Source organism: Giraffa tippelskirchi, chromosome 8, assembly GCF_054371585.1.
Source record: "Giraffa tippelskirchi isolate mGirTip1 chromosome 8, T2T-mGirTip1v1.2.pri, whole genome shotgun sequence".
In the NCBI taxonomy this organism is placed as follows: domain Eukaryota; kingdom Metazoa; phylum Chordata; class Mammalia; order Artiodactyla; family Giraffidae; genus Giraffa; species Giraffa tippelskirchi.
The window spans coordinates 52716724-52788812 of record NC_137282.1 but is presented as its reverse complement, the minus strand read 5'-3'; positions in this window follow the sequence as shown (position 1 = coordinate 52788812).

Here is a 72089-nt window from a genome sequence, read left to right as displayed (position 1 = left end):
CAGCGTGAGATGCAGCACTGACTCCTAAATTATTTTGCGACAATGCTCATTGTGGTTATTTTTGTTCAGTCACTAAGTCATTTTGACTCTGCGATTCTATTTATTGCAGCATGCCAGGCTCCTCTGTCTTCCACTGTCTCTAATAGTGGAAATTGCTCTGATTCATGTCCATTGCAGTGGTGATGCTCTCTAACCATCTCATCCTCTGCTGCCCCATTCTCCTTTTGCCTTCATTCCTTCCCAGCAGTGCCCATAGTGTTCTTGAAAAAATTTACAAGTAACTTTCTAATTTATGCACAGTACTTGTGATCAAAGAAGTGGAGATGACAGCTGCCCAACCTCCAAGTTCCATGGCTGTGCTCAGATAAATTGGGAACTTCACTGCAATATGAGGTGAATTAGGATACCATATATTATCCCTTGGTGATGTGAAGAAATGAATGAACTTTTAAGAAGGCACTTCTGGTTTGCAAAGGGAAAAGCTGCTTTCTAGGGATCAAACCGAGTATCATCATTTAAAGGACAAATCAGCTAAAGTTGAATGGACAGAATTAAAAGCTTTCTGTACAACAGATAAATTTCCTGGGTCAGCATTTTATTTTATATTAATATAGTAGATATAAGCTTTAACCAAAAGCAATAACAAATACTGATTAGACAAAGTAATCCTTTCTGAAAACATATCATAATCTCGTTTTAGCCACTATTAGATTAGTTATTACACAAATCACAAATTTTCATGTTTACGAAATTTCCTCTTCAAGAGCTCTGCTAATCAAGTGATCTTTTGTATCTATATATTTCCAAAATAAGCATTTTGTCCTGTGAGTTTTAATTTTAATGTTATAGTCCATGTATTTGCTTGGTTCCTTTATTTGCCATAATCTGAATTTATATAACTTATTTTGTTCTCTAGCTTATGTTCTCCAGGCTCATTTATTCAGTTTTTAGAGTCCATTTTAAAGGTAATAAGAGGTTTGCATGTGAAGTTTTCTTATCTTTGTGTCCCAGTTTGCTGTTATTGTATCCAATGTTGAATCTGTAATGTGGAAATATTGCTAAAATTGAAAAGCTAACATTACAACTTAGAAATGGGAATTCAGTTCTTAATTCTACCTTACGATCATTAACTGCAGTAAGTCTTTGGAGTTTTCTGAAAGTATCCATCTATCAATTGCTGTATTTTCTTTTACCTTTAGTGAGAAGTATAGTTTGTTTATTTATTTATAACTTCTTTATGTGCACTATTGTGGGTTTCCCTGGTGGATCAGACTGTAAAGAATCTGCCTGCAATGCAAAAGACTTGGTTTTGATCTCTGGGTCGGGAAGATCCCCTAGAGAGGGGAATGGCTATGCACTCCAGTGTTCTTGCCTGGAGAATTCCATGGAGAGAGGAGCCTGATGGGCTACAGTCCATGGAGTCACAAAGAGTCAGACATGATGGAGCATGATGGAGTACATATATAACTTCTTTATGTGTACTATGATAGTCACACATGATTTAAATAACATGCATTCACACTTTATACAGAATGAGAAATTTCACAAACAGATGTTCTAATATTTTCTTTCTTCACCCTACTGCAGTTTTTCATATTCAATTTTAGGAATCTAAAACTACTTCATTTTAAAGTTCCAATGAAATTGCATGTTTTCCTTTAGAGTTTATCCATATTGTTCAAAACGCTTGCTTTACTTGAAGTTGTCATCAGTGGTTTTAGCATTGAAATATACATTGCCTTGCTCTGAAATATGTTTTCATAGGTATATATGGTAAACTGCTAGAATATAATGTGATTTTTGATTCAGTTCAGATAGTGTAAGATCTTATAATACCAACATTGTCATGTACAATAATAATTATTAAACTCTTGCTAATTTTGGCACATGCATTACCAGAGGGAGAGTTTTATTCAAAGATGTAAATGTGGCTGCCGTGGAACTGACCTGCCTCTCCTGCTGGCTCAGGTATATGTGTGTGTGCTTAGTTGCTCTGTTGTGTCTGACTCTTTGCGACCCATGGAGCCCTCCAGGCTCTTCTGTCCATGGAGATTCTCCAGGCAAGAATACTGGAATGAGTTGCCATGCCCTCCTCCAGGGGACATTCTCAACCCAGGGATCAAACCAGAGTCTCCTGCATTGCAAGTAGTTTCTTTACCAGCTGAGCTACCAGGGAAGCCCAGCTCAGGTATGATCAGTCTCAATCAGAAACTCTCTCAGTTAGATAAGACTAGATTTTCCTAATGAAAGATAAAGGTGATGCATTAAGCTTGTTAATTATTTTTGGGGGGGTTAAATTAGTTTGACAAATCCTTTTTAGAGAGTGACTTTTGAAAACAGGGTAACTTAGAGTCAATTGTACTGGGTGTATGGGATACAGTCCTAGGTATCATTGAGGATTAACAACAGGCCTAAGAGGGAGGGGATAAACATGCCTAGAATATTTGTTTTTCATGTAAACTCACAAATTTGTAAGTAAACAAACCTCTTTCACTTAAAATATGTGTCACTTGGTAGCATAGTGTCATAGGTGAGTACATTTTTACTCTCTATGAAATGTATATTCTTCCTTTAGGTTTACTTGATTCTAAACAAACTTGGGGGTTGATAAATCAGTATAAATTTGTCTACAATGCCTACGATTTTTGAAACTATATAAGATGCTTGGTTTATGCATTAATAATTGTGAAAGGAAATTTAGGTATATAATGCTAAATGACAGCCCACAAAATTGACCTTATTGCTTAGCGAATTTTAAACAGCACTTGCAGCTTAGGTATCTTTGTTCTTCTGGGGAAGAAAATAATTTAATTAGGCATAATGAAACCTAGGTTTTTAACGGCAATCTAAGTTAACAGTTGATAGTTAATTGGAGCCAAGATTGAATCCGATTAGGAGTGTGGTTATGGGTGTTGGGTAATGCTCATATCAGTGCTGTTGTTGAGTTGCTAAGCCATATCCAGCTCTTTGTGACCCTATGAACTGCAGCACTCCAGTCTTCCCTGTCCTTCACTATCTCCTGGAGTTTGCTCAAATTCATGTCCATTGAGCCGGTGATACTAACTATCTCTTCCTCTCTCACTCCCTTCTCCTCCTGCCCTCAGATCAGGGTCTTTTCCAATGAGTTGGCTCTTTCCATCAGGTGGTCAGACTGCTGGAGCTTCAGCTTCAGCCTCAATCCTTCCAATGCAAATTCAGGGTTTATTTCCTTCAGGATTGACTGGTTTGATCTCCTTGCTGTCCAAGGGACTCTCAAGAGTCTTCTCCAGCACCACAGTTTGAAAGCATCGTATCAGTGGATATTAATTTATTCTTCAAATTTGGAAAATAAGACCTCTTACATATATGAGAAAGGTTAACAAATTTGCATCTCATAGGTTATTTGTCTTCTTGAAAAAATACTCATTTAAAAACTATGTGAAAAATGTAAAAGTAAATTTTGATTAATTACGAAATTCTTGGTCTACTTGTGATATGATAATTTACTTTCTACACACTCTGCTATGCGTTTTCATTATCTTTATGAAATAAAAATCCACCGTTATTTGGATTTTCAGTTGTGGTCTTAACTGGAATGAAAAATGCACCAAGATCTTTACATTCTTAAAAATTAAAAACATATACTCGAGAGAAGGAACCTTTCCCTTGTGGACATGTGGAGCAAAGAATGCATAATTTAGGAAGAATGTATGCCTTTAACTTTATACATATATTTAATCTTGCAAGCTAGATGTCCCGCTGAAATCTGTCTGATAAATACAGGGTGAATACTTTGGTAGTGTCATGCAAAGGTGACTTACTGTATGTGGTAGGATGGGCTCCCTGCTTCTCCAGCATATCATAATTCAGGGTCTTGACCTGTATTTAATTATCAAAATATTATTGAATAAAAAACGTTTTCCTTTATAATTCACTTTGTGTTTAATACTTGACTCCTACAATCTAGATCTCATGTATACAAACTATACAAGTTTTTTATTTCAAGGCTGATTTATGTATTTTAAAAATGTCAGCTACACCTAGTTTACTGTGATTCAGTAAAAAGTTCTTATAGGCTGAACAATAGAGTTCGAGAAAAATGCAGATAAAGCACTGCCACTTAACACATCACTACACTGGTTAAACTCTGCAAATTAATCAAAGCACATTAAGAGCTGAATTGGGAGTGTGTGGAAGGAAAAAGTGATCTCTGAAAATTGACTGAAAGAAGAAGAGTCTGGCACTAGAAACCTGTAATCACAGGGGTTCATGCTGGAAGATGCTGATCATTGCCATAGCAACAGAGAGTGTGTGTTACATCATGGAAATAAGGAGTGTGAGACAACTGAGAGCAACATCCAACCCAAGGGATGAATACAAAGCCATTATAGGAAAGGGTAACATAAAATGTAGTCACAGGTAAAGCCGAGTGTTTTGGAAAGGGTAATGATAAAAGCATATGAAGATGGATGTGAAGCTCATGAAAATTAAATTATATTTTTATGTTAGGGTATTCATTTGTAACCATTCTTAATCTCTGTTATCATGGCTTATTTTCTTTCCTCCTTGGCTTTCTCCCTTCCTCCTTCTCTCTCTCCTTCTCTACATTCCTTACTTCCTTTTTCTTTCTTTCACTCTCAACAAAATAGAGTGCAGCTTCAAAAAGAAAGTTTCAATTTTTACCTATTTTATTTTCCAAGATACTGTACTTGACACTGTTGTCAAGAAATACATAAAGATTTAATATTATATATTGTAAATATTATTCTCATCCAAACGTTTGACTGGCTCTGTAATGTAGAGTCATTATGTTAATGTTAAATGTATATTTTCCAATTATATGTGCATCTATTCTAATACTAGGAAGCATATTAAGCTCAAATGTGTTGCTACATTATTAAGCAAAGTGTTCATTTGTATAACACCCATATTTGTTCAAAGCCCTATAATATGCAGAGCTGTATTTTGCATAGTGATGGAGTAAGGTCAAAGTGGACTGATGTTGCCACAGAAAGCAGTGACAAATGTGGACATAATATAATAAGCAGCTGTCTGAAGGCACCAGGTGATAAAGAAGAGCAGGAGGGAGTAGAATACTGTTGCCGAGGGGAGGTGTGTGGTGAGTTCTCCATTGTTTGTCCCCAACAGTAATGCTCACATATGTTGCTGGGGAGTGGGGGATGATAGAGGGACCGTAGTATTTCTGGCCTCAGGAACCACACTTAGGAGTCACGGTGATTCAGCTACTTTGAAGACAAGGCAAGGTACCTATGACAGCATTGTGGATCTGCTCTGAAAAGGCCAGAGAAGGGATCTCAGATTTCTGTCTGATCATGTTTTTGCTAATCCTTGAACCACTCCCAAGTGGAGCAGACTCAGAGTAAAATCAGACAGATCTGAACTGAGATTGAAGCTAATATCCAAAAAATAAATTTCATTTTGGGAATTGTCTGCTAAAACAAAAGACACATTACTGACAGACAATAATAATGGATTTTAGATTTCTCACATCTCTACATTCATAACACTTAGGACACTCTCAAAGACAATTTTCAAAAAAGAGAAGGCAAAATTATGAGCCTCATACAGGTATAAAGATGAACACATTTGAAATATTTTGTTCTATTTACTTATCAAGAAGGGATCAGATACAAGTTATAACCATTTCGAAAGATATACAGCAGGGATTTTTGAAATGAGTGTTCAAATAGGAGCAAAATTATTCTTTTCCTGCAGCAGAGAGAAAAGCGAGTTGAACTTTTTACCAGAGAAAACAGAATTTGCAGATTTTTAAGTTAATTATGACTTACTAAGCTTTAGCTCAGAAGACAAAGACTTAAATCCACTTATCTGAAGATTGTCTTCTAGACAATGTACAGTTTTCCATTGAAATGCAATTAATTTTTTAAAGCGCAATCTAAAATTTCCTAACATAAAGAGGACCAGGAACTTGGGCAACATTCTCGTTTGACTCAAAAAGACAATAACATGAAATCGATCTTGAAATGATCCATAGATTGAAATAAGGAAATAAAGACCTTTGAGAGCCATGATAAGTATTCTTAGCTAAGTTAAAAAAAAAATTACTTAACTTTAAAATAAAATAGAAAATCTCATCAGATAAATAGAAGCAATAACAAAGGAAGAAAGGAATTTCTAGAACTGAGAACTAAAATACCTAAAATAAAATACAAATATGAACTGGATGAATTTACAAATTGAAGAGAAACAACAGAGAAAAGAAAAATCAGTGAACTTGGATACAGATCACTACTAATTATCAAACTACAAAGAGAAAAAGCACTGAAAAAAAGAAAATGCAGAGACTCAGGAACTTTCAGATAGTATCAAATAGCTGAAAATACATGAAATAAGAATCTAATATGTTCAGAAAAATGTTTGAAGAAATAATGTCTCCAAGTTTCCCGAATTTTATGAAATATACAAAATTATCGATTCAATATTCTCAATGCAAACCTAGAACAAACACCAAAAAAAGGTCGCACATAGGCAAACCATTGAAAGTCAGATGTTAATACTGAGTCTTAAAAGAATCAAGAGAAAAATATCATAATAAATTGAAAATATTATTCAGCCAGAGACCTAAAGGAAAGAATCATGAACACCAAAAAACACTCAAGTAATATCTGTAAGGAGCTGAAGGGCTAAAACGTGTTACCCCAAGATTCTGGATCAAGCAAAAGCTTTCTTCAAAGATGAAAATGGAAAATATGTTTCTAGATATAGGAAAGTTAAGAAAATTAATTGTAATAATGTCACCACAAAAAGTTTGTAAAAGCTTCTTCAGACTGAAGGGAAATTATATCAGATTGAAACCTGAATCACCAGGAAAGTATGAATAATATCAGAAATTTTTGGTCTTTATGTTCTTAACTTCTTTTTAATTTATGTGAATATTTAATAAAAATGTGACATTGTACCATGAGGTTTATAGCATATGTATATGTATATATATATATGATAATATAGTCATTAAATGGCTCTGGAGCTATTGGGTATACATATGAAAATATTTCTTAAACAAGATACAAAAGCACAAGTCATAAAAGAAAAATGTGTAAAATGTGAAAACTATTTCTTCAGTATTAAAACTTGCTTTTTCGAAGGCCCAGTTAGGAAAATAAAATGTCAACCCAAGCCTGGAAGAATGTATTTGCAATCTTTTAAAAGTTCTTTACCAAAAGTAAGTACTCAAGTTTTTCAACTCAATACTATAAAAGTCAACATTTGAGTGACTATAAACAAACCAGTGGGTGACAAGGATCAGGAGTGGAACAGTTTTCAGTGGAAATTGCTATGAGTAAACCTTTTGGGGAGATATAAATATTCTATATTTTCATTGTGGTAGTGAATCCACAATAATATACATTTACCAAAACTCAACAAACAGTGCAATTTAAAAGGGTGTGATATATTGCTTATAAATTATACGTCAATAAATCTTATTTTGAAAAATCTTTGCAGTTTTATGATGTGGGTGGTGAAACTATTCAATTATAACATCAAACACACAAAATTTGATGCATTACATTATGAAAATTAATGAAAGCAGTTGAATTTGTACTAAATGATTATCAATGAGATGATCTTAACTATTTCAAAATAGTTATTTAATATATGTGATAGTTTTAACATCCATTCCATCATTTTTAATGATGTTTATCTGAACATAAACATTCTGCTTGAATTAGTAAGTAAGCTGAATAACTACTAGTATGTTACATAGGTAACATTTTGATTCTACCATTCACCCCAGAAATGCATATTAATCAATGAAACTTACTAAAATTTATTTATTTGCTGTCCTCCATTTTATTTAAAATGACTAAAGTAATACAGAAAAAGTATTTTAGTACCAAACACACAGTCTAGTTTTTATACAATTGTCTCATGGTGGTAACTGTCATAGTTTAGTAAATCTGATAAAAATAGCATAGTGTTTATGGTCAGAAAAATTTCATTTGGTATCCTAGTTGTATTTGCATATGATCTAAGAAAAATTACCTTAATGTATAAAACCTGAGTTTACAATGGTAAAACTTATTTATTAATGCCTTAATTGTTGTAAGAATTTACTACAAATATAGAGGCTTCAGTTCACTTCAGTTGATTAGTGGTGTTTGACTCTCTGCAACCCCATGGACTGCAGCATGTCAGGCTTCCCTGTCCATCACCAACTCCCAGAGCTTGCTCAAACTCATGTCCATTGAGGTGGTGATGCCATCCAACCATCTCATCCTCTGTCAAACTCTACTCCTCCTGCCCTCAATCTTTCCCACCATCAGGGTCTTTTCCAGTGAGTCAGTTCTTCACATCAGGTGGCCAAATTATGGGAGTCTCAGCTTCAGCATCAGTCCTTCCAAAGAATATTCAGGGCTGATTTCCCTTAGGACTGACTGGTTTGATCTCCTGGCAGTTCAAGGGGCTCTCAAGAGTCCTCTCCAACACCACAGTTCAAAAGCATCAATTCTTTGGCGCTCAGCTTTCTTTCTAGTCCAGCTCTCACATCCGTACACGACTACTGGAAAAACCGTAGCTTTGACTATACAGAGCTTGGTCAGTAAAGTGATGTTTCTGCTTTTTAATATGGCGCCTAGGTTGGTCGTAGCTTTTCTTCCAAGGAGCAAGGGTCTTTTAATTTCATGACTGCAGTCACCATCTGCAGTGATTTTGGAGTCCAAGAAAATAAAGTTTCTCTCTGTTCCCATTATTTCTCCACCTGTTTGCCTTGAAGTGATGAGACTGTGTGCCACGATCTTCATTTTTTTGAACGCTGAGTTTTAAGCCAATTTTTTCACTCTCCTCTTTCACTTTCATCAAGAGGCTCTTCAGTTCCTCTTCACTTTCTGCCATAAGGTAAGAGCTGTGTCATCTGCATATCTAAGGCTATTGATTTTACTCCTAGCAGTCTTGATTCCAACTTGTGCTTCATCCAACCTGGCATTTGCCAAGACTTACTCTGCATACAAGTTAAGTAAGCAGGGTGACAATATACAGTCTTGACATACTCCTTTCCCAATTAGGAAGCAGTCTGTTCCATATCCGCTTCTAACTGTTGTTTCTTGACCTGCATACAGATTTCTCGGGAGGTAGGTAAGGTGGTCTGGTATTCCCATCTCTTGAAGAATGTTCCACAGTTTGTTGTGATCCACACAGTCAAGGGCTTTAGCACAGTCAATGAAGCAGAATTAGATGTTTCTCTGGAATTCTTTAACTTTTTCTATGATCTAACGGATGGTATTTTAGTCTCTGATTCCTCAGCCTTTTCTAAATTCAGCTTGAACATCTGGAAGCTCTCGGTTCGTGTACTGTTGAAGCCTAGCTTGGAGAATTTTGAGTATTACTTTGCTATCATGTGAGATAACAGCTTAAAACCACACAAACTTAGAGTTATGGAGGTCAAAATTTTGGCACTGAAGCATGTAAATTATCATATGAGAAATGAATCGCCAGTCCAGATTCAACGCATGATACAGGGTGCTCGGGGCTGGTGCACCGGGATGACCGGGAGGGATGGGATGGGGAGGGAGGTGGAAGGGGGGTTCTGGAAGGGGAAAACATGTACACCCATGGTGGATTCATGTCAGTGTATGGCAAAACAAACACAATATTGTAAAGTTAAAAAATAAACTAATTAAAAAAAAAGAAATACATATACATATAAGAATTTAGTAGATAATAAAGGAATTATATAAACCAAAAAATAAAAAATAAAAAAAATAAAAGAAGTCTCACTGTACTATAGGCATTGGTGTCAGTGTGGCTTATTTCTTCTTAAGTCTGGTGTTCACTGGTAAAAAAAAAAAAAAGCAGATCCAATAGTTAAGAATTATATTTTAATTTGGTGAACTTCCTGAGGACTTAAACTCATGAGATAGCCTCTCAGATGACTCTGAGGGACTATTCCAAAGAAGTGAGGGAAGAATTAGGATCTATAGGAGTTTTGCAACAAAAACCAGGTAGTCGGAACATTAAATTGTTAATGTTAATTAAAGGAAACCAGATATCTCAAGTTGATGAATTTAGTAGCTTCTTTGTATGGGAAGATGCATGGGTCTGGGATCATTGAAACTGTCACTTTGATATGCACCTTAGCTGTCTAGGGGGCTTTCCGGGTGGTGCTAGTGGGAAAGAACCTGCCTGCCAATGCAGGAGACTTGAGACTCTGGTTCAATCCCTTGGTTCAGAAGATCCCCTGGAGTAAGAAATGGCAACCTGCTCCAGTATTCTTGCCAGGAAGTTTCCATGGACAGAGGAGTTTAGTGGGCTACTGTCCATGGGACTGCAAAGAGTCAGACAAAACTGAGCAACTGAGAACCACATTTGGCTCTCTGGGGCCAGTCTCCTCTTCGTCCCCTTTCTGAGGCCCTTCAGGGGGCACACTTGAGGAAGGCTGCAATGGCTGAGGGCTTGGCAAAGGGGAAGTCTGCTTGTCTCCATCCTGAGTTCCTTCAGGGATCACTGTCTATGTTGGTTGTAATGGTGGCCTTTGTTTACTGATATGGCAGGCTGTATTTTTCACCCAGAGCAAGAATTCATTTCCTTTTGTCTTTTCCAGGTTCAAGAGGCCACCTACCTCCTCCTGGCCTTTTTGTCCATCTTCAAAGGCAGCAGGACACCTTCAGAACTCTAACTTTCCTGTCCCCCTCCTATAAATACCCTTGTGGTTACAATGAGCTGGGCTTTCAACGGTGAGTAAAGAAAAATAGGGTCCTTAACCTCCAGAGCTATACAGCCTAGTAGGAGTTTTAGTAAATCCTAGCAAGGTGGTGTAGGGCAAACTATAATTTATAGGAAGTGGCTGGTACAAAACACTTACAAGTTACAATAATGAACAAAAGTAAACTAATAAATATTATTTTATATTATAAAAATACACATGTAAAATTCCACACAAAAAGTAGCAATGATTATGAGAATTCAGAAAAATGTTCCTGTAAAAATTATATGAGATGTGATCAACTGCAAAGATGGAATGCCATTTCAGTAGTGATTTTTGTAATTCTTTTCTAATTGATATGTGTTTATGCACAGAAGATTAAGTAAATTGTGTTTGATAGCTTTTTTGATGGCTTCCCCGATGACATAGCAGTAAAGAATCCACCTGCCCATGCAGGATTCACAGGAGATGTAAGTTCAGTCCCTGGATCAGGAAGATCACCTGGAGGAAGCAGTGGCAACCTACTTCAGTATTCTTGCTTGGGAAATCCCATGGACAGAGGAGCCTGGTGGGCTACGGTCCATGGGGTTGCAAAGAGTCAGACAGGACTGAGCAGAAAGCAGAGAGCTTTCTTTGAGCACTTTTGCTGGTTGTATTTATTCTTCACTCAAAAACTGATATTTTATTTTGAAAGATGGATCCACAGTTTGGTGGATGAGCTATTGGAATTGAGAGAGCATACCCAAAGTGGTTATTAGTATATAGAACTTTTTGCATATGCTTTGATCTTGAGGAGACAGCCCTGACTGGTAGCTTGAAGCAAAATTCTAGTTCCCTGCCCAGGAATCAGACATAGGTAGCCTGGATGAAAGCCAGGGATCTTAGCTGCTAGACCAGCAAGGCTAGAGATTAAAAGCAAAGTTCCCCTGGCTCTTGCTCTGCTTGAAAGCAAGAATGTTTCAAGGAGGCAAAAACTGTGAAAACAGATACAAAGCTTATTGTTGGAGACTGAGCACAACATGTGGGAGAGCACAGAGAGAAACTTTAGTTAAGACAGAAGCAAGACAGAGATACACACCCAGGGAGAAAGGTGTGGGTATCCTCCTTAATGAGGAGGAGCCCAGTAAAGAGACTGTTAAATCATTTATTGCCTGGAGAATCCCATGGGAAGATCATTTATAAATCATTTATAGAGGGCAGTTCTTCTGGGTCTTCATTTCCATGTGTGCTTGGTAGCTCTCTGCCACTATAGCCCACCAGGCTCTCTGTCCATGGAATTTTCCAGATAAGAATATCAGAGTGGGTTGCCCTTTCCTCCTCCAGGGGATCTTCCTGACACAGGGATCAAGCCCATGTCTTTATTACTGAGCTACCAAAGAAGTCCCTGGGTCTTTGTTTACCTTTACTTAATTCTCTTGTTTCTTTTTCCACACTTGACTTGCCCTAGAGCCCTCCACAACATGTGTTTGCAACTTTTAACCAAGACGGATTCCAGCGCAGAAGCCCATGGATGCTTGGTATCACCCATTATGGGGTGGCGCCTCCTCCTTTTTGATCCTCAAGGAGCCTTTCTGAGCAAGTGTAGTCAGGGAGCTTGCCTTGACGGCAAGAATGAGAATATGTGGTCACTTTATCTTTTATCTGGGCAGAACTCAGCTCCTCTGTGCCCCTCCATTACTGCTATCTTAAAGCATCCTCCGGAGGCAAAGTCCAGCTCTTTACCCTGTTCCTGATGTTATTTCTATCTGGAAGTGTAAACAGGACGCTGGCTATAGGAGTCTAACCTGCAACCCACCTATTTCTTGCCTCAAGAAATATAAACAGGAGGTTAGTTGTAAATATCTAGCCTAGAGCCCACCTATCTCCTGCTCCGTTTAACTAGAGTCAAGGCCTTCTGGTACACTGCTCTCTTAAGAACAAAAGTAGTTTGTGATGATCTGGGAGAAGAATGTGGAAGAAAATGTTAAGACTGATGGAGCATCAATTAGCTAATGTAGTACATGCAATCCAGGTTGTCATGGTGATGGTACTGCTAAGAGAGGGAAGCAGAGTCCCTAAGGAGCATCACTGCCACATGCCATCAGTTCAGTTCAGCCATGATCTGAAGAGCTTTGCTTCCAGTATTGTATAAGGTGGTTTTCTCTACCAGAAGTATGTTTTAGACTGGAACTTGAGTTTTAAATTACCTTATTAAGATATATAGGAAAGGGATAATTGCATCTATACTTATTTTCTTATATGTTGTTTATTCTTAAGAGCAAACTCAAAAATAAATTCACTACAGTTAAACATCATCATTTTAAAGCTTCCAAATTATTTATTTTACTATTCTCTTTCTTTCTAGCCAGTCAAGAATTTCACAACTATTACTGTGAAAAACTTGATGACATGTGAATTTTATCCTAGTTTCTAGCTGGTTCTAATATATTAAGCTTTCTATGCGGCACAGTGGTAAAGAATCTGCCTGCCTATGCAGAAGACACAAGAAACACAGGTTCAGTCCCTGGGTTGGGAAGATCCCCTGGAGGAGGGAAGGGCAATCCACTCCAGTATTCTTGCCTGGAGAATCCCACGGACAGAGGAGACTGGTGGGCTACAGTCCATGGGGCTCAGAGAGTTGGACATGACTGAAACGACTGAGTACATACACAGTATACTAAGTAGCTTGATAATATTGTTTGAAGATGTCTTATACTCTTGGTGAGAATTCAAGTGTACATAGCCCTTATCACTTATGTTGAAAATCTCAAAAACAAAAAGTTAAGTGAATAGTTTTACCTATATACATGATGATTTTATTATCAAAATCATATGTTTTGCCATAGTTTTTATCTTTTTCAGTTCAGTTCAGTTCAGTCCAGTCGCTCAGTCAAGTCTGACTCTGCGACCCCATGGGCTGCAGCATGCCAGGCCTCCCTGTCCATCGCCAACTCCCTGAGTTTACTCAAACTCGTGTCCATTGAATCGGCAATACCATCCAATCATCTCATCCTCTGTCGTCCCCTTCTCCTCCTAGCTGTCTTCAGCAATGACACTAGACTTTTGAATTCCACACTCATTGTTTAGGGTCACCTTTAGTTCGAGCCTGCAAAAAAAAGGACCCCACAAGCCCAGAAGAGGCCCTCTAGAAAGCAGTACTGATGTTGAGAGTTGGACGGAGTGGAATAAAGATGCAAGCACATAAAAATACTATCAAAAGGAAGCTCAGAGGATCTTGATAAAGAGCTGCCATTTTCTACTGAAGTTACTCACTAGGAACAACCAGGTCTCAGATGGTTCTCAGATTTCCTACACTCATGGTGGGACTTTTCGATTTTTTAGGGTAACTTTACCTGTGCTTTGTCTCCTCCAGGCCCCCTCACTTTGATGTTCAGTTCAGTTCAGTTCAGTTCAGTCTCTCAGTCGTGTCTGACTCTTTGCGACCCCATGGACTGCAGCATGCCAGACCTCCCTGTCCATCACCAACTCCCGGAGTCTACCCAAACTCATGTCCATTGGGTCAGTGATGCCATCCAACCATCTCATCCTTTGTTGTCCCCTTCTCCTCCTGCCTTCAATCTTTCCCAGCATCAGGATCTTTTCCAATGAATCAGCTCTTCGTATCTGTTGGCCAAAGTATTGAAGTTTCAGCTGCAGCATCAGTCCTTCAAATGAATATTCAGGACTGATTTCCTTTAGGATGGACTAGTCTGATCTCCTTGTAGTTCAAGGGACTCTCAAGAGCTTTCTCCAACACCATAGTTCAAAAGCATCAATTGTTTGGTTTTCAGCTTTCTTTATAGTCCAACTCTCACATCCATACATGACTACTGGAAAAACCATAGCTTTGACTAGAAGGACCTTGTTTATCTTTTTAGATAAATGTATACAACCATATGTTCCTCCGGCGAACCATCTGAGAATCAGTTGTAGGAATAACGATGCTTCACCTCTAAGGACTACAGCATGAGGTTTCTAAGAGCAAGGATTGCTGTTGTTGTTCAGGCTCCCAGTCGTGTCTGACTCTTTGCAACCCCTTGGACTTCAGCATGCCAGGCCTCCTTGTCTCTCACCATCTCCCAGCGTTTGCCCAAGAACAAGGATGCTCTTGTGATAAAACCACAGTACAGTGATCACATGCAAGGAATTTAGTGTTGATAACCAATTCATGTTTGCTCAATTGCCTAATAGGTCTTACAGCAATTTAAAAACAGAATGCAATTATAGTTAATACACTGAATTTAGTTTTCATATTTCTTTAGCTTTCTTTAATCTAGACTATTTCTCCAGAATTTTATTTCTTTCATAACATTGATAATTTGGAAGAACCTAGGTTAGGTGTTGGCCAACTGGGTTTGCTTTTTTCCTCCTGGTGTGTGTTCAGACCATCCTTGGTGACTTTGACTTGGATCATTGATTTTCTTCATTGTTAAAGTATCATTTCATCTTTGTGATAAATAATCTACAAGATGATATTTTGAGACTGTCTCATCATCCCCTTCATTCTGCTGCCAAGCTTTGGGTGACAAAGCTTGTTTTCTGGACAACTTTTTAAAAAAGTATTCAAGAATGCAGTATTCCCTGAGTTATTGGGTGTTTCAAACTCTTTTTCCTATGTCTTGATACTTAAAGCACAACTTTGTTGACTACAAAGTCCTTGGTTCACCCTTTGAACTTTAAATTTCTTAGAAATCTGACGGATTTCATTCTTGTGTTCTATATTGCTCTGAAAAATCTGGTGTTAGGTTGATTTTCTTTTTCTCCTCCTCCTCCCATTCCTCTTCCTCTAACCTCTTTTTGTCCTTTGTAAATACCTTAGTATTGTTTTCCTGGGAATCCTGCTTGCTCATTTGTTTGTCAAAATCTAATCATTTTACTATGTTAGAATGCATCATCAAAGCATTAATTTCCATATATACACTATGGACTCTTTCTATACAAGAGTCAACTCTTAATTTCTAGAAAAATTTCTTAGATAGTTTAAATATGTGTTCTGCTTCATTGTTTGGTTTCTCTTCTTTATAACTCTTAATACAATACAGTTTCTATTTTTGTCTCATATTCCAATCAGTGATGCCATTTGCTTATTTTATTTCTTTTTCTTATTCTCTATATCCCTTTATTTCATTCTCTTTGTCTTGACTATCGTCATGGCTTTCTTCACTGACATTTGCAATTTCATGTTTATTTCTAACATTATTCTGAGTTATTTAAAATATATTCATTTATTAAACATAATTCTTGACTCACATCTTTCTTTTCCTTCTCCTCTGTTTTCAGTTTGTGACATTTGTTACAAGGGGATTTTATCACAAGCATTTAAATAATTGCTTAAGGATTTTTTGGTTATGATTTTTCTCTGCTTCATGAATGTTTTGTAGGGGGAATTTTCATTAGCTGAAATTTTTTTTTCATATTATGTTTCTTCTTACAATATCTTTTCATGCGTGATTCCACTTGACCCCAATCAGAATAATAGTGGTGTCATTGGATATTAAGGATTTGGGTTGGTTTATATCACAGATTTGCATTCCCTGGTGGCTCAGTGGTAAGGAACCTATCTGCAATGTAGGAGACCTGGGCTCAATCCCTGTTTCAGGAAGACCTCCTGGAGAAGGAAATGACAACCCCCTCCAGTATTCTTGCCTGGGAAATTCCATGGACAGAGGAGCCTGCTGGGCTACAGTCCATGGAATCACAGAAGAATTGGGCATGACTTAGTGACTGATCAGCAACAAACGTCACAGGTTAGGTGCTTTAACAACTGACTCTGGTATAGAATTTAGCCTTCAGAATATTTATTAAGGATGCCCTTAAGATCAACACCTGTGACAGGTAGTGGAAGAAATCATAGTGGGTGGCAGAGGAAGAAACAGAGCTGTAATCATTTCTCCATGGAATGATCTGGAACTACAACGGTCTTTCAAAATTGTCCCAGTTAGGGCAGATGGCCATGTCTTCATAAAGACTTGTTTCAATATTATTGAGTGTATGCTACCTGTGGTAGGAATATTACCTTTGATGAGGCAGCTCTCTGCAGTTTGGCCATTTTTTTGAAGTCATTAACACTTGAATCTGTTGGTAGTATTGATATAATTGAATGTTGAGGTTCAGTTGTTAAGTTGTGTCCGACTCTTTGCAGACTCCGTGGACCGCAGCACACCAGGCTTCCCTGTCCTTCATTATCTCCGAGAGTTCACTCACATACTTGTGGATTGAATTGGTGAGGTTACCTAACCATCTCATCCTCTGTTGTCCCCTTCTGTTTTGCCTTCAGTCTGTCCCTGCAACAGAGTCCTTTCCAATGAGTGAGCTCTTTGCATTAGGTGGCCAAAGTATTGGAGCTTCAGTTTCACTGCTTCCAATGAGGATTCAGGTTTGACTTCCTTTAGGATTGACTGGTTTGATCTCCTTGCTGTCCAAGGGACTCTCAAGAGTCCTCTCCAGCATCACAATTTAAAGGCATCAATTCTTTGGTGCCCAGACTTCTTTATGCTTCAACTCTCACATCCATAAGCTATCAGTTCAGTTCAATCGCTTAGTCGTGTCCGACTCTTTGCGACCCCATGAATTGCAGCACACCAGGCCTCTCTGTCCATCACCAACTCCCGGAGTCTACCCAAACCCATGTCCATCGAGTCGGTGATGCCATCCAACCATCTCACCCTCTGTCGTCCCCTTCTCCTCCTGCCCCCAATCCTACCCAGCATTAGGGTCTTTTCCAATGAGTCAACCCTTCGCATGAGTTGGCCAAAGTATTGGAGTTTCAGCTTCAACATCAGACCTTCCAATGAACACCCAGGATTGATCTCTTTTAGGATGGATTGATTGGATCTCCTTGCAGTCCAAGGGACTCTCAAGAGTCTTCTCCAACACCACAGTTCAAAAGCATCAATTCTTCGGCGCTCAGCTTTCTTCACCGTCCAACTCTCACATCCATACATGACCACTGGAAAAACCATAGCCTTGACTAGACGTACTTTTGTTGGTAAAGTAATGTCTTTGCTTTTAAATATTCTATCTAGGTTCACCATAACCTTCCTTCCAAGGAGTAAGCATCTTTTAATTTCATGGCTGCAATCACCATCAGCAGTGATTTTGGAGCCCCAAAAAATAAAGTCTGACACTGTTTCCACTGTTTCCCCATCTATTTCCCATGAAGTAATGGGACCAGATGCCATGATCTTAGTTTTCTGAACGTTGAGCTTTAAGCCAACTTTTTCACTCTCCTCTTTCACCTTCATCAAGAGGCTCTTTAGTTCTTCTTCACTTCCTGCCATAAGGGTGGTGTCATCTGCATAGCTGAGGTTATTGATATTCCTCCCGGAAATCTTGATTCCAGCTTGTGTTTCTTCCACCCAGCGTTTCTCATGATGTACTCTGCATATAAGTTAAATAACCAGGGTGACAATATACAGCCTTGACGTACTCCTTTTCCTATTTGGAACCAGTCTTTTGTTCCATGTCCAGTTCTAACTGTTGCTTCCTGACCTGCATACAGGTTTCTCAAGAGACGGTCAGATGGTCTGGTATTCCCATCTCTTTCAGAATTTTCCACAGTTTATTGTGATCCACACAGTCAAAGGCTTTGGCATAGTCAATAAAGCAGAAGTAGATATTTTTCTGGAATTCTCTTGCTTTTTCGATGATCCAGTGGATATTGGCAATTTGATCTCTGGTTGGAATATAATTTTGTTAAATTGATTTTGTTCACTGGGGAAGAGAGAAATACTTTCATATATCTGTCACATCATTCTTTGTCATTGCTATAAAGCTTTTACTTATTCCACCTGTATCCTCTTTTCTCTGTGGTGTCAAGCCTCTTTAGAGGACCTCTCATTCCAGGTTACTCCATTCATCCTGAGAAGCACTGCTTCCTCCTAGGAACTGATGCAATTTCAGGTTTCTTAACTTTCAATTTGCTGGAAACTATTTCTTTGGCGTGAATTCTCTGGGAAAAAAAAATCCTCCAAAGGAAGCTGGCAAGGAAGTTTAGACAGGGAAATAGGAAAGAGAAGGAAGCCAAGTGAGCTTGTGATATTTGGCTAAATTCTGTAGTTCCTCAGCATTGTAACAGTCTTCAGCAATGACAGCGGACTTTTGAATTCCACACTCATTGTTTAGGGTCACCTTTAGTTCTTTGTCCCTACAAGAAAAAGGACCCCACAAGCCCAGAAGAGGCCCTCTAGAAAGCAGTACTGATGTTGGCTGTTGGACAGAGTGGAATAAAGATGCAAGCACATAAAGACACTATCAAAAGGAAGCTCAGAGGATCTTGGTGAAGAGCTGCCATTATTCACTGAAGTTATTCACTAGGAACAACCAGGTCTCAGATGGTTCTCAGATTTCCTACACTCACAGTGGGACTTTCCGCTTTCTTGGGGTAACTTTACCCATGCTTTGTCTCCTCCAGGCCCCTCGCTTTGATGTTCAGTTCAGGTTAGTTACTCAGTCATATCCGACTTTTTGCGACCCCAGGGACTGCAGCACGTCAGACCTCCCTGTCCATCACCAACTCCCGGAATCTACCCAAACTGATGTCCACTGGGTCAGTGATGCTATCCAACCATCTCATCCTTTGTCATCCCCTTCTCCTCCTGCCTTCAATCTTTCCCAGCATCAGGGTCTTTTCAAATGAGTCAGCTCTTCACATCAGGTGGCCAAAATATTGGAGTTTCAGCTTCAACATCAGTCCTTCCAATGAACACCCAGGACTGATCTCCTTTAGGATGGACTGGTTGGATCTCCTTGTAGTTCAAGGGACTCTCAAGAGTCTTCTCCAACACCACAGTTCAAAAGCATCAATTCTTCAGCACTCAGCTTTCTTTATAGTCCAACTCTCACATCCATGCATGACTACTGGAAAAACCATAGCCTTGACTAGAGGGACCTTTGTTGGCAAAGTAGTGTCTCTGCTTTTTAATAAGCTGTCTAGGTTGGTCATAACTTTCCTTCCAAGGAGTAAGCATCTTTAAATTTCATGGCTGCAGTTACTATCTGCAGTGATTTTGGAGCCCCCCAAAATAAAGTCAGCCACTGTTTCCACTGTTTCCCCATCAATTTGTCATGAACCTCTTTGATGAGATTTCCGCAAACTGCCTCCTTGACTTTCTTGCTTCTGAATGAAACTTGGAACCAATTTTGCTGGATTTAGGTATATATTTCCTATTTATGTATTATTGAAGTTCGGAATATTCTCTGTCTCCATGCTGTTGTCCTTTTATCAAAGATTTTTGTTTGACTTGTTTTGCTAGATGAAAGCATCATTTTTTGGTCTAGTTTTTTGAGTTTGAGAGGAGAGATTTGGATTGAGGATATTTGATTTGGGAGGTAGAATATGTTCTTAACACCATGTTTATCATCATTGTAATTATTTCTTACATGTATTTATTACTTATATACTATAAATATTTTTAATTAAGCATTTTCTTCAAAACTCATTAGAAAGTTATATTTTTTATTAATATTGCTTTTAAAAACAAAGAAGCTTGTAGATGAATAAGCTTAAATGAGTTGCCCTAGGAAAGTGTGTTAGTCACTCGGTCATGTCTGACTCTTATGTGACCCTATGGACTATAGCCCACCAGGCCCCTCTGTCTATGGAATTCCCCAGGCAAGAATACTGCAGTGGGTTGCCATTCCCATCTCCAGGGAATCATCCTGACCCAGAGATCAAACCGGGGTCTCCTGCATTGCAGGCAGATTCTTTACCATCTGAGCCACCAGGGAATCTTATTTCCCTTGGAGGCATGAGTGCAATTTGATAATTCAAGACTTATCATCTCAGGGATTATAGTGATTTACCACTGAGTTACACACGTAGCCAAATTCATATGCCACACATCTAGCAAGTTAAGTGTTCTCATTAGTGGCTTAAATTCACACAAACACATGTGGAAACTTCCAGATAGTTTGAAACAGTCAATCAATAAATTCATTAATTCAAATATTTATCATCTATTATGAGTTTAATCAAATTCTTTGAAATTTCTGGAATTTTATATGATTTTCTTCTAATCTTGACTATGTTTTTAGTCTTATTAGAAAGACTCTATTCATTTTGGCTTAATTATGTGATTGGAATGATTGGAATTTGTGTTGCACTGTTCCTTTCTACAAATATCTTAGCGTCACCCTTATAAGAATGTATTAGTTTCATGAAGTATTTATGAGGTTATTTTGCTTAAATGGAATCTCTTTTCATTACATGTCCAGCCATTGAAATTGTTGGTAATGTTAATCAGACTCCATGTTTTCACATAATATGTTCTTATGATTTTTACAGTAACAAAGAGATTTTAATTTACCCAGTAAAACCCATTAATTTCAGCTCACATTATACTTATTGTAGATAAAAATTGGACTCAGCTTTAGATATAATCTTGGTGAAATTGAAGTCAGTGATTGAAGTTGACAAGTACTGTCTTTGGTCTTTAAATTTTAAGGCAAAAATTCTCTGGGTTAGGTTTTCTGTCATATACTTCAACTTGTTGAGCTTTATACAAATGTAGGACATGGAAGTATTTTTTAAAAAATAGGGCAGCCACTTTATTTTTTATAATCTTTATTTATTTATTGACTGTGCTGGATCTTCATTATTGCACACTGTCTTTTGTCTTTAAATTTTAAGCAAGAATTCTTTGGGTTAGGTTTTCTGTCATAAACTTCAGCAGATTGAGCTTTATACAATGTAGGACATAGAAATATTTTTTTTAAATGGTGCAGCCACTTTATTTTTTATATTTATTTATTTATTGACTATGCTTGGTCTTCATTACTGTGCATGGGCTTTCTCTAGTTGCTGTGTGCAGGCTTCTCATGGTGGTGGCTCCTCTTGTTATGGAGCAGCCACTGTAGGTACACAGGCTCAGCAGCTGTGGTGTGCTGGCTTAGTTGCTCTGAGACACGTGGGATCTTCCTGGACTAGGAATTGAACTGGTATACTCTGCATTGCAAGCAGACTATCAACCACTGAACCACTGAACCACCTTGTAGGATAAAGAAACACTTAACTTCACATATTTATTTTGCCTTTTTAATCCAGTCTTTCTGTGCAGTAGTACAATACCTACTATGGTCTTCTAGGAGTGCCCCCATTTTATAGATTCATGTGAAATCTCTGCCAAACTAATAGGTGCTAATCATCTATGAAGAGTTAAGGTATGTCCCCCTTCAGAAGTATGTGCATAATTGTTCCTGGACCCAGTTTTAACATGTGTGTTTTTGTTGCGGGAATTTCTCCACACTTTCAACTAGGAATGTTCCATAGACATCAGCTGGGCATCTTATAATTCAGCTCTGTTCTGACACTACCCAGAGACCACACCAGATTCCACAGGTTATTGTCCTACAAGACTGCCCACACCTCCTCCAGACACCAAAACAGTCCCAGGTGATCACCCGTGCCTCTGACTTGTGCTTAGGTGCTCTGTCTGGCCCGACTCTTCGCGACCCCATGGATTGTAGCCTGCCAGGCTCCTCTGTCCATGGGAATTCTCCAGGCAACAATAGAAGAGTGAGTTGCCATGCCCTCCTCCAGGGGATTTTCTCAACTCAGGCATCAATCCCAGGTCTCCCACGTTGCATGCAGATTCTTTACCAACTGAGCCACCAGAGAAGCCTAAGAATACTGGAGTGGAAAGCCTATCCCTTCTCCAGGGGATCTTCCCAACCCAGGAACTGAACCAGAGTCTCCTGCATTGCAGGCAGATTCTTTACCAGTTGAGCTACCAGGGAAGCCTTGCTTTTGACCTACTGCCTGTAAATCAGAGGTTCTCAGGACCATCTCTTCAGGTTTGATTAATATGTTAGTGCAGTTCACAGAATTCAAAAATATTTTATTTGCTAGATTATTGGTTTATTAAAAAGTATATATCTCAGAAACAGTGAGATGGAAGAGATGCTTAGGGCAAGGTGTGGGGGAAGAATTTTGAGCTCCCTTGAGCTCTCTAGGCATGTTACTCTCTGTAAATCTCCTTGTGTTGACCAACTTGGAAGTTTTCCAAACCCCCTCCTTTTGGGGTTTTATGCAGGCTTCTTTATATTAGCATGCTTGATTAAACCACTAGCCATTGGTGATTGATTCAGCCTCTAGCTTCTTCCCTTCCCCAGAGGTTGGAGGGTTAAGATTGACATTTCTAATCCTTTCATAGCTTTGTTGACTCTTCTTGCAACCAATCCCCAATACTTAGGTGCTTCCCAAAGGGCACATCATAAATATTACAAAAGATGTTTAAGGTTCTCAGCATCTAGGAGACTCTAAGAGTTTTAGGAACTCTGTAGTAGAACTAGGGATAAAGACCAAATATACATTTCTCATTATAAATCACAATGTCATAGTGCAAAATCACAAATCTTAATGACTAAAAATATTGAAAGCATAAACACATAAATCCTAATTATGAAGATTTCATACTAATTCAATGGAAGTTTTCCTATAGATGGATGAATGGGGAGAACTGCTTTGCAGTGCCATACTGTTCTTCAAAGGGTGTGAATGTCTGAAGTGCAGAAACACTGCCTTTGCATATTTCTAGGACTAATACAGCTGAACGGATTGTTGAATGAATTTTCTCAATAAATGAATTGATTAGTCTATCCTACTTCTTTATTGATTGAGACTATCATCAAATATTTCCTGAGAAACTGATATTTTTTTCCATTTTAACAATCTCAATAATACTAATGAGATATGAACTCTGCCAATTTTTCATGTGGAGTTAAACATAAATTAATAATAATGACTCCATTTCCATTTTATCTATTTGTTTATTATCCTTTCAATCATAGTTTTGAAAAGATTATTTTTCTGTTATAACAGATGGCTTAAGCATCTGTATTTATCCATTTTATTGTATCAAATGTGCATGTAAAGTGTATATGCCATCCAAATTGAGTGCAACCATTCAAGAAAAAAATAAATTTGAGTTATTATCAACTGTTTCTACCAAATTTCCTTGAATGAAAAGAAATCTATTTGGTTTTAATAGCCCTTGGCTTTTGAATTTTCTTTATAAGATGTTCTACATTGATATTTTTGTTATAAAAATAGTGCTATTTTAAGTGTCAAATATATCTATATCTTATATACACATATGTGTATGTATTTTATATATATATATATATATATATATATATATATATATGCTGTGTGCTTAGTCATCCAGTCATGTCTGACTCTTTGTGATCTCAAGTATTGTAGCCCGTTAGGCTCCTCTGTCCATGGAATTTTCCAGGCAAGAATACTAGAGTGGGCTGCCATTCCCTTCTCCACAGGATCTTCCCAACCCAGGAATTGAACTGGAGTCTCCAGCATTGTAGGTGGATTCTTTACCAGCTGAGCTACCAAGGAAGCCCATATGTATTGGAAAGAATATTAATTTCCTTTTGGGGCATACATATAATTATTTAAACAGATTTTTTTTTTGTTTAAGAAATTATATTAAAATTAATAATTTGATAGTTGTGATTTTTAATCTTCTGGATGAGTTTCGGTTGTATCTGTTAACTATTGCTCAGTCTTGATCCATGGCTCTTATGGCAAACTGAAATTCTTTAAAATGTTATATAGTAAACTAAGCTCCAGTAGTTATGTATGGATGTGAGAGTTGGATGGTGAAGAAAACTGAGCACCAAAGAATTGATGCTTTTGAAGTGTGGTGTTGGAGAAGACTCTTGAGAGTCCCTTGGACTGCAAGGAGATCCAACCAGTCCATCCTAGGGGAGATCAGTCCTGGGTGTTCATTGGAAGGACTGAAGTTGAACCTGAAACTCCAATACTTTGTCCACCTCAAGCAAAGAGTTGACTCATTGGAAAAGACCCTATTGCTGGGAAGAATTGGGGGCAGGAGGAGAAGGGGACGACAGAGGATGAGATAGCTGGATGGCATCACCGGCTCGATGGACATGGGTTTGGGTGAACTCCGGGAGTTAGTGATGGACAGGGAGGCCTGGCGTGTTGCGATTCATGGGGTCGCAAACAGTCGCACACGACTGAGCGACTGAACTGAACTGAACTGAAACTAAGCTATCATGAGAAAATGCAGTGTATTCGTTAAGAGCACAGCTCCTAAAACCAGACTCTTTGGTCATGAACACTAGCGTCCAGATCACCACTGGGAAGAATCAAGTAGAAGAAAGCCCCAGAGCTCCAGCTCTAAAGGCTGTTGTCTCAAACAACTGATGTTTGTGTGCATTAGAATTGCCGCTACTATTCTTTAAAACAAAGAAGACTGGGCCCCACTCTAGGGTTTCCTATTTAATAGGTCTGGTTTGGAGCTCATGGCTTTACATTTTTAACATTATTCCAGGGGTTGCAAGTGAGGTTGTCTGTGCAGGGACCACCTTGGGAGGGAACTCTAAATCCAGGGGCTCTAAGTTAGCTGTTTTCCCAGCTTTACAATCATTATTAGTGGGAAGGAAAACGAAATTTGGGAATCTTCAATGCTTCAGAAACAGCCCCACTGCATACTCTCTTTCAACAATGATAGTCTTACTATCTCATCTGCCATAGAGAGACTGTGAAAATTAATCACATGGGTGTTATGATATTAAGCCCTGGACTCCTGGTGAGCCTTCATCTCTGGCATTCCAGTGCCTGGGCACTCTGTTTCAGTTTTCCTTGTCCTGTGTTTCTCAGACTTTTCCAAAGTGTCTTCTGGAATTCACTGTTTGTCATCAACAAAATGCTGCCTCTGCAGTATCCTCCAGTGAAGGCTGCTTTCTCTCCTGCACTTCCTACAATTTGACCTGGAGGTGGGATAGCTATCTTTCCTGCTGTTTATTTCCATTTCCAAATCTTTCTTCTTTTTCCTAAACCCCATCACCAGCTTTCAATTATTTGTCATTGGGCTATATCATCTATATAATCTGATTATCCACCCTGGTGCAGTCATCTCTTAATGAATAATGTCTTCTATTAAAAAATAGTAACATAACAAGACAAATATAGGGAAAGATAGTCATTAGTTCAGTTCAGTTACTCAGTTGTGTGTGACTCTTTGAGACACCATGAATCACAGCACGCCAGGCCTCCCTGTCCATCACCAACTCCCGGAGTCTACCCAAACCCATGTCCATTGAGTCGGTGATGCCATCCAGCCATCTCATCCTCTGTCGTCCCCTTCTCCTCCTGCCCCCAATTCTTCCTAGCATCAGGGCCTTTCCTAATGAGTCAACTTTTCACATGTGGTGGCCAAAATATTGGGGTTTCTGCTTCAACGTCAGTCCTTTCAATGAACACCCAGGACTGATCTCCTTTAGGATAGATTGAATGGATCTCCTTGCAGTCCAAGGGACTCTCAAGAGTCTTCTCCAACACCACAGTTCAAAAGCCTTAATTCTTCGGCGCTCAGCTTTCTTCACAGTCCAACTCTCACATTCATCCATGACCACTGGGAAAGCCATAGGCTTGACTAGACGGACCTTTGTTGGCAAAATAATGTCTCTGCTTTTTAATATGCTATCTAGGTTGGTCAGAACTTTCCTTCCAAGGAGTAAGTGTCTTTTAATTTCATGACTGCAATCACCATCTGTAGTAATTTTGGAGCCCCCCAAAATAAAGTCTGACACTGTTTCCACTGTTTCCCCATCTATTTCCCATGAAGTGATGGGACCGGATGCCATGATCTTAGTTTTCTGAATGTTGAGCTTTAAGCCAACTTTTTCACTCTCCTCTTTCACTTTCATCAAGAGGCTTTTTCGTTCCTCTTCACTTTCTGCCATAAGGGTGGTGTCATCTGCATATCTGAGGTTATTGTTATTTCTCCTGGCAATCTTGATTCCAGCTTGTGCTTCTTCCAGTCCATTGTTTCTCATGATGTACTCTGCATATAAGTTAAATAAGCAGGGTGACAATATACAGCCTTGGCGTACTCCTTTTCCTATTTGAAACCAGTCTGCTGTTCCATGTCCAGTTCTAACTCTTGCTTCCTGACCTGCACACAGATTTCTCAGGAGGCGGGTCAGATGGTCTGGTATTCCCATCTCTTTCAGAGTTTTCCACAGTTTATTGTGATCCACGCAGTCAAAGGCTTTGGCATAGTCAATAAAGCAGAAATAGATGTTTTTCTGGTACTCTCTTGTTTTTCAATGATCCAGCAGACGTTGGGAATTTGATCTCGGGTTCCTCTGCCTTTTCTAAAACCAGCTCGAACATCTGGAAGTTCACGGTTCACGTATTGCTGAAGCCTGACTAGGAGAATTTTGAGCATTACTTGACTATCTAAAATATAAATTCAATAAAGTTGCAAAAAAGTAGCGATTATGAATAAACTATAAATGAATAGTTCTTAAGAAAAAGAATAAAAGTGATAGATTTGTAGATTTAATGAAAGAAGTCTTATAATATAGGAAATTAGGATTAATTAAAGTTACAAAGTTATAAATGAGGCTTCCCTGGTGTTCAGTGGTAAGGAATCCACCTGCCAATGAAAGAGACACAGGTTTGATCCCTGGGTCGGGAAGATACCCTGGAGAAGGAACTAGCAACCCTCTCCAATATTCTTGCCTTGAGAATCCCATGAACAGAGGAGCTTGGAGGGCTACAGTCCATGGGATCACAGTGTTGGACATGACTTAGCAACCAAACAACAACAAAGTTATAAATACAAAATTAATTCAAATAATTATCAGATACAATTTGCTAGAATTTTCCTGGTGGCTCAGACAGTAAAGAATCCACCTGGAATGCAGAAGATCTGGGTTTGATCCCTGGATTGGGAATATCCCCTGGAGGAGGGCATGGTAACCCACTCCAGTATTCTTGCCTGGAGAATCCCCATGAACAAGAGAAGACTGGCAGCCTACAGCCCATGGGGTCACAAAGAGTTAGGCATGACTGAGCAACTTAGCACACACACATAACTAAATTTGATTATACAGATTAAAAGAAACCTGACATATGAAGAGATAGAAAAATTAAGCAGGTCATCAAAATAGAAACCAGGAAAGCTGTCAAAAAATCTATTTATCATAAATCTTCCATCATATCGATTTTAAATGCTATTTTAGCAAGGTAATTGTAGGAGATTTAAATGAAAAAAGAAGAAGGGGGACATAAACATAGCAAGTCACTTACATCAGTGTGTTCAGAAACTTTCCTAATTGCTGGAAATGTTGGATAATATAGATTTTTATTGGGGAATCCATGTGCTTACCCAAGAAAAAAATCACAGGCATGAAGGATGAGGGGGGAAATGGAGGCTGAAAATGGGGCCAGCTGGAAATCCTTGCTCCGAGGATTATCTGGAGCGTAAATATCTGGATAATTGTAGACATATAATATCATAAAGACATTTATATTCCCAAAGGATGGAGTTTGCTTTACTAAATATTAGCACAGATTATTAAAACAAAGTCATGGAAGTGACAGTAACATGGTATGAGACAGTAAAATGATATGAGAACTAAAAGTGAAAAAGTATTAATATAATTAGGGTGTTCAAAAACAGGTATGCAAGTTTGTGGCAGACTACTCTTTGGTGGAAATGCATCACATATCTAGAGGTAAGTAGACATATTGGGATAATTGTCTTAATTTTATGGAGAAAAGATATGTTATCTCACATCACATATAAAAACATGTCCCCAAATATTAATGATTTAAGTGTAAAAGTACAAATAAAATAAAAATAAAAATAATGTGAAAGACAATCTTTATTACTTTAAATGGGGAAGAATTTCTTAAGGCATTCCAACATTAAATTCATAGGTAATTACTGAATAAATTTCACTCCATCAAAGTTAAGAATTTTTGCCAAATGAACATAATAGACAAAGCAAAGACTGACATATAGGGATGTATTTTTGCAATTCATGGGACCAACAAAGATTAAATACTTATATGCCTGTGTGTATGCTAAGTTGCTTGAGTCCTGTTCAACTCTGTTTGACCCTATAGACCATAGCATGCCAGACACCTCTGTCTATGAGATTCTCCAGGCAAGAATACTGGAGTGGGTTGCCATGCCCTCCTGCAGGGGATCTTCCCAACCCAGGGGTCAAACCCACATCTCTTATGTCTCCTGCATTGGCAGGTTGGTTCTTTACCACCAGTGCCACCAGTATATAAATAGTATATATAAATACTATAGTATAGTATATGTAAATAGTATATGTAAATACTTACATACTATTCATAAGACACAACATCATATAATTGCTAGAAAAAACCTTGCAGAATGAGACCTGCCCAGCTACATGGCACATTTCCCCTCACCTCATTTGTAATGATTTTGTTTATTTCTAATATCTTATACTAATTTGTATACCTATCAAACTCTTTCTGGTCTCAGGATTTTTCTCATTAGCTATTAATTCTGTCTAATGGCCCACAGTCTGCTCTTATATAGCTGCTGCTTTGCACTTTCACATATTAGTTTAAAATTTACCTTCTCGGGCATGCTTCTTTTGATCACTTAAAAATATTGCACATATTTAATTTCTATACCAGCACTCCATTAAATTTTCTCTACAGGTTCTTTTTTTTATTACAATGTATAATTGTGTGGTTTAAGGATGATAGAAAAAATATCTTTATGTTTCTATACAGTCAGGGTTCTGAGCAAATTTTGCTGAAACCTGAGGTCTTGGTCTAAGAGTAATAGTTGAATTTACAACTCTAGAGATTGTGAGAACTACACAGAGACTTACATAATGCCCCCTTTCAAGGATGAGTGATGACAGGGACCTTAGACACACCTCTGCCTGGGAATACATTATTTATCTGGCCGACATTTGTTTATATGTTCAAGAATTAGAGTATGGACCCAACCCCACTACATTTTCAAGGAGACCTCTTCAGGAGGGAAGAAGAAAAGGAATCTCTCTTCCCTCTGTAAGCAGAGAAAATTCTTTTTTTACCCATTCCTTGATTATGATACAGACATCAAATTTTGTTTGCGTAGGGCATTTTCCATAGCTTTTATTTTGTTGACTGGGAATAAAACTTGTATTGTGGGAACCGTGTGGTCACTTTTAAAAATTAATTTTATTGAAGTTTAGTTGAATTACAGTGCTGTGTTAATTTCACTGTACACCTAAGTGATTCATTTATATATGTGTGTGTGTGTGTGTGTGTGTGTGTGTGTGTGTTAGTTGCTCAGTCGTGTTTGACTCTTTGAGACCCCATGAACCATAGCCCTTTTTGGCAAAATGCTTTTGCCTTCTTTGAGACATTTCATACGACATATTACAACACCATATCTCAATGCTCAAACTGATAATATTTTTCCTACCAAGCATATACGTATAATCCTTTTCACACACTTCCAATTGATAAGTGATAGATTTTTTCCTATAATGATTTCTATCTCATGCAAAAGCTGTTTGATTTGTGTTTCATTTTTCATGTGTTTTATTGGCAAACACTTTAAAATAGCTTCATCAAATATAAATTACAATGATTAATACAGCATATAAAATGAAATAGGAATAAGTATTTGCATTAAAAAAGGCAACATTTTAGTAATTTAGCACAAGGGCATACAAAGTGGTTTCCCTGACAACAAGAAACAGTAAAAATTTATTTGTGAGTTTAAAATTATATTGTCCCATAATTCTATGCATATTCTATTGTTTTTATCTTACTGCAAGAAAATTCCTCTGTACTAAACAAAAGTATGTAAGATAATCATGCCATTATTAAAAAACAAATCTTACACAGATTCAGAAAATACAAAAGAAATGGGGATAAGCAAAATAGGCTTTGTTCAGTTTAAGTTAAAAATAATAAAAATATTCACTTGGTCTTTTTGAAAATATTAGTTTTTAGATAAATAAATATTAAATAAAATGAGCTTGAGATTAAGACTATTTACATCTGTTAGTTCCCCTGTGCTGTGCTTAGTTGCTCAGTCGTGTCCGACTCTTGTGACCCCATAGACTGTAGCCCGCCAGGCTCCTCTGTCCATAGGATTCTCCAGGCAAGAATCCTGGAACTGGTTGCCATTTCCTCCTCCAGTCCAGCTCTTTAGGACCCCATAGACTGTAGCCCTCCAGGCTGCTCTGTTCATGGAATTTTCTAGGCAAGAATACTGGAGTGGGTTGCCACTCCAATGCATACCAAATGCAGATGTTTTCATTAATTTGTTTCATTCTGGAAAATGAAGTTGTTGTCCCTAGTAGAGATCAACATTATCATGGGAAGTGTTTCTTGGTTACTTTTTCGAAGTTCAAGAAAGTTTGATTAAAAGCTTATATAAAATAGTTGATTTAATCAAGATTTGGCAGCTCTTCGGTTTTTTGTTTTTCTTCTTTTTACTTGGCAAATTCATTCAATAGTTTGGAGAGTGGATCAGTAGACTGAAATTATTTAGAAAAACGTTTTTCCTGGAAGTGTATCTCTTACTGCATCATGCTTTAGTTATCAGAGTGGTAAATTACCTTAAATTATTGTCTCGGCCAAGAAACAGAGTGTGTTAAGAAAATGTGCACAAAGCCTCCTTGTTTACAAATATAAGGTTCAAGAGTGCCTGGATTACAAATACAATCTTTTAATAAAATGGCAAAAAGGTCACATGGGGAGATATTAATTTAATAGTTGAGGATAAGTGCTTCCAGGTGGCTCAGTGGTAAAGAATCCTCCTGCCAATGCAGGATTCCTGGGTTCCATCCCTTGTATGAGTCCTCTCACTCCCACATACCACTCAGCAGTTGGACCCCCAGGTGCCACAACTACTGAGCCTGGGAGTTGCAACTACTAAAACCCGCTCACACTCAAGCCCCTGCTCCACAACAAGGGAAGCAACTGCAACAACTAGAGGAAGGCCTGAGCAGCAATGAAGACCCCGCAAAGCCAAAAATTAAAAAAAGAATAAAAACAGTTGAGGGTATCTAGCTTCTTTAGCTGGTACCAGATTTGTGTATAGTTTGCTGTGACTTGTCTATGTAAACACCTGTGCCAGCCGTAAAGCAGCTGAATCAGAATTATGTATTCAAGAATTAATAAAATCAGCTGAGGTAGGATTCAGTTACTGGGAAAAAAAGCAGTCCATCAAAAACTACAAGGTGCAAAGAGCAAAGGAAAAAGAAAAACTTTTTCAATAGACATAGCAATAAACAGAACCAGAATCAGATGTTTAAATTGCCATGCAGGAATTAGAAAATCTATAATTTATATGCTAACAATCTAGTAGAAAATGTGGACAACAGACACGAACAGTTGAGGAATTTCAGCACAGACATGGAAATGATAAGAAAGTGAGGAACGGAAGTGATACAAACAATACCATATATGAAAAAATCCTTTGATGAGCTCATCTCAAAACTATCCATAGCATTGTGGTTAGGAATCTGTGAACTTAAAGATATATCAATAAAAATGTCAAATTAAAATACAAAAAGGCATATATGGTCTTTATTATATTGAGGTGCATGCTTTCTATGCACATTTTTTGTTGTTGTTGAGAATTGTTATAAATGTATATTAGTGAAAGTGAAAGTCACTCAGTCGTGTCCAACTCTTTGCGACCCCATAGACTATACAGTACATGGAATTCTCCAGGCCAGAATACTGGAGTGGGTAGCCTTTCCCTTCTCCAAGGGATCTTTCCAACCGAGGGATCAAACCCAGGTCTCCCACATTGCAGGCAGATTCTTTACCAGCTGAGCCACAAGGGAAGCCCAAGACTACTGGAGTGGGTAGCCTATCCCTTCTCCTGTGGAACTTCCCAACCTAGGAATAAAACCGGGGTCTCCTGCATTGCAGGTGGATTCTTTACCAATTGAGCTATCAGAGAAGCACAAATGTACTTGCATTTTGTCAAAAGCTTTTCCTGCATCAATTGAGATGATAATATAATATTTTTTCCTTCAATTTCTTAATGTGGTGTATCACATTTATTATTTTGTGGATATTGAATGATCTTTGTATCCCTGGGATAATCCCTCTTGATTATGGTGTGTGATCCTTTCAATGTGTGAAAAAGAAAGTGAAAGTGTTAGTCACTCAATTATATCCAACTTTTTTGCGACCCCATGGACTGTAGCCCACCAGGCTCCTCTGTCCATGGGATTCTCTGGGCAAGAATACTGGAGTGGATAGGGATTCACTTCTCCAGGGGATCTTCCCATCCCAGGGATAAAACCCAGGTCATCTGCATTGCAGGCAGATTGTTTAACCATCTAATTCACCAGTGCAGCCTTTAATGTGTGGTTGAACTCAATTTGTTACTATTTTGTTGAGGATTTTTCTTTTGTTTATTAGTGAGGTGGGCCTGTAATTTTCTTTTTTTGTGATATATTTGTCTGGATTCAATATCACAGGCCATATAAAATGAATTCAGAAGCATATCTTCCTCTGCATTTTTTGAGAATAGTTTGAGAAGGATAGATGTTAACCCTTCTTTAAATGTTTGGGAGAATTAACCTGAAAAACCATCTGGTGCAGGACATTGTTTGTTGAGAGATTTTTAAAATTGCTGATTCCATTTCATTATGGTAATTTATAAAGCATGCTCCAAAGTGGCTACAGGAAGCAGGGACTTAGGGGAGGAGAAACTGGGTGAAGGTGATTGAAAGGTACACACTTTCGGTTACAAGATAAATAAGAATTAGGGATGTAACAACATGATTAATATAATTAACACTGCTGTGTGTGATACATGAAAGTAGTTGAGAGTAAATCCTAAGAGTAAGTAAGTCCCAAACATGAAAAAATTAGAAAATAATAAAGAGTAGGAATCTATAAAATTGAAAGCAGGACAAAAATCAGTGAGACCAAATATAGCTGGTTCTTGGAGGAGATGGATAAAAATAAACATCTGTGCAGATGTACTGAGTGAAAATGAAGATACACATTATCAATATTTTAAAGGCAAAACTGACATCTCTAAGATCTTACAGAGGTAAAAAGACTAAGGGGAATATTATGAACAACTTTATACCAATCAGTTTGATAATAATTGAAATGAAGAAATTTCCCGAAAGTTGCAAACTATCAAATCTCTCTCAAGATGAAATAGGTTATTTGAGAAATACTTTTCTAATGGAATCACCATTCCAGTAATCAGTACCCCCTTAAATCTTTTTTATGTTCTTTTATAACACTAAGCATGCTTTCTGATGTTATAATTTTCTCAGGATAATTGCTATCAGGGTGGGAATCTGATGTGTGTTTTAAATTTGGTTACTGAGGATCCTGAATTGGGAAAATAATATCTTTTTAAATTTTTGAATACTTTAAAAACTGAACAATGCATCTAGGCTTTGAAGTGTATCTAACTGCATTTCTAAGACCATGAAGGATTTGTTCTGGTCCAGGTAGATACTCTCAGGCTATACCACCATCCAGGTGTGGAGACAGTTTCTGGGTAAGAGTGATTAATGTAAGAAAATAGGGGGTGGATTTGAAGACAGAGTTGTTTGTTTTACACTTTAAGATATGTCTTTTTACTTTGGGCTTTAACTTATAAGAATGACATAACATTTTTTTTTCTATTGAATTTTAACATCTTAAGAGGCGTTATTAATGTTTATAACTCAAATGTTGACATTTTCTAAGTAACTGTGTTTCATGATTAAAATAGCTTTTTATAGCATTCAAATGGCAGATCTGGAGGCTGTGTGTAATATGGAATACGATATAGGGGCTTCCCTGGTGGCTCAGCAGTAAAGAAAGAACCTAGAGCCTAATATGCAGAGTGAAGTAAGTCAGAAGGAGAAAAATAAATATTGTGTACTAATGCATATATACGGAATCTAGAAAGATGGTATTGATGAACCTATTTGCAGGGCAGCAATGGAGATGCAGACACAGGGGAGAGACTTGTGGACACAGTGGGGGAAGGAGAGAGTGGGACAATTGAATGAGTAACATTGAAACACATACATTACCATATGTAAAATAGATAGCCAGTGGGAATTTGCTGTGTGGTGCAGGGAGCTCAAACCCAGTGCTCTGTGGCAACCTAGAGGGGTAAGATGGGGTGGGAAGTGGGAGGGAGGTTCAGGAGGGTGGGGATGTATGTATACCTATTGCTGATTCATGTTGATGTATGGCAGAAACCAACACAATATTTAAAGTAATTATCTTCCAATTAAAAATAAATTTAAAAAAAGGTTTCAAAAAAAGAAGAACCTACTTCCAATGCAAGAGATTGCCTGCAATATTTTGCAGGAGATGCGGGTTTGATCCCTGGGTCAGGAAGATCACCTGGAGAAGGAAATGGCAACCCACTCCAGGCAACCCATTCTTGCCTGGGAAATCCCATGGACAGAGGAGCCTGGTGGTCTACAGTCCATGGGGCCACAAAGAGTCAGACAAAACTTAGTGACTGAGCCACCAGAATAGTGTATGGAGTGATCTTCAGTCTTGGGTGAAGAGAGCATTGGGACTGATAGATATACAAATTTCAGAGCCTTTGGGGAGTAAATGATTACTAACCAAAAGCCGTTTCTGGAAGACACACAAAGGTGAACTGGTTAGTTTGGGGATAGGAGGGTCTTGTGAATATAGGAACAGACTAGCAAGAATATGGTACTGACAGCCTCTGAGAATGAACAAAAGTCGTGTAGGTAAACTTAGGAGAGGCTAAACCCCATGTTTAGATATGTTTAAAAATATTGGCAAATTTTAGAATGGGCAGTTTTCTCCATGCCTTATGTTTCTATGCCACAGTATTTTTTAACACTACTAGCCTATGTCTTTGCATACTTTCCTGGGTGAGAAAGGGACCCTGAGCTGATCGAAGAGTTTAGCCACAGCACCTGACCAGGTGGAGGCTAGTACCTTCTCTCTCTCAGTAGCCAGCTACCTCTGTGAGTTGTTCTTCCAGGAAACAAGATCTATCAAGAGCAAACTGCAATATTAGAAGCACTTTGATTGTCTAACTGCCTAAGCAGGGCTCAATATAACACAATATTAGGAAGTCTGGTGTTAATTGCAGCCACTATAAACTTTATAAATAATAATGCCGACAATCTTACTATTTACATTATTGTTCTTCGATTTTCATTAGGCTCACATTTTAGAATGTGGAGAAAGAGGACTGTTACTGAACATTTTCCCTTAATATCTTCCAATCTTTTTCCATCTCCAGACCATCCATTTTCGAAACATAAATGTGAGATGGTAAATGTCACTTTGGACTCCTTAAGTAACACTAATTGGGTTCAAGAGGAAATTCATTCATTATCAAAAGTAATAGCTTGAAATATGTATTAAAGGGATGAATGTTTAATGTCTGGTTGTGATTATATGATTTATAATTCAATAAGCATTTGTCCTACATATTATAGAGTCAGTATTTTATATGATGATTAGAACAATTACTATTCATTAACATTTTATTTTGCCGTCTTCCGTTGTCAAGGCAACCTTTCATTCTCTACTCAACTACTAAGCAGTAGAAGAGAATTACAATTTCTTAGCCTCATTTAAATAATTGGACTTGTAATATACATTGTTTTTGAAAAGAGACTTTGTTTTCCAACCTTTATTCGTTATAATTACTATTCTTTAAAAGAATGCAAGATTAACTTTAAGGCTTTGTAAAAAAAGGGCACCAACATCTCAAACATAGAGAAGTTTCACAAAGATAACTATAATAAAACTGTTTACTTGGTATGCTTATAACGTTAATAGCACTATTATAAAATATGTTACAAGGATATTTAAGTGTATATTTTAATGAGATAATATTTCAGTGTGAGACTGAATCTTACAAATAGCGCATTTCCCTGAGTGAAGACATACAATGTAATCAGTAATGACAAGCTGTTCTGCTCTCCTGTATTAGGCTGGCTATGTCAAGGTCAATACTCTTACCAGCTTCTTGCATGTACTATCTATTAGGCAGTCTTCTGGTATAATTAATTAGTGCATTTGTTTGTGAATTACTTCTACAAATACTATTAAATGTCTATTAGGTGCTGTGTACTAAAGGTAAGCCTAAGATATGAGTAGGACAAGTGCTTTCTCTGTGATTACGGAACTTAGAGCTACCTCTTCATCTATTTCTGGAAAAGGAATCAAAATCCAGCTACAGAGAGAATGTAAAAGCATTTTTGGCATTGTGAAAACTTGAATTTAGCATTAATTTTAAATTTTTAAAATTTACTTGCCATAAATTTAGATAAGATCATTTTTTGTGTGTGTGCAAAATCCTTAAAAATAGGAGGATATATATTTTAAAAATATCCTTATTCACTCTATTTCCCATTTTTTACTTTAGACTTAAATATCTACATTTTTTTGTGTATCCTCATTGTTGTTATTGCTTAGTTGCTAAGTTGTGTCTGACACTTTTAGGACTCCATAGATTGTAGCTGACTAGGCTCCTCTATCCATGGGATTTTACAGGCAAGAATACTGGAGTGGGTTGTCATGCCCTCTTCCAGGAGATCTTCCTGAACCAGGGATCCAACAGGAGTCTCCGTCATTGGCAGTCGGATTCGTTACCACTGAGTCACCAGGGAAGCCCTTAGTGTATCCTACTAAATAAACATTTAAACATTAAGAAAATACGTATTTTGATTTTTAATCTCATAACGCTGAGAAGCTAATTATTTTCTCCTGAGTTTTCTATGTAAATACAGATCTTAGAGCTATTTCATTGTCTCTTCCTACAGCATTAATTAATTATTTTAAAACTGCTATCTGGTAGTCCAAGGACTTTTACTGTCATCTCCTTCACTCTTGTCAGAGTAGTCATTTAGTATCTCTCCAAACTTTATTGTTATGAAAAATACCTTAGAGAATGTGACCGTAAGGTTCTCTTTGTGCACGTTGCAAGTACTTTTGAGTCAGTGGCAAGAAAAGACTTGCTACAGCAAATTATATGCACACTTTATTGGGGGAAGAGGGCTCCCCTGGTGGCTCTGAGGTAAAGAATCTGCCTGCAGAGCAGGAGACTTGGGTTCAGTCTCTGGCTAGGGAAGCTCCCTCGGAGAAGGGAATGGTTACTCACTCCAGTATTTTTGCCTGGAGAATTCCATGAACAGAGTTGCTTAGCAGGCTATAGTCCATCGCAAAGAGGTGGACACAACTGAGGGACTAACACTTTCGCTTTCACTTAGTAGAGGAAATGAGTTGCTCAATGGGAGTGAAGTTTCATGTATGTTAGGTGAATAAGCTCTAGAGATCTGCTGTACAACATAGTGTCCATAGGTAGAAATGTAGTGTCGTGCACTTCAGAACTTGTTGAGTATAGACCTCATGTTAAGTGTTCTTATCACCAGGAAAAAAACAAAAAAAAAAGGAAAGGAAAAATAACCCCCAAACCAAAGGATTGCAAGAAAACCCTGGGAGGTATTGGCTGCATCTATTTCTTTGATGGTTGTCATGGCATCATGGGTATTTGCATATGTCCAAACTCATCAGATTGTACACATTAAATATGTGCAGTCATTTGCATACCAATTATATCCCAATAAAGCTGTTAAAATTATTTTACTAAAGATATGAAGTTGCACACTAGAAAATCAGTATCATTTTAAACCCTCTGCTAGTAATATATGAAATGATGCATTTCTCATAATCATTTTCCATACTGAATTCATCACATTAAAAGTTATATACAGGAAAATAATTAGGAAAAATTATATGCTACATGTCATTGAAATATACACTTTCCCAATAATTACTGAGGTTGAATATTTTTCATACACTCATTGGAAATTAATATTTCCTGTGTATTTAACCTGTAAGTTTGTTTTCATAGTCATTGCCAATTCCTTTATCATAAATAGCTATTTAAAATTCTAAGCTGTTTAAAATACTTCACAAAGTGGTAACAATCCAAACACCACAACTCAGGATAAAACACTTATTAATGTGATGCTAAATGTCTTTGTGTATACATTCACAAATCAAAAGTTATCTTATATTGCATGCAGTTTTCTCAAGATCCTTTTAGAAATCTGAACAAAGGATGTGGTCCTTTATTATGCCAATTACTATGCAAAGTCAAATCATTTTTAAGTGCAATATATTCTCTTTTTTTGTTTATATATGCATGCAATTTATTTGATTAGTATCCTATGGCTTCCCTGGTGGCTCATTCAGTAAAGAATCTGCCTGCAATGTGGGAGACCTAGGTTCGATCCCTGGGTTGGGAAGCTCCCCTGGAGGAGGGCATGGCAACCCATTCCAGTGTTCTTGCTTGGAGAAACCCCATGGACAGAGGAGCCTGGCGGGCTACAGTCCATGGGACACAACTGAGCAACTAAGCACAGTGTCTTATGAATGGATATTTTGAACTTTTCCAGTTATGTGCTATTATATGCAACATTGTAATGATAATGTCTACATGGGTACACACACACACACACACACACACACACACACACACACGTAATGTCATGCACCTTCTCCATTAGCATCTTAATACATTCATTGATGTGAAACAGCTGGGGCAAGTGATATGTACATTCTAAACATTATACATACTGTAAAAACTGCCTTTTACAGAAATTGTACAAATTTACAGATTAGAGAACTCATTTTAGTATAGCAATAACAAATCCTGGAACTACATAGTTTATTTTTTTCTAATTGGCTGATCAATTAAATAGCAAAAACATTTTATTATTGCTTTAATCTGATTTGGTTTGTTAATATGTTTAATGAATGTTCAATACCTAGTCAACTTTGTTTCTCTTGTGAACTACTGATTCATATCTTTACTACATTTCTTGGGATTGTTTTCTTTTTCATAATCATGTGTAAGAACACATCTTAAATGTTTGCCTATTGTAGAACTGAATAAATGATTCTCAGTTTATCTTTTTAAAATGTTTGCAATGTAAAGAATTTTCATATTTATGTAAATTAACTTAGAATAGTACTATTAGTAATTGTGTCTATTTTGGGTCTTTTTGTCTATTTGATAATTAATTTTTCTAGCTCAAGATTTTCTAATTTAATGGCAATTTATATGCAGTTATATTTCTGGATTCTTAATTATATCTGCCAGTCTTGTATTGATACCAACTCTTTAATTAAATTTATTATAATGTGTTTCAGTTACCAGTTGAAAATCTTCCTATAGCAGTCTTTATATTTAGGAATTTTCCATTTACCAATATTTTTTCTTTCAAGGATGTATATTAAAATTGTTTTTAAAATGATGGCAAAAGTCATGAAATCATTTTAATGTGTAAAAATACTTAAAAATTCAAGGGGATATCAATTAAGTTTCAACAAATATTTTTGGATAGAGATTGATAAATTAATTAAAAATTGTATGTGGAAATGAAAAGCACCTGGAAGAGCAAATATAATTTTGCAAAAGCACAAAACTGGAAGATTTACAATTGGTTAGCTAGTCTTAACATTGATAAGATCTATTATAAACTATAGTAACTGATTTAATATTTGTATGACATAGACAAACATCAGTGGAACAATAGGGAGTCTAGATTGATCTATACATACATAGTTAACTGATTGTTGACAAAGGTCAATGGAGAAAGGTATTTTCAATAAATAGTGCTGGATTATCTTAGATATTTTTTGAAAAAATGAGACTTTATATTTACTTCATACCATGCATAAAAATTTAATTTATGATAGATCATAAAAATAACACTTAAAAGCATAAAACCTCTAAAAACACATGGATGAGTATGATTGCAAATTAGGATAGGCAAACATTTCTTGGGCAAGACATAAAAAATCCAAACAGAAAAAAAAAAAAGGTAAATTGAACTTCATGTCAATTAACAACTTCTGTTCTCCAAGAGATACTCAAGAAACAAATGCAGAGGAAAAAAAAAAGGTAAATTGAACTTCATGTCAATTAACAACTTCTGTTCTCCAAGAGATACTCAAGAAACAAATGCAGAGGCACATATTTGGATATAATATTGGATGTTTGTCTATTTGATAAAGGCTTCCCAGGTTGTGCTAGTGGTAAAGAATCTGCCTGCCAATGCAGGAGACATAACCCCTTCCAGTACTCTTGCTTGGAAAATTCCATGAACAGAGAAGCCTGGCAAGCTACAGGTCATGGATTTGCAAAAAAATCTACATGAATGAGCAGCTGAGGATGCCTGAAACGCATAGGTACAACCAAGTCTGCCAAGAGTATGAGTGGAGCCTCCAGAAGGCACAGTAGCCAGTGAATAAATACTGGGAGAGAAATGTACCTGGAGTGCTGGAGGAAATGAAAAACTTCAGAGTTCCTGGAAAAAAGAGTAGCTCAGTATAAAACAGGGAGCACAGCATAAATTTGTTTTTAATTTTCATTTTTATTGGGGTATAACTATTTTAAAATGTTATGTTAGCTTCTGCTCTACAATGAAGTGGCTCAACTATATGTATCATTTATCCCCTCCCTCTTGGACCTCCCTCCTGCCCCCTATCTCATCTCTCTATGTCACCACAGAGCACTGAGCTGAGCCCCTTGCGCTATACAGCAGCTTCCCCCTAGCTATCTATTTTATACATGGTGGTGTATATATGTCAGTCCCAATCTCCCAGTTCATACCATTCCAAGTGCACAAGTCTGTTCCCTACGTCTGCATCTCTATTCCTGTCCTGTGAATAGGTTCATTTGTACCATTTTTCTACATTCCACATATATGCATTAATATACTGCATTTGTTTTTCTCATTCCAACTTCTTCAGTCTGTATGACAGACTCTAGGTCCACCTACATGTCTACAAATGACCCAGTTTTGTATAATTCAAAAAGGCACATCCACTACTGTAGCACTACTTTTAATAGCCAGTACATGGAAACAACTGAAATGTCCATCAACAGATGAATAGATAAAAAAGATGGAACATGTAAAGAACGGAGTATTAATCAGCCGTAAAAAGCACAGCATAAAATTAAAGTGAGGAGTAGCTTGTGAATAGCTTATGCAAGGAATTAGAATGTAACAAAAATGAAAGAAAGGAAAAAAATAAGAGAGAAGAAGTAGGAGGAGAAGGGAGGAAAGAATGGGGGGGGTGTAAAAGGGGAGGGAAGGAGGAAGGAAGGAAAAAAGGGAAAAGGAAGGAAGAAAAAAAGATGAAAAAATACTTCTATAGTACTCTTTATATGTCAGGCCTCATTCTGAACACTTCACACATACGAGGACCTTCAATCCTTGCCTCATCTGTATATGGTGTGTACCCTTACTATGTCTCATTTTGCTTAAAAAAATGGCTCTGAAAGTTAGTAACTTGCCTAGCTCCTCCATGACCAAAAGGCAGAGTTGTGGTAGTCTGGCTTCAGTCTGTATTTACCGACCACATCACTGTCTTGAAGGAACTGGGAGCCTGAGTGCCTCAGTGCCCCTTAGAAGGTTAATACCTCAATTCAGAAGAAAGATGATAGTGATTTGGTCTGAGAGAGAGTGGACTGGGTGGGTTTGAAGTGACTACTCGGTAAAATCAAATGGAATTGATGGTAAATTAGGTACAGATAATGAGGGACAAAATATCAAGAATGACTCTCCAACTTATGGATTCGATTATTTACTAACATAGGGAACAGGGATAAAGAAGGCTGAGCAATGAAGAATTGATGCTTTTGAATTGTGGGGTTGGAGAAGACTCTTGAGAGTCCCTTGGACTGAAAGGAGATCAAACTAGTCCATCCTAAAGAGATCAACCCTGTACAGCCATTGCAAGGACTGATGCTGAAGCTGAAGCTCCAATAGTTTGACCACCTGATGCGAGGAGCTGACTCATTGGAAAAGGCCCTGATGATGGGAAAGATTGAGGACTGGAGGAGAATGAGGTGGCAGAGGATAAGATATTCAGATAGCATCACCCACACAACACACATGAATTTGAGCAAACTCTGGGTGATGGTGGAGGACAGGGGAGCCTGGTGTGCTGTTGTCCATGAGGTGGCAAAGAGTCAGACATGACGTATCAAATGAACAGCAACGAGAACCAAAATTACAGTTTTTTTCATTAGGTTTGAGATTCTATTGAAATATCCAAGTAGATACGTCAAAATCTCAGTGTTTCTGTGCTTACCTCCCTTTTCCCAAGATGGCACGAGGTGATCAGGCTGCCCTCCAGGCCACCCCAGCTCACTGACTATTCAGGTGTATTCTCTGAGAGCTCTGTTTACAGTGGATTACTGTCCTTGAGACTGAGCCAATTTTTCTTGCTGACCTGGCCCCTCTCCCTGTTATCTGTGCTACCAATTCTCATGAATAAGTAGAGAGCATGTTGCTTGCTAAGTCGCTTCAGTCACGTCCAACTCTTTTCAATCGTATGGACCACAGCCTGCCAGGCTCCTCTTTCCATTGGATTCTCCAGGCAAGAATACTGGAGTGGGTTGTCATTTCCTTCTCCAGGGGATCTTCCTGACACAGGGATCAAACCCAGGTCTTTAGCATTGCAGGCAGATTCTTTACTGTCTGAGCCACCAGGGAAGCCATATTAACTCAGGAAGAGCATATTAACTCAGTCACTAACCTCTTCTGTATCAAGTGCAAGAAGACCAGAATCCCTTCCCCGACGTGCGGGGATGGAGAGGGGTTAGATGTGCTCAATCAGGTCCTCTTACTGTTTAACTCCAACACAGCACATTTCACTGGGTTATGGTGAATCTACCTGCAGAGAACTGAGGCAGAGTGCAACATAGTTTGCTGTCAGCTGCCCCCTCAATCTATGTTTTATCCCAAAGAGGAAAGCTAGAACACATGATGGTTCAACCCCCTTCCCTTCATCTTCTCTATCCTATTCCTCCAGGAGTCAAGAAATTTAGCTAATTCTCATTCCTTGATGTCAGGAAATTCCCGTATCTCTTATATTCTTTCTTTCATAACTGGTAACCTTCACTCCCCCTTTTTTTATGGGGCCCTGAAGCTGGAATATCCTTGAGAGAACTTGGATCCCTGGGAGGATGAACTATACATCTGTGAAAGAGTTTAATTCTTTCAAAATAATTCTTTAGCTGTGGTCCTTTACACCAATGCATCTTCATTATCTTCCCTTCACCCACTCAAGGGGATTTTATTTGCTGGTCGGGAAAGATGGTTTCTAACCATTGTCTTGTTCCCCGAATTTAGGCACAATTGGGAGCTGGTCAGCCCTCTTCACTCCACTGAGGAGTGAGTGAAACTTTGCAGGTGTCAAGTGAATGTTAGGGAGGAAATGGACTTAAGCAGAAGGTCAGTGGTTTATACTGAGGAAAACACAAAGGATTCGAATCATGAGATATCGAGAGCTGTTAAATTAATTCAACACAAAAATTTAAGTGTTTGAAAATGACTGTGTTTAACTGAGCATCCCGCTGTGCTTTGACTGAGAGGCCCTGTAAAAACTGCTGTTTTCGAGAGGGAAATACACATTTAAAATCTATTCTGTGTGTTTGTGAAACTTCAAAGCATGTGACTAATTACAGAAATTTGATGTGGTTTTAGAATTTTAGAATTTCCTTTTCTTTACATTATTGTCAGTAGAGTAGCATAGAATCCCGAGTGATCAGTTCAATTTTCTCATATGTTTAATTTCTATTAAATTTTGTCTTACATTCAAAAATTAGGACTTAGTATACTTTTCCAAGTAATTTCCTAGGTTGTGCTTTCATGAAACTTTTTATGTGACCAAGTTTGCAAGATCCACATTCATTACCATAGCCCACTTTCCTATTTTATGTCATATTCATACCTATTTTGGCTTCAGCCTCTTTCTTCTTTTTTAATAAAAATAATTCCTTCTTAGAACTGCAGTGTTAACATTGTTTTCTCACATACATAAGAATATTTCCATTAGAATCAAAGAAACACAAAGGGTAAAAATTGAAGTGCTCAGTTGCTAAGTCCTGTCAGACTCTTTGTGACTTCATGGACTTTAGCCCACCAGGCTCAACTGTCCATGGCATTTCCCAGGAAAGAATACTGGTGTGGGTTGTCATTTCCTCCTCCATGGGATCTTCCCTACCCAGTATTGAACCCTCACTTCCTGCATCGGCAGGTGGATTCTTTACCACTGAGCCACCTGGGAAATGCCCAAAGTAGAAGATTGGTATTTAATTTATATTAATTCTGCAGCTTTAGTTTTGATTACTTTCCCTGGATTCTGAAAACTTCCATCCTATCTGACAATAGGTTAAAAAATCTTAGTTTCTGAGTCAATCTCAAATGAGATTCAGAGGGATTACAGCCCCTGCCACTCCAAATTAAAAAAAAAAAAAAGAGAGAGAGAAGAAATTTCAGATGAATTAATTATGTTTGGATACAGATTCTCACTGACATGGACTTGTTACTGCATCTTATATCTACCTTGCGGTCAGTCATTCAGTGTTCCCTCTTAATATCCTCTTCTGATTTGTCTATGTGGTCAAATGGATATAGTTTCAGTCTAATCCCTACTCTGAAAATGATTTACTTTCTTTGACGATGCATGTACTGATGTGTACCTTAGGTAGTTCTATACGTACTTTTAAAAAGACTTTATAGGCAGAAGTGATGCCTTCTTTTGATTTGAGTGGTTATGATTATGATTGAAGGTTGTATTTTAAACATTTTGAATGTCCTTAGTCAATTATTTCTTTGAGTCTTTTTCATTCATCCCAGCTCAGCTGTTTCTAGGAACTTTCTCAAGGGTTCTACTGCACTCTGATCTTCACTGTAAGAGGATACTTTGCTCCAGGTGATAATTGCTTGGCTTAATGCAAGATGAGTCCCCTTGAGGTCAGAGGCTGAGACATTTAAATCTGAATGGTGAACCCTAGCAATCGGGGTCTCAGTAGGTGCTGAAAAAATGAGCAAGGGGTAACATAACTTAACACCTCTCTTCCTCTTCAGTGTATGGGTGATTTTTTTCTTAACATTGGACATATAAATACAATACCTCATTCAGCTTCAGGCACTAAGTCACTAACTTTAATGACAATTTGCAGCATTGCTACATAAATAGATAAATAGAGAATAAATATTTGGGATGCAGTGAATACCCTTGTGCTTCCCAGGTGGTGCTAGTGGTAAAGAATCTGCCAGCAATGCAGGAGACACAAGAGACACAGGTTCCTTCCCTGGGTTTGGAAGATCCCCTGGAGGAGGGCATGACAGCCCACTCCAGTGTTCTTGCCTGGAGAATTCCAAGCACAGAGCCTGGTGGGCCACAGTCCATAGGGTCGCACAGAATTGGACACGATTGAAGCGACTGGGCACACACGCACGTGATTGCTCACACAATTCATATATTTTTATGAAGATGTTTAAATATTGCTCCATCATTTAAGAGGAAATTCCAGGTTTTCATGAGAAAAGTTGAAAAATGCAAAGTAGGATATTTTAATTATTAAATTTATTAAGTGATAAGATGAGAACTATAGAAAAGATATGCTTCTTATAGTTGGACTGGAATGTGATTTTAAGTTTTAATTCTGTTTTGAAAACAGAATTGTGATCTGTGTTTTTGCTACGTATGTGCAATTTCTGCTTACAGTAAAAATTTAAAAATGTACTGGGAAGTTTTCTATTGCTTATCCTCCTGAGATAACTGCAGTCATTTCATATACATCTCTGACTTCAGTAGTTGTATGCATAACACTTACGATATAATTCTACCTATTCTTTTTGTTATGTTTAAAATGAAACTTTTTTATTTAAAAATTTTAAATTAAATTTAATGATCTGTTCTTTTTTTTTAAATTTTGTTGTCCTTAAAAAATCTTTTGATCTTGAAATAATATTAGCTTTACAGGAAAACTGGAAAAATAACTCTTTACTTAGCTCTCTTTAGTGTTAACAACCTGTTGTAACCAGGGTATATTTATCAATACCAGCAAATTAAGATTGGTAAAGTTGTCTCAACCAAACTATAGGCCATACTCAAACTTGACTTGTTTTCCATTAATGTCCTTTCTTAAAATTTTTAAATTAAAGCATTTTATTTATTTATTAGATTTAATTATATTCTTCAGCCTTTAAAAAAATTTTCCCTTAATAAAGGGGAATCATCACTGTCGACACAAATATGTCTACCTTTCCATTTCAATGGCTGCTAAGTATTCCATTGTAAGGAAACACCAAATTCCTAACAAGCTTCCACGTCTTGATGCCTGCACGCTTGTGTGCATGCTAAGTGGCTTCAATCGTGTCAGACTCTTTGCAACCCTATGGACTGCAGCCCACCAGGCTCCTCTGTCCTTGGGATCCTCCAGGCAAGAACACTGTAGTGGGTTGCCATGCTTTCCTCCAGGGGATCTTACAAACCCTTGAATGCTTGAGATGTTATAAATTTTTCTCTTTTAAATTACGTTGCATCACCTATCCTTAAAAGTGATTGCCTTAAAAAAAAAGCACTTGCCCTTAGAAAAATGTTCTGAAATTAAAGTGTCTGCACCTTATATGTCCCCTGGTTACCCTCTAGATAGGTTTTTGCCTTTCACGCATCAGCCTGAGGAAAAGAGTACCTATTTCTCCAATGAAAGCAACTTAAAATTCAGACCTGCCAACATTGCACTTTGCACTGAAGTAGAAAAGAAGCTAGTCTGACACATGCAGAAACAACTTACTTTTTAACATGATAACAATTTGAGGTAATCGAATTTAAGTACAGTACAGGTTGCCCATCACTTACAAGGCATTTTTATAAGACCACTGTAAGCATTGTTTGGGGAGGGAAGAGTGCAATTCATAGCATAAGTTTACATAAATTCCATTAACTAAATTGTCCATATTTTATGAGCTTCTTATGTTTTCATGTCAGCCCACAGAAGCTACTTTGCTAATAATATACCTAAACCAGTATATTTACATTACTAGACTGAATTTCACAAAGTGAATAGTATGAGTAGGAAAAGTATCTGACTTTTTCTATTGCTGCCCTAGTAACATATATTTTAAATGGACATATTTATTAAGTATCTTTTAAATAAATATTTAAATATACCATAAATAATGACATATATTTTAAATAAATCCTAGATTTATTTATGCAGTCCTTCCCTGTATTCTGGTCTTTCCTTTTGATACCACAAAGATTATATCCTGTTCCATTCTCAAAATATATATTCTTATACCTTAATCTAAAAAATATGGCTGACTTGTTGATTTTAACTTATTGCTGGGAGAAAACAAGGTAGTTTAACTCATGTCTACTAAGGAGTAAATGGCATGCATCAGACAGAGAAAGACACATCATTTGACATCACTTGTATGTCAAATCTTAAAAAAATGATACAAACAAACTTATTTACAAAACAGAAGTAGACTCACAGACATAGAAAACAAACTTATGGCTATGAAAGGGGTTAGTGGGGGACAAATTAGGAGTTTGGGATTAACAATACTACTACGTATAAAATAAATAGCAAGAACCTACTATATAGCACAGGAAACCATATTCATTGTCTTATAATAACCTATAATGAAAAGGAATCTGAAAAAGAGTACCTACATATATACACATACAGAGAAATATACATGTATAACTGAATCACTTTGTTGTACACCTGAAACTAACACAACATTGTAAATTAAATATATGTCAATTTTAAAAAATGATTAAAAATGTGTAAATGAGTTATACCATACTAAGCTTATTCAAAGAGTTACTTATGACAGTACATGACATGAACATATTTCAGTTCAGATCAGTAGCTCACTCCTGTCCGACTCTTAGTGACCCAATAGACTGCAGCACACCAGGTTTCCCTGTCCATCACCAACACCCAGAGCTTGCTCAAACTCATGTCCATCGAGTTGATGATGCCATCCAATCATGTCATCCGCTGACATCCCCTTCTCCTCCCACCTTCAATCTTTCCCAGCATCAGGGTCTTTTTCAAATGACTCAGCTCTTCTTATCAGGTGGCCAAAGTATTGGAGCTTCAGCTTCGACATCAGTCCTTCCAATGAATATTCAGGACTGATTTCCTTTAGGAAGGACTGGTTGGATCTCCTTGCAGTCCAAAGGACTCTCAAGAGTCTTCTCCAACACCACAGTTCAAAAGCATCAATTCTTCAGCGCTCTGCTGTCTTTGTAGTCCAACTCTCACATCCATACATGACCACTGGAAAAACCATAGCCTTGACTAGATGGACCTTTGTTGGCAAAGTAATGTCTCTGCTTTTTAATATGCTCTCTAGGTTGGTCATAACTTTCCTTCCAAGGAGTAAGCGTCTTTTAATTTCATGGCTGCGGTCACCATCTGCAGCCATTTTGGAGCCTAAGAAAATAATGTCTCTCACTGTTTCCATTGTTTCCTCATCTATTTTCCATGAAGTGATGGGACTGGATGCCATGATCTTCTTTTTTGAATATTGAGTTTTAAGCGAGCTTTTTCACTCTCCTTTTTCATTTTCATCAAGAGGCTCTTCAGTTCATCTTTGCTTTCTGTCATAGTGACGGTGTCATCTGCATATCTGAGGTTATTGCTATTTCTCCCTGCAATCTTGATTCCAGCTTGTGCTTCATCCAACCCAGCATTTCTCATGATGTACTCTGCATATAAGTTAAATAAGTAGGGTAATAATATATATCCTTGACACACTCTTTTCCCAATTTGAAGCCAGTCTGTTGTTCCATGTCTGGTTCTAACTGTTGCTTCTTGACATGCATACAGATTTCTCAGGAGGCAGGTAAGGTGGTCTGGTATTCCCATAGCTTTAAGAATTTATGATTATACAATGGAAGTGACAAATAGATTCAAGGGATTAGATCCCATAGATTGAGTGCCTGTAGAACTATGGATGGGGGTTTGTGACATTGTTCAGGAGGCAGTGATCAAGATCATCCTCAAGAAGAAAAATGCAAAAAGTAAAAATGGTTGTCTGAGGAGGCCTTACAAATATCTAGGAAGAGAAGCTAAAGGCAAAGGAGAAGAAGAAAGATAAACCCACCTGAATGCAGAGTTCCAAAGAATAGCAAAGAGAGACAAGAAAGCCTTCCTCAGTGATCAATGCAAAGAAACAGAGGAAAACAATAGAATGGAAAAGACTAGAGATCTCTTCAAGAAAATTAGAGAAACCAAGGGAACATTTCATGCAAAGAGGGGCACAATAAAGGACAGAAATGGTATGGACCTAACAGAAGCAGAAGATATTAAGAAGAGGTGGCAAGAATACACAGAAGAACTATACAAAAAATATCTTCATGACCCAGATAACTATGATGGTGTGATCACTCACCTAGGGCCAGACATGCTGGAATGCAAAGTGGGCCTTAGGAAGCATCACTCTGAACAAAGCTAGTGGAGGTGATGGAATTCCAGTAGAGCTATTTCAAATCCTCAAAGATGATGCTGTGAAAGTGCTGCACTCAATATACCAGCAAATTTGGAAAACTCAGCAGTGGCCACAGGACTGGAAAAGGTCAGTTTTCATTCCAATCCCTAAGAAAGGCAATGCCAAAGAATATTCAAACTACTGCACAATTACACTCATCTCACATACTAGCAAAGAAGCTCAAAATTCTCCAAGCCAGGCTTCAACAGTACGTGAACCATGAACTTCCAGATGTTCAAGCTGGATTTAGAAAAGGCAGAGGAACCAGAGATCAAATCGCCAACATCCATTGGAACATATCTAGGAACTGTAACAAAGTTAATTATGTTGAATTGAGTCATAAATGTTTTAGACACTTTGAGTAAATTATTTTTAATGCTTTAAAATTGAGAGATAACATACTTGCAATGGAGTACATCTAGTATATTAATCTGACATACACAGTTCAGTGATTTTTTTATAGGTACAAATTTAATCACTAGCCAGATTAAGATATAGAACATATCTAGGGTTACAGAGTTCCTGATGCACTTTCCCAATATATACAGGACATATATACACAGGCACATGGGCATGCGTGCTGAAAGTAATTGCTATTTCAGCATTCTAACTTCCATTTTTTTTTTTTTATATTTGCCTGTACTTGAGCAATTCTTATTGTGTAAGTATTCCATTTACCTCCTGATAAACATTGCAGTCATCCAGTTTGGGCTGGTAATAGTACTACTGTTATGAGTCTTTGTGTAGATAGATATACTTCTTTCTTCATGTATAAGTGCTTGTGTAGACAGATGCACTCTTTCATGTACAAGGCTTTGTGTAGATAGATATACTCATTGCTCTGGGGGCAGAATTACTAGGTCATAGATTAAGAGTATGCTTTACTTTATGAGAAACCCCCAAATGATTTCGTCTGTCTTTCATGTTTAAAAATCGTGGTTGGGTTGGGTCTTCATTGTGCTGCAGGAGCTCATCATTGCAGGATATGGCTGGGCTTCTCCCTAGCTGTGTCACATGGACTTTGCTGCCCTGAGACATGTGGGATCTCCCTGGACCAGGGATTGAACCAGTGTCCCTGGCATTGGAAGGCAAGCTCTTAACCACTGAACCACCAGGGAAGTATCCAAATGATTTCAAACTTAGTGCCAATGATTTACAACCCAACAAGATAAATTAAGTCGGGAAGATCCCCTGGAGAAAGCAATGACTGCACTCCAGTATTCATGTCTGGACAGTCCCATGGACAGAGGAGACGGGTGGGCTACAGTCCATGGGCTTGCAAAGAGTCAGACATGACTGAGCGACTTTCACTAGATGTGCTAAGGGAGTTTGCCTTGCTCTATATACAAAAACTTGACATGCTTAGTCATTTTAGCTACTTTGTTGAGTGTAGTGAAAATCTGCTTGTTTGCACGAAAGAGGACATAAAGGCAAAGTAGTTATTATAGCCATGCAAAGCAAAAGATCTCTCCAAGTTTCTGAACTATTTAATGTTCTGTACACATAGATTTTAAGCTTATCATTGTTATTTCTATTTTTCATCTATCTAAGATCATTTTTCCTATATTTCAACATTTGTGTTCTTGGGATTTTACTTATGACTAAGGATACTTGCTGCTATTTTTAGTTGTTTAGTCACTAAGTTGTGTTTGACTCTGCAGTCCCATGGACTGTAGCCCACCAGCTTCTCTATCCGTTGTATTTCGCAGGCAAGAACACTGGAGTGGGTTGCTATTTCCTCCTCCAGGGGATTTTTCTGACTCAGGAATCAAGCCTATTTCTCTTGCATTGTCAGGCAGATTATTTACCAGTGAGCCACCTGGGAAGGCTCTTATTAGTTAGGCAGCCTTTATTTTATGGTTGTCATTGTTTATATGAAATAACATATTTGGTTCTAGCTTGTTCGTGTTGTCAGCTCTTTATTTTGCAGTTAAACTACATGCAGTGAGTTTAATTGCCTTTCGAAATACATTCAAAAGATTGCACGATGACTTGGTACTAAGGAAAAGTTAATATGTATAGAAAACAACATAGAAATAGAGCAGTGGACACGTACTTTTTAGTGACGCAAATATTGATTGTAAGAGGAATATCTTCAATTGGCCAAATAATCTCTTTTTGGGGGAAGTGTTCAGTTCAGTTGCTCAGTTGTGTCCGACTCTTTGTGACTCCATGGACTGCAGCTTGACAGGCTTCCCTGTCCATCACCAACCCCAGAGCTTGCTCACACTTATGTCCATCGAGTTGGTGATAACATCCAACCACATCATCCTCTGTAGCCCCCTTCTCCTCCTGCCCCCAATCTTTCCCAGCATCAGGGTCTTTTCCAATGAGTCAGCTCTTTGCATTAGGTGGCCAAAGTATTGGAGCTTCAGCTTCAGCGTTAGAACTTCCAATGAATATTCAGGACTGATTCCCTTTCAGATTGACTGATTTTGGGGGAGGGGCAATCTCTAATTCATCTTGTTTGTATTTTAATTTTCGTCTACGAATGAGAGAGATAAATGATAAATATCTTTGTGTAAATAATTGCAAACCTTCTCTACTATTAAGAGCAAAATTAAAACTCTTAGATTATTAGCAAACATTGTGTCCTGGTTGTCACCTTTTTTTTTTTTCTTCTTAAAGCCACAACAATAAGGGTGCTGGGTAAAATATATGGCATCTTCAATTCAATGAATTACAGAATTGCTGCCTGTGCTCTTGTTTCTGCTTTTCAATGGTTTGTACATTTCCCCACCCTCTTTTCTTCAGAGGCAACTTGGGCTATTGTCTAAGCCGAGGAATATGGCCTCTTCATCTGGGAATGAGACTGTCTATTTACTAGATAGAGATCATTTAGTCAGTTGGGAACTGTCTGCAAACAACATTTATGGAATTAAAAATTGGGAGAAATGGGAAACTTACTGAAAATCCTTCTCATTTGCTGCTTCTCTGGATTTAACCTTTTTCATTAATTGGTTCAGTTACTACCCTAACCTCTCCTTACTGACTTATTTAGCTATATGCTAGTTGTTTTCTGCAGCCAGTGTTTACACAACAACAAGGGATCAATTCTGAAGTCAAGTTTGCTAACGTTTTTAAGTCAAGTTGCTAATATGTTTACTCTTTTACTGGAAGTCTCATGAATTTTCTCCCTATGTCAGCCCACGGAGTCTGCACGCCCCATGCATCTGCGCAGCTGACAACAAGATCCTTGGCGAAGTTTTTCCTACTGTTCGTCTGTATCCAGACCCAGTGTGGTCACCATGCAGCCTTTTATTAACGTTGTTGTTCAGTTGCCAAGTCATGTCTGACTCTGCGACCCTGTGGACTGCAGCATGCCAGGCTTCCCTGTCCCTCACCATCTTCTGGAGTTTACCCAAGTTCATGTCCATTGAGTCGGTGATGCCATCCAACCATCTCATCCTCTGTCACCCTCTTCTCCTTCTGCCTTCTATCTTTCTCTGCTGAGAAAGGCTCAGAGTTTTATTAATACCTTCTCCAATTTTTTAGTTTGAAGGTAATTCATAAAAATTGTTTTGACTTGCTGAAATCTACACAAAACTATTAAGAATGTATTTTCAACTTCAGCATTTTGATTGTATCCTTCAAGAAACTGACACATCAGTCCAGAAACTATGTTTCATGGAATTTTCTGAGAGGCCAGAAATATATTTTTTCTTTCCCCCAAAAGCAAATGAGTATATAATAAGCCTCATTATTGTTCTTTGGTGAATATTTTGTAATAAGATATATTTTTATCTTTAATAACTATATGTTAAGGGATGCATTTTATCCATGAACTTCAAAATTGCTCTAAGCATAATATACAGGGATGGGATAGGCAGGGAAGGGAGGCAGGAAAACAAGAGGAGAAATGATTTCATTTTGTCCATCTTTTCTTCCTGGGAAGTCTTACCTAAATGGAATTCTCTATACTAAGATGTATATTTTCTGGATACTCCATATACTATTGATATTACATATTAGTTTGAATCATAATAAATTATTATTCATATAGGCCAAGGTTGGTCACAAATTACAATTTCATATGGTCCAACATAACACATAGGAATCAAAGCTAAATTCCACAAATATGTACCATAAAGAAATGATACATAGTGATGTTTTAACTATGATGATGGGGAACCAGAAATTAAGATGCTATTTGATGCCCATGTTGATATGTTATTATTAGATTTTATAGTTATAAGGATGGTGTATATAAAATAATTTATTAGTAATTAGTTTAATACTTTAAAGTAAAAAATATATATATATTTATATGACCAAATAATTACTACTGCAGCTGCGTATTTGTAATATTGGAAAATTACTTAACTGCTTGGGGCTTATTTTTCCTTTTCAGTAAAATGATGATAATAATACTATACTTTCCTTATAGGGTGATGGAGTCACAAAAAGAAATAAATCTAAATAATATTGCATAATTAAATCAATTGTTATCTTTAGATTACCTTTTACATCTTATTTAAAGAAGTTAGATACATTTATGAGCCTTTCCCTTTTTGCTGTCTACAAAATTGTTTCATGCTGGAAAAAAGGAAACAATGCCTCTGACATTGCTCTGTGGTTATACATCCACCCTTGGCCGATTCTGGGGCGGAGAAAACATTTCTCTAAGAAATGAGTCAGACCTTCCAAATAGCCATTTCCAGCCGGGTTTTGTGTACAGGAGAAAAGTACCGAGAAGAAGAAGATATTTGAATAGCGAGCCCATCATCCGGGGAGGAGGGAGCAGATTTCAAAGGAAAGAGGGCCTGACAAGCCAAGGAGAGAGATTATCACCCAGCTATGTACTAATCTGAAGTGCCAAATCCATCAGGTTTGCGGAAATTGAAGTGAGGAAAAGGTTTATCACTCTGGCAGGAGACCTCACACATGCACCAGACTTCAATAGTTGAAACCTGTGCTGGATTCTCAGAGCAAAAAACATCAACCAGCCTGATACAACTGCATGGGAGAGTTGGTTTAGACTGAACAACTGAAGTGTGGAAAAGTCATTCTTCTAGTTAGATTGCCCAACAGGAACAACCTCCATTATGAGGTGAAATACACTGAAAAGGAGAGGTAGATGGTGCTTACTATGGAGGTTTGAAAAAGGTACAGCTGCAGAGATGACAGACCTGAGACAATTTGGCTTGGGCCATTTTAAATATAATTAGTGGTTGTCAAGATTATTGATCACAGCGTGTACACCAGATTTTGCTATAAGCAGTTTCAATGTTTTATCCTCACAACAACTCTATGATTGTCATGATTTTGGTACAATCGAGATTCTCCATTCACAGATGAGTAAACTGAGACTCAGTACAATAAATCACCTGCTTAAGACTATAGAACTACTAGAACTGATGAAGAAGAATTGATGTTTTTGAACTGTGGTGTTGGACAAGATTCTTGAAAGTCCCTTGGACAGCAAGGACATCCAACCAGTCAATCCTAAAAGAAATCAGTCCTGAATATTCATTTGGAAGGACGAATGCTGAAACTGAAACTTCAATATTTTGGTACCTGATGTGAAGAACTGACTCATTGGAAAAGACACTTCTGCTGGGAAAGATTGAAGGTGGGAGGAGGAGGGGACGACAGAAGATGAGATGGTTGGATCTTTGAGCAAGCTCTGAAAGTTGGTAATGGACAGGGAAGCCTGCCGTGCTGCAGTCCACGGGGTCACAAAGAGTTGGCCACAACTGAGCAACTGATCTGAACTGAATTGAACAGAGCTAGTAGTAAAGAATCTGCCAGTGCAGGAGACACAAGAGACGTGGGTTCAACCCCTGGGTCAGAAAGATCCTCTGCAGTAGGAAATGACAACCCACTCCAGTATTCTTGCCTGGAGAATCCCATGGGTAAAGGAGCCTGGCAGGCTACAGTCCATGGGGTCACAAAGACTTGGATACGATTGAAGGGACTTAGTATGCAGGTAACACTAGGGAACTAGGAAGCACCAGAATGAGATTCTAATCCTGGAGATTCTGACTCCAGAAGAACCACCTTGACCCTTACGGCAAGCGGTTTCTCCTTCCTGCTTCCCACACCATTTCCCTCCACATCTTGTAATTTTGCCATACAATTTTACATTTTTCTTTTGTTTCCTTCCCTTCCTGTAAACTCTGGTGGTGGTTTAGTCACTAAGTTGTGTCCAACTCTTGAGATTCCATGGACTGTAGCCTGCCAGTCTCCTCTGTCCATGGAATTCTCCAGGCAAGAATACTGGAGTGGATTGCTATTTCCTCCTCCAGGGGATTCTTCCTGACCCAAGAATAGAAACTGGGTCTCCCACATTGCAGGTGGATTCTTTACTGACTGAGCCACCTAATGACCCACGAATTTTTGAAGTGTGATTATTACCAAGGTGAACAAGGAATGATGGGATAAATCTCCCAGGACTCCTTGGTGCCTTTGCTAAGATTTGCTGTTGGTAGTTGCACAGACCTGGGGCACTGTGTTCGCTGTGATCCACACGGCAGCCAGCAGCAAGGTGATTTTAGGCTCACAGCTGGGCTAAACAGTGAGAGAAGGCAGGACAGACAAAAAGGATGGTGAGGTAAGTGGATATCTTGGCAATGAATGCAGAGGGAATCAGCTGCCCCTGCTTCTTGCCCTGCCATACCAATAAAATCATGTAAATTTACATGGCTTGAAAGTTTCCTACAAAAGCTCATTTCAAGACAGACAAAATGACAACCTACCAAAAATAAATCAGAGATGTATTATGGATTTCACCCACATTTCAGATTACCTAATTAGCTAACCAACCACACTGACATAAACTGTACATTCAGTGGTTAAAAATAACTATTTTCAGCACCTAATAATTATCAGGCCAAAAAATTATGGAGAATGATCGAGTGAGTTTACTATCAAATTTCACGTCTTGTAACTCCTACTCCTTTCTTCCTGCAGCTTAGCAAGAGATTTACATAGCTTCCTTCTCCATGTGACGCTTATTCAGGATAACAAAAGCTCCTGTCTTACACCTGACAATTCACAAAAGGGCATTATAAGATTGAGATCCTATGTGTGAGGGTGTTTGGACTTGTTCTGAAGGAAGAAAGAGTTTCTTGGCTGCAATCGTTGTTCTCAGGAACTATCACTTTTCTTGGCTGTTAAAAGTATCTAACTGATTTGTGTCACCAAGTCCAAGTCATCCAAAGCCCTAACAAAGATCACAGTACAGGGCATGCTTGATTGGAGATATTATTTCTCATCCCCTGGGGACAATCCCATAACAGGTATCTTGCTCCTATGACATTTTCTGTAGCCCCCTGATAAGAGTAAGTTAACAGAATTTTATTTTACTTTTACTATAATTTTTGACTGGAAGAATTTTGATCCTTAATCTTCAGGGCCCTCCGGAATGTTCCCTTGGATTGCAATTTAGATTTATTTTCTCCATTGATTTTCTCAGGTCCTTTGTAACCTGTGTGGTACTTTTTTATTGTATAACTTTTAGACAATAGAAATATAATTTTGTAGGCACAACTTCCTGCATCAACTCATGTCTATATTTTCTCCTCTATTAACCTGTTCTTTCTAACATGGTACTCTAATTGGTAGTGAAGAGATAGCTTAGATTCAAAGGATAGGTTCTCCTATGAGTGGCATCCCACGTGTGCTGTGTTATATCCGACTCCTTGTAACCCCATGGACTGTAGCCCTCCAGGCTCCTCTGTCCGTGGAATTTTCCCGGCAAGGATATTGGAGTGGGTTGTCATTTCCTACTCAAGGGGATCTTCCCACCCAGGGATCAAACCTGCATCTCCTGCGTCTCATGCATCGGCAGGCAGAAAACTAGCTAAACTTCCCCTCAGTTCTCTCCGTGTTGTTAAAACTTCCTCAGGTGATCCCTTAAGCATATTATTAACAGAGTTATTAAGTCAACTTGAATATTGTATATAGATATAGCCATAATCCAGGTTATTGTCTTTTCAATAGAATAAAAATATCAATTTGACTATATCTTCTGTAATTAGCTCTGATACTTTGGCCTCCTGATGCAAAGAGCCGACTCATTAGAAAAGACCCTAATGCTGGAAAAGATTAAAGGCAGCAGGAGAAGGGAATGACAGAGGACAAGATGGCATCACCAACTCAAAGGGCATGAATTTGAGAAAACTCTGGGAGACGGTCAAGGCAGTTCATGGGTACGACTGAGTGACTGAACAACAACAGCAACAACCTACAATTAGATTCAAATTTTATTTAACATTTAAAATATTCAGTGAGCAAATTCTATGCCTCAGAGTTCTATCTGGGAGAATTGAGATTTAATCGTAAATATAAGAGATAAAAATCCCAGCTTTCACAAGGTTTAGTGATGTGACATAGCAATTGATTTTTCTAGAGGTAAGTGGACTGTGTTAAATGTTTGTAACTGCCTTTCTGACCATAGGTAAATATTGAACAGTAATGTAATTAAAATTCTGGAGGAAAGCTTAAAATAATCAAATCAGAGTCTTGATGATTATAGAACATATAAAGGAATGGCATTACTTATGCAAGATTATCACAATGTGACAGATTGCCATTCATATTTGAGAATGTTTGTTTTTTGTTAAAAAATTAATTTAAATTTTAGATGGGATGCACAACCATTTTCCAAAGTTTTAATAAAATAGAGGAATGGGGGTTGTGTAATTATATTTTGAAATGATAATCAATAGTTTTGCAATTAACAGTAATTAATTTTAGCCCACAAAGCCTCATCATGATTATTAGATTGCAGAATTGTGAGTTGTTCTAGGAAGGTTCTGACTGTCTAAATCCTGTACCAAATTTGTGGCAGAGCATGTACACAATTCTAGGTTTTTGCAGAACTGCTTGCTGAATTTATTTACTAATGTTAGCTGAGTTTTGTAAACTAGTCCATGTGGTATCAAGAGAATTGTATCTAGATACAAGAACTGCTAACTATGAGACTAAATGGATAGGCAGGTTGCTGTATTATGATGCTAAATCACTACACACTCTCCCTCTGGTGGTTGGGGAGGAGGGTGCAGATACAGTCTAGAACTTGGACCTGATATTTTTCATGAGCTTTGGATAAAACTGCTATTGGAATGTGTGCTTTTTTGCATGCTTTGTTTCTTTTTCAGTAGTTAAATAAAATTATGTCTGGAACATATTGTATCATATAAACCTTTTCAATAATTTCAAACCAAGGATCAATGGATACTGTCAGTGGTCATGTACCTTGCAAGTCACACTCCCCAGTAACCTTCACCTTGTCTACACATAATCATTATATCAATCATTGTATCTCATCTAGAAAAATAAGATATTACAAATCAAATAGAAAATAGCAGATGATATCTATGACAAGAAGACAACAGAATATGATAATTAAAACATGTCGTATCATAAAAGTTCTCCATCAATACCAAACACAAAGAATAAAATACTTTAAAACATTCTCTGAATCACAATTAAATATCCTTAAATAAGAAACTACAGGTGTGATAAATTTCTTATTCAGAAATGTTTAAAATGTTAAAAAAAAAACTCAGAAAATTAAAGAACAAAATCAAACTAAAGTTTGAAAGACATTAGATAAGCATTAAATAAAGAAAATGATTGAAGAAAAACTTTCAATAACTGAAGAGAAGTTTAAAGAAAAATTAAAAAAATATTATTTTGAACTGAAGTACTAAATGGCCAGAGGGAAATCAGATTTGACCAGAAGTATAATAAAGGCATTGAAAAAAATGAATAAAATAAGTTTTTAAAATAATTTAAAATGGATCACAAAAGAAATGATCTATTTAGAAGATAGGAAAAAATCCATTATATTTTTAATGTAATTGTGAAGAAGAAAAATAATATTACATAAAATATATAACACATGCATGCATGCCTAGTCACTTCAGTCATGCCCAACCTTTTGCATTTTCATGGACTCTAGCCTGCCTGGCTCCTCTGTCCATGGGATTTCCCAGGCAAGAATACTGGAGTGGGTTGCCATGCCCTCCCCCAGGGGATCTTCCCAACCCAGGGACTAAACCTGTGTCTCCTGCATCACAGGCAAATTCTTTACCACTGAACTACTGGGGAAGCCCATAATGTATAATACTATAATCCAAAATTATTTCTGAAAATAAAGTGAAGTCGCTCAGTCGTGTCTGACTCTGCAACCCTACAGACTGTAGCCTACCAGGCTCCTCCTTCCACGGGATTTTCCAGGCAAGAATACTGGAGTGGGTTGCCATTTCCTTCTCCAGGAGGTCTTCCCGACCCAAGGATTGAACCCAGGTCTCCTGCATTGTAGGCAGAAGCTTTACCGTCTGAGCCACCAGGGAAGTCAGAAGACTTTAAATTATTTTTAAAGTGACCATCATATGCCATGAAAAATTAACCTGGAGTTTTCAAAATTAAGACATATTCTGATAAAATAATGATGTTAATAACAAATGAAAATAAATTCTCAATGCCTTAGACAAAAGGAACTAGTCAGCTACCCAAAAGGGAAAGTCAAGTTGGCATTGGATTCAAATAAATCTACAAACCATGAGAGACTTCAGCATTTTCAATAAAATAAAGGAAAGTGTAAAGAGAGATTTTATATCCAGCCAAGCTGTAATTCAAAATTCAAGGCTATAGAAACGTTTTTAATACATAAAAATTCAGAGAAAATGGTATTCATGAAAAATACCAAAGAATACCAAAGAATCTGCTAGTAAATTTGTTTATTCTAGAAGTAAAGGGTGAAAATTTCCAAAAGAACTGATGGAGGGAAGTTAATGTATTTAACTGTATGTCTCATACTAAAATGTGGATTCATGTATAGAAAAACAATATGTAACCACATAGAAATACTGTAATGTAAAGCCTGTGATCAGCAGGGTAAACAAAAGGGGAAAGTGCTTATTCATTGTCCCATTGTTAATAAATGAGAGTCAGGTAAATCACTTAAAACTGAAACCCAATTAGTTGCCGAAATAAGGAAAAACAGGATTAAAGACATTTTAACTATTTTAGTATGAATATAGAAACCAGTAGAGCAGAATGCAAACATCCCTAAAGACTCAAAATAAAGCAATTAACTAAGCAAATTAGGGTCTGCATGAAACACACACACACACACACAGGGACACAACATATTTTGATATAGTAAGAATGATCAAATCATTTATGTAAATAAATACTGATGAGATTCATTCAAGTGTTAAAAAACAGAAATTTCAAATTAGCCTATAAAACACAACTCCAAACATGGGACTTCCCTGATAGCTCAGTTGGTAAAGAATCCGCCTGCAACACAGGAGACCCCGGTTTGATTCCTGGGTTGGGAAGATCTGCTGGAGAAGCAATAGGCTACCTACTCCAGTATTCTGGCCTGGAGAATTCTATAGACTGTACAGTCCATGGGGTTGCAAAGAGTTGGACACAACTGAGCGCCTTTCACTAGCATATATATATACGAACCCTAAAATGAAGGAAACAGAAAGGTTAGAAATTAAGGGCATGGAAAAAGAAAAACACAGGAATAATAAGAAACAGGGGTTATAATTCTCATATGAGAAAAAATTCAGAACTCAGACTGACAACTATTAAACCTGACAAGGATCATAGGCTATCTGTCTTTGCAAATCGGCCTTACCCGAAGGAAAAGGAGACTATGTCTCTTGAATCTTCTTGATAGGAATTAGCTTTGCAGCTTGGAGAGGCTCCTACCTGCTCACACAGAGACTGGGAGATAGGAGCCAGGTATTCCTTGTTGATTACATTTCAAAGGAATGGCTTTCAGGTCCTTGGGAAAGATAGAGCATTTATACCTCCATGGGGAAGAATAAGACTTTACAATGACAACTTTTCTAAATTAGTACCAAGAAAAGGGAAATCTGTACCTTGAGAGGGAAAATACCCAAGTTTAGTCAAGAGAAGGAAAGTTAAGGGCTTCTCTGAAGGCTTTGCAGTTAAAAAAAAAATTACTCCTGCAATGTAAGAGACACAAGACACAAGAGACGTGGCTTCAATCTCTGGGTCTGGGTCAGGAAGATCCCCTGGAAGGGGAAATAGCAATCCACTCCAGTATTCTTGCCTGGGAATTCCCATGTACAGAGGAGGCTGGAGGGCTACAGTTCATGGGGTGGCAAAGAGTCAGACAGTGACTGAACAGCAAAAGGGAAGTTAATGCCCTCTTCTTGGTTATCACTTATACTGACATCAAATTAACTAGGATAAAGAAGGTAAAACATGACCCAAAGAACTTGAAGACACTGTTTTGTCTGCTCTCAGTGGGAAATATTCTAAGCACAAATATAAAAATAATCTTGAATTATTCTTGGTTTGTTATTGGTACTGTTGTTACTGAAAGGTATGTATGGGGGTTCTGGTTGCTCTCCCCTCAGAAGCCAGTAAGCCGGCCAGGTTAGTGGAAAGGAAAGTTTGCTTTATTTCAGATGCTGGCAACTGGAGGGGATTTATTATACTTGATGGCTGTATTTTGGTTATTTAAAAAGATCACTTTGTTTTTAGATATATCTTGAAATGTTTATTTGTGAAACAACATGATTCTCAAAATTTCAAATTTATTGTGAGTGAGAGAAAGAGAGGACACATATTTGGCCATGCTAATAATGCTAACAATTAGGAAACCTAGATAAATGTTTATTGTACTGTACTTTCACTGTTCTGTATGATTGAAATTTTCCAAAGCTATAAGTAGAGGAAAATTAGTCCCACCCCCAAATAAGTCAGAAAATACATTCTAGACCAAGCTGCTGAGATAATTATTTTTTAAAGTAAAATGAAAAAACAGTTTATGCAGAGGCCGGTATTCAAAGTCTGGAAAAACATAAAAATAACAAAAAATAAATTATAGTCTTTGAGTTGCAAAATAGGCTATTGAAATTCCAAGTTGAGACAGTAGTCTTAAAGAAAAAAGGATTTGTCTTGCTGGAGAGAATGTTTTGATTTTGGAAAACTTGGCTTTGAGTTTTCCTAAAAGACTTGATCCATAAATGCTGTACCCCAAAGCACAAGTGTCATATTTTAGATTACTCAATTTTATTAATGTTTAGATCACAAATAGTAATATAGGTGTACCTTTATTTATAAATTATATGCATATAATTCTGTAGTAATATATTGTAAACCTTGGAAATTTCATACAAAAAATACAATAGGAAAGATGGTAAAAAAGAGATACAGAAGTTCAAATGTGGATCATGGCAAATGGCCCCTGGGGGGTATACACTTCTGAAACCTATAACAGGAATGTTAGCTTTACGATACTATGCAACAGTGAAGGATTTTGGTTTACAGCTCCAAAGAAGAAAAAATTAAATGGCGGGTGAAAGATTAGAGAATTGGAAGAAGCAGCAATAGATTTAATTATAGATGGAAGTTTCTGAAAAGTGACTCATATTCCTCAAGACAGAACTTTAAAATGTTGGAGCTGAGGAAGAGGTGCCGGATAATTTTGGCAGAATCCAAGAATGCCTGGTCTTGTGTCTATCTGCCAAAGGTGTAGCCAAAAGACATCAGTGGAACTCTTCCAGAAGCTGCAAGTCCCAACCTGAGCCAGAGAACAGAGTAACTATGACCAAGCAAACTGCATGGCAGCACCCACTTAGTGCTCCAAGTGCGTGAATGAAACTAAAGGCACAATCATAGCACACAGGGTCCAATGATTGTAGCCAACAGACTGAGACATGAGGACAGAGACTCCTAGAGGAAGATAAAGATGTGAGTGTAATGGGTTGACTGAATTATAATTTTCAATGGAAAGAGTTTAATCTTGAAATGAATTAGGAAAAAAATTCAGTTACCAAATTTTCCTAGAATTATACAGACCATTTTTTTTTTTCTGTTAGCATGCAGAATGGAATCCAAAGTCAAAATAAATTGTTGTAAAAAAGCTACATTTTGGATGATTAAAGCTGGGATGTAAAAATCCCCATCTGCTACCTCAAGAAAATTAAATTTTTCTTTACTCCTATCCCCAGAAATAATCAACAGTAATTTTATGAGAATGTTTTTCCACTGGTTTTAATAATAAAAACAAATGTCTAGAGTTTGATAAATATTTATTGAGTGCTTGTATGTTCTTGATCCTGTTCTAGGTGTTGCAAATACTGTGACAACAGATGAAGGGGAAAAAAAGCATGTTCTCTGTTTTAGCAGATAATTAAGAAAGCTTCAAGATTACTACATTAATTTAGGTCAATTGTTAAATATGTTTTGGCAAATGAAGGGCAGTACAAACTTAAAAAAATCATGTGGCTTCTTCATCCTAGTCAGTTTCTTGTTACTCTTGGGACTCTGCTGCTTTCCCTGAAATATTATAGAATAATAGGGTGCATCTCAATTCCATGGACAAAGGAGGCTGGAGGGCTACAGTCCATGGTGTTGCCAAGAGTCGGACATGACTGAGTGAGTAAGCGCATCAAAAACAAAACAACAAAAAAGTTCTGGGATGTTCCTGTCCTGCTTCTATCAGCAGATAACAGTGATAGGCGGCAGTGGAGTTCTGGCCTGGAATAGGTAAGCCATGCTTAGGCTGAGTCCAGACAGTGACTTTTGCAATTAAATTCCTTGTTCCAGGACATTATTGCCATGGTTAACTATGGACTTGGGATGTCTGAGTTTGCTAAAGTTTCATTTTTATTTAAAAGTTTAAAAGCATATTTTAAATGTATTGCTTTAAATTTGCATTCTGATTTTCCTGATGGTTGAATCTATTTTAAAAAATCACAGGATAACATAATTAGACGTAAATAGTTCTTCACGTGCAGCGTTAGCAAAACAATTTTAAATAGAATGTTTTTTGAGAGTTCTATAATAAAATTTCTAATTTCTACAAAATGAATTTGAAGAATTAAAATAAAATGCATTTAAACAAAGATTACCTTGATTATCCAAAGAAAGTAATTAATTTACAACTGTATAAATGGTCCATCTTGAATATTTCATAAAAAGCTTCTGTAAAACAAGATAATACGAAAAAGGAGAAACGGGCCAGATGCCAATAAAACATCTATATTTTCTAATGGAGGACTTATATTCTCTAGTAACTATATCAAATTTTAAATGTCTATCAGGTTCATTCAGAGGTTACCCTCTGGCTATTAACAACCTTTGGAAACCTCTTAAATGAATTTAAAGAAATTTCAGTATTGCGTTGATTCTGGTTTCTCTCAAATTTGTATATCCTATTCTTTGTTGCTCCTAATTTATTTTAAGGCCTCCCTGGTGGCTCAGACAGTAAAGAATCTGTCTACAAAGCAAGAGACTTGGATTTAATCCGTGGGTTGGGAGGATCCCCTGGAGAAGGAAATGGCACCACACTCCAGTATTCTTGCCTGGAGAATTCTATGCATTTTTAACGGGAATTTTTAGTTGTTTTTCTTGGTAAACAATTCCTTTTTGTTCACAAAACACTGTTTGATCACAATTTTAAGCTCTCAATTTATTGATTTATTAATTCATATTTTTATTAAGTTATATTTAGAAACACTAAAGGTGTTTCTAAATATTTTCTAAATATATTTTATTTTGAAATATATTTTAAAAAACTCAAGGTGGTTTTCTTCTGTTTCTTGGGTCCACTTCTTTCACTTTGGATTTCTTATCAGGCATTTGCAATTTATATTCCTTTTAAAAATATGTACATGTTCATGTATGCATATTTGTTTGCAGGCATGTATTTATTCTAAGGTTATGTTCTTTATTACAATAATTCCTTTTTGTCTTGATCATGCTTTAATTTGAGCAGCTCCTTAGACCTGCTTTTTTGTTCTGGTATAGTTTGTTCTGGTATAGTATGAGTGAATCTCAATAACTTTCCACCTTTTTTCTCTTTTATTAATTCACTCAATTGTTCATTTAAGAGTAAAAATTTGAGCACATACTGTGCTCTGTATGCCAGGAACTGTGCTTAATTCCAGAGAATCAGCAGGGACAAAAGTAGACAAAGTCCTTGTAGTTGTAAAGCTTACCTTTACTGGAGAGACAGAAAATAAAAAGACAAGTTAATATGGTTTTTCCAGTAATCATGTCCGAATGTGAGAGTTGGACCACAAAGAAGGGAGAGTGCTGAAGAACTGATGCTTTTGAATTGTGGCACTGGAGACGACTCTTGAGAGTCCCTTGGACAGCAAGGAGATCGAACTAATTCTAAAGGAAATCAACCCTGAATATTCATTGGAAGGACTGATGCTGAAGCTGAAGCTCCAATACCTTGGCTGCCTTATGTGAAAAGGCAACTCATTGGAAAAGACTCTGATGCTGGGAAAGACTGAAGGCAAAAGGAGAAGGGAGCAGCAGAGGAAGAGGTGGCTAAATAGCTTCACTGACTCAATGGTTATGAATCTGAGCAAACTCCAACAGATAGAGGATGATAGAGGAGCCTGGAGTGCTGCAGTCCATGGGGTCACAAAAGGTGGTACACAACTTAGCAAATGAACAAGAGTTCATATATGTACTAGATAGAAAAAAGACCAAGGGGGAAAAAAAAGGAAAGAAAGAAAATAACTTTGAAAGTGTAATAAGTTTGAAATTTTAGAGAAGATAGATAAGGACACCATTATTGAGGATGTGACTTCTGAGTGATGCTTTTGTAGGGTTTGTTTTTGTCTGTGTTCAGAAGTTCAGTTTGTAATTTTACCTCTGAGCTATAAGGACAGGATGGAAATAACTTCCCAGTTGCAGTGAGAGGGCTTGGCTGGATTAGGACAGTCCTTTCTGGGGCAGTGGGCCTGGGTTCTCTTTTTGGGGATCTTAAAAATTAATCCATCTAGTCAAGGCTATGGTTATTGCAGTAGTCATGTACCAATGTGAGAGTTGGATTATAAAGAAAGCTGAGCACTGAAGAATTGATGCTTTTGAACTGTGGTGTTGGAGAAGACTCTTGAGAGTCCCTTGGACTGCAAGGAGATCTAACTAGTCCATCCTAAAGGAGATCAGTCCTGGGTGTTCATTGGAAGGACTGATGTTGAAGCTGAAACTTCAATACTTTGGCCACGTGATGCAAAGAGCTGACTCATTTGAAAAGATCCTGATGCTGGGAAAGATTGAGGGCAGGAAGAGAAGGGGACGACAGAGGATGAGATGGTTGGATGGCATCACCAACTCGATGGACATGGGTTTGGATAAACTCTGGGAGTTGGTGATGGACAGGGAGGCCTGGTGTGCTGTGGTTCATGGGGTTGCAAAGAGTTGGACATGACTGAGTGACTGAACTGAATAATTAATCTGCCTGAAGGCCAACCAGCCAGCAGTTTATCTCAGGTATGTAAATTGACCTCACTTTTCTACCTTATTTAGCATAGAATTCTTGAAAATGGTCTTGTTTAGAAGTTCTATTCCGGGTTGATTACAAATTAACCCCCTATCTGCCCTCCCCTTGTTTTTGTTTTCTTGTTGTTGTTGTTGTTCCTTCGTGATTTCTTTTATATTTAAATCTTTCATCCATCTGGGATTTAGTCTTGTATAAGGGAACAGAACTAAAGCTATGTGGTTTTCTCCACTATATGTAAATAAAGAAAATAAAAATCTCTGCATTGGAAAGAAAATCTACAAAATCTAAAAACAAATGACCAAATAAAAATACATATTTTCTACAATATTAGAGACATGGCTCTTTTAACTCAGGTAGATGATTTCTACACATTAACACAAAGAGAATACAAAAGAAATAAATGAACATATAGAGAAACAGGCACCTATCAATAGACAATCCATAAGCAGGGAGATTTTTTTTCAATTAAATATGTAAAAAGATGCTTTGACTCACATGGTTGAAGAAAAACGCCAATTAAAACAACTATGAGAGAGCATTTGTTTTTATCAATCAGATAATTGTTGCTGGTTTTTTTAGTGGCTAAGTTGTGTACTGAACTGACTGAAGTTGTGTATGACTATTTTGTGATCCCATGGACTGTAGCCTGCCAGGCTCCTCCATCCATGGGATTTCCCAGACAAGAATACTGGAGTGGGTTGCCATTTCCTCCTCCAGGTGAATCTTCCAGACCCCTTTCCAGACCTTCCAGGGATTGAACTCATGTATCCTGCATTGGGAGGTGGATTCTTTACTACTGAGCCAGGGAAGACCCCATTATCAGATTGGTCTCTTGGTGAGGGCATGGAGTAAAAGCACTCTCACATATTTGATAGAATTCTAAGCTGTTCTATCAGTGGTGGCAGAAGGGCTCTGAAGTGCCCTTCTAGATCCTTGCCTAGGGGTTATCAGGCCCAAGGGTAATCCCCCGGAATGTGGCTTCCTTCTAAGCAAATGAATACAACAGAGGAGGCAAGATATGCATGACTGTATTATAGGACTACATGATGTAAGACGTAATGCCCATCTTCCTGAGAAGACTCTGGCTTGCTGGTTTTGATGACACAAGTGGCCATATTGGGGAGCCCAAAATGTAAAGAGCTGGGTTTGACCTCTAGGAACTGAGATCAGTTAGCAAGAAAGGGAGATCCTCTATCCTAACGTGCAAGATACTGAATTCTGCCAACAACCTGAGTAATCTCTGAAGAGGATTCTTCCCCAGCTGACAATTCAGATGAGAACCTATCTACAGCTGACACCTAAATTGTAGTCTTATAAGTACTCAACTAGTTCAGTTCAGTTGCTCAGTAGTGTCTGACTCTTTGCAACCTGATGGACTGCAGCATGCCAGGCATCCCTGTCCATCACCAACTCTCGGAGTTTACTCAAACTCATTCCATCTAGTCAGTGATGCAATCCAACCATCTCATCCTGTCATTTCCTTCTCCTCCTGCCTTCAATTTTTCCCAGCATCAGGGTCTTTTCCAGTGAGTCAGTTCTTTGCGTCAGGTGGCCAACGTACTGGAGTTTCAGCTTCAGCATCAGTCCTTCCAATGAACACCCAGGACTGATTTCCTTTAGAATGGACTGGTTGGATCTCCTTGAAGTCCAAGGGACTCTCAAGAGTCTTCCCCAGCATCACAGCTTAAAACCATCACTTCTTCGGCGCTCAGCTTTCTTTATAGTCCAACTCTCACATCCATACATGACTGCTGGAAAAACCATAGCCTTAACTAGATGGACCTTTGTTGGCAAAGTAATGTCTCTGCTTTTTAATATGCTGTCTAGGTTGGTTATTGCTTTTCTTCCAAGGAGCAAGTGTCTTTTAACTTCATGGCTGCTGTCACCATCTGCAGTGATTTTGGAGCCCAAGAAATAAAGTATCTCACTGTTTCCATTGTTTCCCCATCTACTTGCCATGAAGTCATGGGACCAGATGCCATGATCTTAGCTTTCTGAATGTTGAGTTTTAAGCCAACTTTTTCACTCTCCTCTTTCACTTTCATCAAGAGGTTCTTTAGTTCTTCTTCTCTTTCTGCCATAAAGGTGACGTCATCTGCATATCTGAGGTTATTGATATTTCTCTCAGCAATCCTGATTCTAGCTGGTGCTTCATCCAGCCTGGCATTTCACATAATGTACTCTGCATAGAAGTTAAATAAGCAGGGTGACAATATGCAGCCTCAACAAAGCCATACCTAAACTTCAGTACCATAGAAACTGTGAGAAAGTAAATGTAGTTTGTGTTAAGTCTCTAAGTTTACACTTGGTATTCTGCTAGACAGTGGTAGATAAACAATAGAGCATCTATGCACGTGGGGCCAGAGGGGCGTCTCCTCCGCGGTATGGTTAGTTGGTCTACAATGGCAACAATTACCTCGCAATGAAGGAGGACCTGTGCTCCTGGACTGTGGCAGACACGGCGGTTCAGATCACAAAGTGCAGGTTTGAGCAAGGTTGTATGGTGGAGTTCCTCAGGAACTACCTGGAGCGCAGGTGGGTGGAGTGGCTCTGCAGATATCTGGAGAAGGCAAAGGACATGCTGCGTCGCGCAGACACTCCAGTCCATGGGATTGCAAAGAGTCAGACACGACTGAGCAACTAACACTGCTACTATGCACTATTAATAAATCATTTGATCTATTACTTAAAGAATTTATATTTCAGTTTTAACATATATATATATATATATATATATATATATATATATCCAAAGGTACATATACAAAGATAATCCATTATAGCAAGTTTTAGTAATAACAGAGGAATGGAAAAAAAATCTACAAGCCTGTCAATAAATGTCTAATCAAAAACTGACAGATTATGGTATAACCACTAAAGAACATTTTAGCCAAGATAGAGAATATATATATATTAAGAAAAAGCAAGATGATTCTTCAGTGAAAATCAGGCTGCAGAATATTGTATATAAGTATGCTAGCATTTGTAAATTGGCAAAAGAATGTACAGAACTAAATTTGTGTATGTATAGATTATCTCTAGGGAATACGTTGAGTTGGAAAAATCGGTTGCTTTTTTAGATTGACATAAAGACTAGAGGGGGCTTCCCAGGTGGCATTAGTGGTAAAGAACTGGCCTGCCAATGCAGGGGATGTAAGAGACTCAAGTTCAATCCCTGGGTCAGGAAGAGGCCCTGGAGGGAGTCATGGCAATACTCCAGTATTCTTGCATGGAGAATTCCATGGACAGAGGAACTTGGCAGGCTACATACAGTCCATAGGGTCGCAAAGAGTTGTACAGGACTGAAGCATCTTAGGACAGCATAGCACAAAGACTGGAGTAGAGGGTTGAGAAAATATTTTATTATCCATTTTATTTCGTATCTTTTGGGTTTTTAATTATGTGTATGTATTCATGCAGCCAGAATGTATGATTACAGGAATAGTAAAATTCTCTGATGGTTAAAACATATTTGAGAGTTTTGATGTTGTTTTCTTCACTTTTTATGTTCTTACTGCATTATTCATTTATTCAAAAAATAAATATTTGAGTGCTTGCAAGATGTTCTGCTACTTACCAGAGCTTTAGGTTCTGAGAGGAATTCATAGATGAATAAGATAAGGTCTCTAGTCTCAATACTTTATAATCTAGCAAAGGAGATCAAAGAAGGAAAAATCCAGCTAACAAGGCACTATGTGGTCAGAAACATAAATGAAGCCCATGGGAAGGTTTGCGTACCCTTACAGAAAGTTTTGTCCTTTGGGGGATGTTTAGGATACAGGAGAATGCATTTAATCTGATGCTGAAATATAGATAAAATTTTAGGTGCATCTAAATGAAACAGGAGGGAAGAGGGCCGGGTACAACCCTTAAAGGAATGAAATAACCATAGGACATGATAAAGACTGGTTAGTACCAACTGGGATGAAGATGGTGGAAGATACAACTTCTAGTAGACCTTGGGCCTCATTAAATGTTTATTATAATACATTAGAATGAGAAATGACAAACTCACTAACCCCATGGCAGTTCTGAGGCTGACTAAAAAAGGTCAAAAAGTGGGTGCTGTCCCAATTTCTAGAAATCTCTAACCCTTCTCCAAAGTAATTGGAATAATCGTCCAACTCAATAGCTTATGAAATTACCCAGCCCATAAAACCTAACCAGCCCATATTTCAAAGCTCTTGTCTTCTGATATGGTCTACACTCTGTCTGTGGATTGTGTTTCTCCCAAGTAGTGTTGACTTCTGAGATGGCCAGGGTGTTTCTCTTTAAATACCATTTCTTACTTAACACTTTTATCTCTGAATTCTTCCGCTACCAAGCAAGAACCTCAATTTCACCAGAAACATGAGAAGGCATTTCAAACACATGGCACAGGTGAGTCAAATCATGGATCTGTGGAAAACTGTTGGATGTTTCCAGAAGGAAGGCATATATGCTTTCTGCTAGAAGGCAGAGTTCTTGAAGGCATATAGTGAAAGAGTAGTGTAAGGACAGATAGAAGAGTTTTAAGAATGCTGGTGGAGTTCCTTGAAAGTAAGAAACTTTATTTAATAATAAATTATGAGCATTATAAAATTTCTGCACAGAGTAATAGAACCATCAGCATTGTGATTCAGGAATATTGTTTTGACAGTGATATAGAGATGGTTTAAGAGTGAGATCAATTTTGGTTGCCTTGAATTGGGGGTTTTGCTGTTATATTTGAGTTAAATGTGCAGCAGTTGTGCAGAAACATAACTGAAAGTGAAAACCACTCAGTGGTGTCCGACTCTTTTTGACCCCATGGATTATACAGTCTATGGAATCTCCAGGCCAGAATACTAGAGTGGGTAACTGTTCCCTTCTCCAGGGGATCTTCCCAATCCAGGGATCGAACCCAGATCTCCCTCATTATGGGCAGATTCTTTACCAGCTGAGCCACCAGGGAAGCCCAAGAATACTGGAGTGGGTAGCCTATCCCTTCTCCAGCAGATCCTCCCAACCCAGGAATCGAACTGGGGTCTCCTGCCTTGCAGGTGGATTCCTAATCAACTGAGCTATGAGGGAAACATATAGGGGAAACACAACAGA